This window comes from Cryptomeria japonica, chromosome 10 (assembly GCF_030272615.1).
Source record: "Cryptomeria japonica chromosome 10, Sugi_1.0, whole genome shotgun sequence".
In the NCBI taxonomy this organism is placed as follows: domain Eukaryota; kingdom Viridiplantae; phylum Streptophyta; class Pinopsida; order Cupressales; family Cupressaceae; genus Cryptomeria; species Cryptomeria japonica.
The window spans coordinates 310,791,602-310,863,690 of record NC_081414.1 but is presented as its reverse complement, the minus strand read 5'-3'; the positions used below and the strand labels follow the sequence as shown (position 1 = coordinate 310,863,690).

Genomic DNA, 72,089 nt, shown 5'->3' with positions numbered 1-72,089 from the left:
AAAAATATATATTTACACTCTATTTGAGTGATTTTAACTTAAACCCTTAGGGGTTTCCTGGCGGGGCATTACACTCTTCATGAGACAATTCAGGAAAGTAGTGAACAAAAATTATGTCTATAATCTCTTGATCTTGATCTATGATTAGCTTCCATTTACTTTCCACAATTAAATACAAAGAATCATAAATTACCTTTTGAATTTCATGTGGTAATCAGTTATGTTGACATAGGTAATTTATTACCTCTTGTACCACTTCTTGTTTCTGAATCTCATCAAAAGAATCAAAATAATCCTTTACATCATCGAATTGCTTTCTTTTTTAAGTTTTCATAGTCCTCTCAAAATGACATGTACGCTTGAAAGATGCAATATCAATAGGAATATTTTGTTTAGGGATTTACCCTATTGGTTTAGGTTTCCTACCAGTTTCCTTCAGCTTCTTCTTATCTTCCTTGGACTCTGTTTCCTCAGATTCTTCTTGTAAGATAAGATGTTTGCCTCTCTTCCTAGTGGCAGTCGGCTTCTTTGCATACACTTTTGGTTTCACTTCCTTCTTGGATTGAGCCCTCTTTGTTACCCTTGTACTGGTTGACACTACAACTGCTTGATCATCTTTCTTATTTTTCTCCTTCACATAACTGGGTTGTGCCTGTGAAATTCTTTCTTGATATGTACCCAGTCTCTTCTTCTTGGTGTCCTTAGGTGATGGCAGGAGGTTGTTGGCATAACCTATCAATAAGTCATAACTAACTTCATAACTCATTTGCTCCATCTCTTCTTCTCTAGGTTCTACAACCTCCATTAGATAGAAATCGGTGGTCACTGTGAAACAAATGTCATTTTCAAAATGTTTGACCACTTCATCCGATAACCTCATTCTCATACTCATTTCTTCTGAAATTTATTGAAATAATTGTTCATGACAATTGGAAATGTGTTCTTAACAGCCTTTATACAATTTTTAATCTAAGCTGAAACAGGTGTATCTTTTGACCATTGGATATCTCCAATACCAGGAATAAAGATTTGAAAGTAGAAAAACAAATCGATCAAAAGTTTCCCAAACTTGAGCTTCTGATTATTGTCCTTCTTGATTGATTCCAGATTCAACATTAACTGACTCTGCATGCCTCACACTATTCATTCGGCTAGAATGAAATACCCTGTAACCGATAATCATTGTAGCATGTTTTACTCCATCTTCAATGCCATTGACAGACATTGCATGACCATCACAAGTGGTCTTTATCAGTTGAATAACAGTATTCTACGAGATTTTCCTCAACTTGGGAACTTCGCCGGTTTGGTAGAATCTAGTCACAACATGAATGACCTCTTTGGTGATAGTATGTGATCTATCTAAATACATATTTCCTCCATGAATGCGGCTGAGGATGATTCTGATGTGCTCTTCCTCAAATTCCTCAAGAAAATAAACCGCATTGTGAAAACCTTTCTCATGAACCCTAATGTACTTGCGTTTAATCTTCTCGTTCTTGTTGCACATAGATTTCAGTTAGGAACAGATTGCCAATGAACCTAAATCTTCAATATTTCAATCTATATAACTAGACAAATATCCTTTAACCAAAACTCCTTGGGGTACCTGCGATAATGCATTGTACGATTCTATCTTGTCCGACTCCATTGATTCAATGGCTTCAGCAGTGATGGAAAGACTCTTTGATAGTGTAGATGATGATGCCATTCCAAATAACTTTGAATCAAGAGAGGAGATTGACCAAATACCTTGTTTCCTTTGCACTGCTAGGGTTTCTGGTTGCTCTCTTGCTTGCACACTCGATTCGCTTTACTTTGCTCAAATCCGATCCAACTTCTCAATCCATTATTCAAATTCATTCACAATCTGCTAGGAATGCTTTTTTTGCTCTGCAAGTGCTCACAAAATGCTCTTCGAATGCAATAAGGTAAAAATGACTTAGCGAAACTGATTTTTTATTTACTTTACCTACTGCATTTATTGCACTACCAATAGGGTGAAAAACCCTAGTTACCACTTGATATACTTGCCTTTACTGATAGGTATACTAATCGATTGATACTAATATTAAAATTCTTATATTTCAACTCAAAATGCAAAATTTACCTACCATACTTTCTTCAAGGGGTATGAAAATGGATTTATTGATATGCTCCCCCTAAGCTTGTGGAGAAGCTCAGTTTTTCGGTGTAGGATTCTCCACACTAGGTGAAGTATTTGGTTCTTCTGATGGCTTATCCTCACTTTCCTTTTTCGAGATCCTATTCATCTCTGTTCTGGTTTCTTCAACATCTATTGTCTTCTTCCCTTTCCGATCTGCAGAGTGACTTACCGGTTGGTTCTTTTGCTTTTTGCAAAACTTAGCAATGTGTCCTGGTTTATGACAATGATAGTAGGCCATTCTAGATGCTCTCCAAGGTCCTGCATTACCTCTTTCTGTTCTTCTTTTGTAGTTCATAGCCACATGTCCATAGTTGTTGCAAATTGTGCAAATCACATTAGTTACTTTCTCCATCTCATAGGGACTAAACTGGTTGATATAAGGTTTTTGCCAATTCATGTTTCTCTGGTTATCATAATTCACTCTCCAATCACCAACATGTCTTGGGCTCATATGAGATGCTGGGTTATTTTCTCCATATCTGCATTCAACTGATCTATGCTCATACATATTGCATGTATAACAATAACCTTCAAATCTCCTAGACACATTTCTAGTGTTAGGTCTATAACCGATGTTTTCCTCATATTTGCTTCTACACACATTTGCAGTATGTCCTAATTTGTGATAGTTAAAACAAACAAGTTTGTAAGATTTCTTACCAGTAGGTTTCTGAACTTTAGGTACCATTTTATCTTCATGCAAGTTGACCTTTGTACTAGAAGGTTCACCTTTTTCAAATGTAGAGTAGCCCATCTTGTTTGTATCTTTGTTCATCCTTTGAGATTGTATCTTCTCATTAAGCATTGAAGAACTCTAATTGAATTTTTCAAGTTTCTCATTAGCCTTAGCAAGTTCCTTATAAGATCTTCATTCCTTTTCATCAGGGTCTCTCTAAGAGACAGACATATCTAGATCTACTTGTATGCCTTCTTTTTCTTCCTTTTCCTCATGCTAATAAGCATGCAAGGTATCGACTTCCTGATTCAACTCGAAGATTTCATGCTCCTTATCTTTGATCTGGTCTTCAACACTTCTCCTATTTTCCAACTCTTGACTCATTCTAATGGTTAAAGCTTCCAGTTCCTTTTTCAGATTTGACTTGTCTTTATTTAGTTTTTCCACTTCATGGGCCAGTGCGTCCACGTTAGCTTCATCCGATGAACTATTGTCAGAGATTTCCATTAGTTGCTCTGCTAGTTCTCTTCTCTTTGCTTGTGATGCCTTGTATTTCACCTTGAGCTCATAAAAGGTTTGTTCAGTCTCTACAAGTTGGTGTGAGAGTTCTCTGTAATTTATTTCCCCCATGATGGCTTTAGGGTTTCCTTCCAAGTAGTTAAGCCTCAAGGAAGTCAAGCTCTAATACCAATTGATAAATTTATAAAGCACTAAGAGGGGGGGTGAATCAGTGAAAGAAAAAATAGTAACACTTTAATTGCAGACCGGTAAAAACATTTAACCAATTTACCAATGACTTTGCATATAATCCAAAGTGTTATAAAAGTATTCACCACAAGCAAAACATTCACCATAACAAAAATATTTATACATGGAAAACCCAACTAGGAAAAACCACAGTGAGATGGAACTCACAAGTTAACTATCTGTAGTATAAATAACTGACCGGTTAAGGTCTACAAATGCTTTGTTAGGAGCAGATCTTGTTAGAGATCTCAAGCCTTGTTAGGAGCTATACCTGGTTAAAAGTAACCTCAGTGGAGGATTTAGATCCAAGTTAATGAATCACCTTGTTAGAGGATTTATACAAAGAAGCTTGTTAGAGCTTACTCAATTAAGGGATTTTACTGTTGTAGTGGTTAGAGAACAACAGTTGGATTGATCTAAGAATATCACCTTTTACTGGTTTAGATCCTTTTTGCGCATACATCACTGTATCACTAACATACTCTGCAATTCCTTCAACAAATTGCATCAACTACAATTCATATCATAACTTGTATCTTCTAAATTAAATAACTCATCACAATGTCTTTATATAGATATTAGATTTCATGTCGGCCCCTGAACCTTGACACAATTTCCTAGGTTCAATGAATCAAGACAATCTTGCTTAACACGACACAAACCACCGCCATAGTGTTGGTTGGTGGTAACACATCACAATCGGTGATAATTCATCACACAAACTGGGAAAACCGGTTAGAACGCCGATACCGGTTCAATGTTGACCACTTCAAATAAAATATTAACTCACAAACCGATTCACTTTGAATTCATACTGGGTGATTGTCTCCACGGTCCTCCTTATCTGCTGCATCTTAAAACTAGTAACTCTGGAATTGATCAAAACTGATTGACTTATCTACATATATCATTTTAGACATCCACTATACATATTATTGGAGTTGAGGAAAAATTAACTTTGCAGCTCCCAAAGATCACTTGCATGCAAACCTATCACAGAAGGAGAGAAGCAAAAAAGCTATGGAGGCCATAATTCAGAGATCCAGAAAAGAGGAGTCATATTGATTGTGCAACAAGAATGCAATTCAATAATTACAGTTGTTATTAAAATACAGAGAGATAATCCTTATAAGAGAATACTCGAAACCCTAAAGGAGAAAACCCTAAAGAATTATAAGATTCCTAAGTTTAGCTTAAGCATAGAGTATACTAGACTAATAATTAAATAAATAATTATTAGCTAATAAAATGTTACTCTAACACCCCCCCTTAAGATGAACTTAGGGAGTAACTAAAAAAACAACCAAGGACTAAAAAACATGTAAAAAATACAGGAAAGCAACAATGGGTTCCGACAACTAGGCCTAATGAGGTACCCAAGTACAATAAAAATCTCTATAAAGTGGAGAAAAAGGAGAAAACCCCATGGGAACAAAAATCCTCTCCAGGAAGAGATGAAATCTCAAGTGAAGGACTAAGAAGCCTTTAAACAAGAGTGTTCTAGAAGATAGGAACAAAAGAAGAGAACGAAGAACACCACTGAAGCATGAAATAGTTGCAAACACTATAGAAGAGTAATTGTTGATCTGAAGAACCTCCACCGAAATAGAACATGACCAGGTAGAGAAAACTGTAATCTACATGACTACCTTCAAATGACACTACTCAAATCAGATGGCAAACAAAGGAAATAATTGAACTCAAAGATACAGATGGCATGGAACAACAAAGCCTGAAGACCTGATCAATTGAACCAAGGAAGCATTAGAACAACAAGACAAACCTCCCCATAATGCTGAAAAGGGAGAGGGACAGGTACATTGAAATGAATGGCCAACAAGAACTGCATGACAAAGAATCATGAACATCAAAGGTGCAGAGAAAGTACATAGTGTCATGGAAGGAACACTCACTTGACACACATCATGAGGCCAATGTCGTGCAAGAAACACTCACGTGACAAAGGTAGATGACAAACAAAGGCAAACATCAACCCCCCATGAAACTTTATAAGTAGTGCATGTGCAATAAGGCACAATATGTGCAAGATCCCAAGTATACAATGCATATGAGCACTTTATCTTAGTGTGTTTTCATAAATAAAATTCTACAATTATCAGAAGAGACAAAAGAATGAAAACAAAAAGAACATCCAAAGATGAGTCATCCTACTAAAAAAAAGAGATCCTAGGACCTGAAATAGCCAAGATATTCACTAAAGTGTTGAAAAAAAATAAAAAAATAAAATACACCTGGAGTAAAATCTGGAAAAAAAAAACCTCATATGAATGGAAAGAACATGGAACCAGCTTTCCAATGATATAAAGTTTTCAAAAAATGGAGTTCAAATGCTCAAGCTATGCCTCCCGGAGTGCAAAAAAGAAACCTCTGGCTTTGATAGTAAAAAATGCCATAAAAAAAGCAAAATCAAAAGTTCAAACCTCCAGATCTGGATAGAGCTCGAAAAGAGTTTTTCGACGATATAAGGTTTTTGAAAAAGCGCCTCTGTATGACCAAGTTACGGCCAAAAGAAAAAAAACCCTCTTGTAGGGCATAAAGAGGGTAAAAAAAAAAATTAAAATAATTTTTTAAATTTTTTTGACGAAAATTTTTCTGATGCATTTGCAGGTACAATTGTACTGATTTTTGTGCCTCGAAAAACATGTCAATAAAAAATCATGCCCTAGATGCCCTTGTCACCGAAATAGGTTGAATTATATATCAAAATTCATGGAAACAACCTCCTGAATCCAACCGTGAGGTTCTTTTGGCACCAAAATGTACCCCAAAAAAATAGATACCCTAAAAAATGGAAAAAAAAAACCACACAAACCCCTGAATACACATATCTGAAGAATAAGACCCCAAAACTCTCATGAAGAGAACAGGGGCATGCAGATCTAGAGCTCTAATACCATATTGGAGTTGAGGGAATATCAACTCTACAGCTCTCAAAGATCACGTACATGCAAACCTGTCACAGAAGGAGAGAAGCAAAAAAGTTATTGAGGCCAGAATTTAGAGATCCAGAAAAGATGAGTCATATTGATTGTGCAACAAGAATGCAATTCAATAATTACAGTTGTTATTAAAATACAAAGAGAGAATCCTTATAAGAGGATACTTGAAACCCTAAAGGAGAAAACCCTAAAGAATTATAAGATTCCTAAGTTTAGCTTAAGCATAGAGTATAATAGACTAATAATTAAATAAATAATTATTAGCTAATAAAATATTACTCTAACACATATGTGAGATTTTGCCAAGATCAAGGGCACAATGAAAAGTATAAAGAGACACAAAAGAATGACAAGAACAAGTTGTATTCTCATCAATATACAAATGATCAACTAGATTAACAAATACAATGAATATGAGCCTGCTTCTATAGGCAAGGCCATATGGATGTACGAGCACACAATCATCACATGTGGCTCAATGAGAAACAAGGGTAGGTAAGAAATACTAGGGGTAGGTAGGAGAAATAATATAATATCCCACAAGAGGTGGATGACCCACCAAATGTGGAGTGTAACAACAAAATAAGATTACAAAAGGTGGAATTTCTCCTACAAGCTATATCCGTATGTGCACACTTCCCTAAGTGTCTCATATCCAAACTACGAAAAGATGCATTATCCTAAGTTAACTTAAGTAAAGTGTAATAATATCCATGATGAATATTTATTTACACCAACACCCCCCCTTAAGTGCAACTTAGGGGAACGAAGACTCAAGTCAACAATGCAAGATGGGTCCCGGCTACTAGGCCATGATAGGTACCCATGTACAATATGCAAATGCAAGCAAAACTACATGCAATGCAATCTCTCACAAATGGAGAAACGGAGAAAACCCAATGGGAAAAAACTCCCCCCCAAAAGAGAGATGAATGTACAAAAGACTCTCAAAGAAGAAGGACAAAACCTTAAAGAAGAAAAAGTCCCCCCCCCCACAAGAGAGGAAGGAGAAGTCAGCTGACCCCCCCTAATGAGACATCTTACACCCCCAAGAGAGCTCACAACTATTGGAACTTACTCTCGGTGAAAGGTTTGGTGAATATGTCTACAACCTGCTCCGTTGTAGGACAATACTGCAAATCAATGACCTGCTCCTGAATCGACTCTCAGATGTAGTGCATATCTCGATGTGTTTGGTCTGCTGGTGCTGGACTGGGTTCTTCGAGATTGTAATAGCACTCTGATTGTCGCAATGTAGAACTATCGTTCGTGGAATGGTGAACCCAAAATCTATGAGAATTTGTTGAAGCCAAATGGTCTTAGTCGCTGCGTTAACAACTCCTCGATACTCAACCTCAGTCAAAGAGAGAGAAGTAGCATGCCACTTCTTGCTCTGCCAACAAATGGGGCCAAAACCAAGGTGAAAACTGTAACCTAAAATAGACTTACGATCATCAAGATTACCAGCCCAAACGGAGTTTGTGTAAACAACCAAGCGAAGTCCTATGCCTGTTGCATAGTGAATCCCATAGTGATGTGTACCTTGGTGCAAAATGTAGACATTCGGATTAGAATGGCACCTGGTGAACCCTGCTGAGAGAAGAAAAGAATCCATATTGGCGTACCAAGCCCTGGGGGCCTGCTTAAGGTCATAGAGAGATTTCCGTAGTCTGCAAACCAAGGAAGAATTCTGGATGAAACCCTGTGGCTGCTCCATATAAATCTCCTCATCAAGATCCCCATGAAGAAAAGAACTCTTCACATCCATCTGATGTATAGCCCAACCATGAGATGCGACAATAGCAAGTGTCAGGCGAATGGAGTTCATCTTGGCTACGGGCGCAAAGGTCTCAGTATAGTCAACACTTGGAACCTGAGAGAAACCTTTCGCAACAAGCTGAGCCTTATACTTATCCACACTACCATCCACTACAAACTTGGTCCGATAAATCCACTTACATCAAACCATCTTTCTCCCCTTAGGGAGATGGACTAAATCCCATGTGTTGTTCCTCATCAAGGAACTATACTCTTCCTCCATAGCATGGTCCCACTCAGGAACCCCTGATGCTTCCCGAAATGTATGTGGATCAGAAGCAGTAGCAATGAATGCATGTGGAAGGTCCTGATGCTATGATCGAGTCCTCTATGTATCTAAAGGATCCCCAATAAGAGAACCCGCTAACTCAAGTGTCTGTCAAGCGCAACGAGGTCTAGGTGGAGGGGGAGAACGAGGCTCCTCAACTGCAACTGGACCCTACGGAGGTGTAACCCTGCGAGTTGAAGTTGAAGGAGTCTCATCATCTAAATCACTGGCATCACTATCCACAATGGAGGAAGGTGGGGGAGGTAGCGAGGCTAAGCTAGGATATATTTCCTCAAAGTGAACACTCCTCTCAATAAACACCTCATGTGTCTCAGGATCCATCAATCTATATGCCTTAACACCCTCATGATATCCAACAAATATGCAAGGCCTATCTGAGGTTCCAATGCCTTGCGTTTATGCAAAGGTTTGCGAGCCCATGCTAGACACCCAAAGACTCAGAAATGTCTCACAATTGGTTTCCTACCAACCCAAGCCTCAAAAGGAGCAATACGTTGCCTCTGGATGTGTGTGGCACAACTGATAGCCTCTGTCCAAAAGGTGGGATCAAGAGAACATGCATGTATCATACAGCTAGCCATTTCTTTGAGAGTTCTATTCTTGTGTTTTGCAACTCCGTTCTGCTATGGAGTGTATGCAACAAAATGTTGAAGATCAATCCCCTCAAATGTACAAAAATCCTCAAGTCTTTTGTTCACATATTCCCTTCCATTATCTGTGCGAAGAATCTTGACCACTTTCCTGGATTGCTTCTCCACACGAGTCTTGAAGTCTTGAAATCTGTTAAACACTTCACTCTTACGAATAAGAAAGTAGACCCAAGTGAAGTGGGAGTAGTCATCAATGAATGTGAGGACATAGCGAGCCTTACTAAACGAAGGTGTTGGAAATGGACTTGCTACATCGCTGTGAATAAGTTGAAGAACTTCCAAAGCTCTCCAAGCTTGTCCCTTATCAAACTTATCCTTGGGATGCTTGCCCATGGAACACCCTGAACATACACCCTCTTAAAAACTAATTCGAGGTAGACCTATGACCATGTCTTTAGTGCTGAGCTACTAAAGATAGCAGTAGTTGAGGTGACCAAACCGCTCATGCCATAGCTTAATTTATGAATTTGAATGAGTAAGCAAGGCCCTAGAAGGATAACTTGGCACAAAGTGGGAGAATGAATAAAGCCTTGAGTTGTCATTGACTTGTCCCACTGCTACCAATGCATTATCATCAAGTTCCTTTACCACAACTGAATCAGGTGTAAACTCAACCTTTTTCCCATTCCCATAGTGAGTGATTTGGTAAATAGAGATAAGGTTGGTAGACAAGTTAGGAACATAGAGAACATTCTAAAATGTTCCATCATCCATGTCAACCGAACCTTTCCCTTCAACCTCAACTTGTGTATCATCACCTATGTAAATGTAAGGTACCTTTGATGGCTCCAATGAAGAAAACTGCTCCTTTATAGAACCCATGTGATAAGAGGCACCCAAGTCAAGTATCCATTGTTGTGAAGAACCCATTGTAGCCACAAATGCTTGCCCTTTTCCCTTAGACTGTGAGGAAGAGGAAGTAGATGAATCATTCTTTGTATAGGCAAATGGCAAGTTAATGTTATTTTTCTTAAGAAGATTTGTCAACTCATCAACTTGCTTGATGTGGTATCGATGCTCATCATGACCATACTTCTTGCAATATGCACAAGTTGGTTTATCCTTCTTAGGTGGAGTCCCCTTCTTGGAAGAGAATGAAAAATCACCTTGTGATGGAGAGGATGATTGTCCTTTTTCCTATCGTGGCTTTGACTTAGATTGCTTCTTCTTCTTGTTGGAATCTTTGCCTTGTTTCCCTTGACTCCCTTGATTAGCCACCAAAACCTTGGACTTTGAAGACTTGAGAAGCCCCGTGTTCAACAACTTAGATTGTTCTAATATCAACATTTCTTTGAAAGCATCAAATGAAGGCATAATGTAGGAGCTCCCCACTGTCAAACAATGAGTTTAGAAGCTTGAAACAAATGTTGCATATTCTGGTGCAATCTTGTCCAACAAGTTGAATATCAACTGAGCATCCTTTTTGTCAATTCCATAATCCTTTAGCTTTGCTCTTAGCTCATTTGCTTTGGTGACATAATCTTGGATTGTATCAAAACTCTTGGGATCCAAGTTGGCGAGCTCATTGTCAATCTTGTAACCTCTGATTTTATCAACTTGACCATACAATTTCTGAAACATATCCCAAGCCTCTTTGATTGTAGTACACTTCTCAATGTGAAAAATGAGGTCATCTGATATATACTTACGCAAAGTTCCAAGAGCCATGCAATTCTTAGTGAGCCATTCTAACTGAGCATTAGGATCAGCCTTAGGATCGGGTGGTGTTGCTATTGTTCCATCTATGTAATATGTGAGACCTTTTTCTATTAATTTGCTTCATACTTTAATTTTCCAAGATGCATAATTATGTGGAGTTAAAGGTGGAAATTTATGAGGACTTGTTGCAGCAAAAATGAAAGAGCACAAGGAAAGAGAGACACAATCACACAAGACAACCCCCCAAATTCACTCAATCAAAGAACCTCCTCCCCCCCCAAAAAATGATGATTTGACACTTTATACTTAGTGTGTGTACAATGGGCCACTTGCAAAAAATGGCAAAGTGGACTTCTGATTTCAACTTTACAACTGTCTCAATGAGGCCAAAGGAGACTCAAACTAATAATGCAAGTGATCTAAACTAAAGATCCAAGCAAATTACAAGTACCAAATAGGCCAAAAAAGACCAATATCTGAAAGTAAAATATCCACTCAAAATCTCTAAAAACTGATCATAGATTATGAAAGTAGACAAAAAAATATGCACTTTCAAACAAAACGACACCTGAAAAGGAGGTTGTATGAGCTCAAACGAAGCCTTTGAAGTTGAAAATTTGAGGATTGGAAAAGTACAAGTGAGATAATTATAAAATAATCACACCAATGTGAAGAGCACAAAAAACTAGCCCAAATAAAAAAAAAATTCACCCAAAAAGGAGCAAAATTGAGCAAGTTATGAGCCTCCAAAGTTGACCCAAAAATCCAAACTGCTCAACGGAGAGGGGTCTAAAAATTTTCAAAAAATGTTGACTGGGCACTGACCGTGCACTGTTGAATGGGCAGAAGGGAAAAAGATTTTTAACTGGAAAATTTTTTTTTAGAATTTTTTTTTTTTTTTTGAAAAATTCTGAAATTTTGTACCGTATTGCCCGAATTGGGCAAAAAAATTCTCCAACACCCAAAATTTGACTTTCGCCAAAATAGGTCAAGTTTATACTCAATTTTTTATGGAAACGACCTCATGGACGCAATGGTGAGGTTGAAAATGCTCTAGGATGCCTCCAAAATGCGCAATACCTCAGATATGAAAATAGAAGCCTTCCAAGATGTCTCCCAAAACCAATCAATGAAACCCCAATATCTCTGATACCATGTGAGATTTTGCCAAGACCAAGGGCACAATGAATAGTATAAAGAGAGACAAAAGAATGACAAGAACAAATTGTATTCTCATCAATATACAAATGATCAACTGGATTAACAAATACAATGAATATGAGCCTGCTTATATAGGCAAGGCCATATGGATGTACGAGCACACAATCATCACATGTGGCTCAATGAGAAACAAGGGTAGGTAGGAGAAATAATATAATATTCCACAAGAAGTGGATGACCCACTGAATGTTGAGTGTAACAACAAAATAAGACCATAAAAGGTGGAATTTTTCCTACAAGCTATATCCCTATGGGCACACTTCCCTAAGTGTCTCATATCCAAACTACGAAGAGATGCATTATCCTAAGTTAACTTAAGTAAAGTGTAATAATATCCATGATGAATATTTATTTACACCAACAACATATAATACTGGTTAACAATATAATGACTCAAATATACCGATTTATCTTAACTTGGTATACTAAGATGACCATGACAATCAAAACAGATGTGCTATCAATGACAACACATGAAGTCATCAAATACAAAAATAATCATAAAGCCAATAGATGAGAGGCTCTTCAATTGGGATAGTTGAAGTGGATGGAAGGACCCTTGGATTGAGTTTGATTGATGGTAGGAGTAGGTGATGGGGATTGCGATGGAAGAATCTCAATGGATGGAAGGTTTTCGATGGTGTTAGGAAGTGGGAGAGGAATGATAGATGTGGGAGTTGGAGGTGAAGTTGGTGGATTAGATGAGGGAATGGATGGTGGAGGATTGTGGTGGGATGAAGTGGATGGTGGTGGATTGAGGTAGGATGAGGTAGATGAAGGTGGACTAAGTTAGGATGGGGGATTGTGACTAGTGCCACTCACTAATTGATGAGTGTTTATCACAACAATGAATGAAGGCGGTGCTTGTAGATAACTGAATCTCGATTGTGAAACAACAGGTTATGATATCACTTGAGGTTGACATTGAGAGGCACTAATGACGCATGATACTGATTGGATGGGTGGGGGCATAGAAGATAATGTCATTGTGAAATTCATGCCCCTAGTAATAGCTTCTGTGACAAATGATGGCAGATTTGGATAAGATGGAGGATTAGGATTAGGGATCATGTAATTGATTTGGGGATAATGAGATGGTGGATTTGGATTAGGGATGTAAGTGGTAGCGTTGTGAGGAAAAGATGGAGGTATGGAGGGATACGTGGAGGTGATACATGAGGGAGATGTGGGCGGAAGACATGATGGATTTCCATTGTCAAAGATGTGATAAGGATTATGATTGGATGCACATAGAGGAATGGTAGAGTAGCTAGGATGAACAATAAGATTTAGGTATCAGACACTTGGTTCAAGATTGCTAAGGATGAGAGCATCAAGATTTTTAATTTCATATTCGTCTTGACCAACCATACCCTCATCATCATCGGAATGAGATGCAATCCAAGATAATGAAGGATGATCAAACTCATCATAATAAAATGGCGATTAGTTGATGAGTTGGAAAGAGATGAAAGATGGAAAAGGAGGGCAGACAAAAGCTCAGAATAGGATGAATGACCAGCTCAAACTAGGATGGGGACTGACTCCGAGGAAGTTGAAAAGAGGGTGACATTTGATGTTCAATTTTGGACATTTGATGTTTGGATTGATGACCTAGGAAGAAGGCAATGATGACGCAAATTGGAAGACAAGAAGTGATAATGGACGATAGTTAGGATGCAAGAACCAAGATGATGATAACTAAGGTGACGAATACCAACTCATATGATAAAAGCAACCATGCAAGTCGAGACCCTAGTAGACGATAATAACGATATAAGCTAGAAGTGATGGTAGTGATGCAACTATGCAAGCAATGAGGATACTAAAAAATACAAAGGCAAACTAAGATGGATGACAATGACGACTCAAGCGAATGCAAACTGGATCGTGGGAATAAGGCAATCCCACTAGACTACGAAGCAAACTCGTTTGGACAAATTTTTGTAGTATAACAAGACAAAAGGATCAAACTTGATGAAGGAAGAGGTGAACCTGCCATAGTAATGATCAAACCCGCTATTCCAAACTAAAACATGCAAGGCTGCTATTTTAGGTAGCAAACCTTCTATTTCAAGGTGCAAACCCACTATAGTATCAATAACTGAGATGACAGGTGAGACTGATAGCGAACCTGTTGGACTAGGGTGCAAAATCACTATAACAAGGCTGGCAAGCTTCAAATTGACTAAAAAATACTTGAACAACATAACAATAAAAATGCAAACATTTTGTTTCAAGATGCAAACCCGTTGGAACAGGGTAACAGACACTATAAAAAGCAAACCCACTATTTCAAGGTGAAAACCCACTATTTCATGGTCCCTACTGGAACAAGGTAACATACACTATAAAAAGTGAATCCACTGTTTCAGGGTGCAAACCGGCTATTTCATGGTGCAAACCCACTGGAACAGGGTAACAAACACTATAAAAAGTGAACTCGTTGTTTCAGGATGCAAATCCGCTATTTCAGGGTGCAAACCTGCTGGAACAAGGTAACAGACACTATAAAAAGCAAACCTACTGCTTCAGAGTGAAAACCCGCTAGAATGCAAAAAGATGGAAAATGATAGTTGAGACTGACAACAATCCCACTAGAGTAAAGAGAAAACCCGTGAGTTTTCAAAGCAAACTCGCGAGAATTCAAATAACAGTGATTACGCAAAGTATGTCAATCTAGCTCAAGACAAAGGCATTCCCATTATACTGGGAAGCAAACCTGTTGTAGGACAACAACAACTAAGACTGTGTGAAATGTGATGTGTATGACGATTTAGACTGATTTTGGCAAAAGATTGTTCTTGCACAAACACATCAAGCATATGAATATGATAAAAACATGAACAATCATGTACTTCCTAAGATAGTCAAATGACTGTACTTGTTGAATCCCCTAGCCCAGAATACCACATCCAATCGAATAGATAGAAGCTTGGCAGCATTGGCTCCACCCTCGGTACACACTTTTTGGGCATGCCAAGCTTTGAATTTCTAAAGACTCGAAGATCTCGAGAAATTTTCTATCTCAAATTGGGGGGTACATGAGGGATGTCTTCGGCATGCACGTATCACAATGCCTAAGTCAACAAGTAGAAGGATTGGGGTCACTATAGCAATGGTTTGTAGTAATTTTCTGATGGGTCAAGTCCAACAATGGATTCTCGAAGCAAGCCACTTAAGACTTTAATTGATATTATCAGTGTAGAGAAGGCCTCCACATACGACGAATTCACTCAACTTTTCAGCCGTTTGATCGGGTTTTTTATATAGCGGCTCAAAAAACACTACTCGAGGTCGTGCTGAGAGAGATGTTATCCCCAACGTGTCATTGTTTTGAAACACTCCCTTTAGGTGATGAGGCTCCCAAGAGGTGATTCTCTCCTAAAGATTAAAATGGGCATCATTAACCACCTTTCTCGTCACCCAAGGTTCGCAAAGGTGAGGGGAGAGGATAATAGGTGTAACTGTCGGTCCACCCTACGTGTGCACAATTGTGCCAAACATAAAAAACATGGCGTTCATTTCCTTTAATAAAATGAAGTGTGCCTAGATTAAGTAGAAGACATACATGCAAAAATGAAAAGAAATAAATGAAATATATTTTCGTGAAACCCCTCTTTAGTGGTCCTGCAACCAATTGTTATTGTTTTAAAAGCATGGGGTATTCAATTACACGATTAGCTGCACAAATGTTAACAAAAATATCATCAAAAAACACACAAGTTAGCAGATTAGTCCAAAAATAGCATTATGAAAATCATGTAAATGATAATGAGTGAACCCGCTACAACACAATACAAACTTGCTATTTCAAACTAGAACATGCAAACCCTCTATTTCAGGTAGCAAACCCGCTATTCCAGGGTGCAAGACCTCTATTTCATAAAAAAAAGCACAACTTGCAAATTTTAAGCATACAAAACTGTGAATTTCACTAAAAAGGCCTAAATGCAAACTCGCTATTTCATGAAAAAAGCACAACTTGCAAAGTTTAAGCATACAAAACTGTGAATTTCACTAAAAATGCCTAAATGAAAATCCACTATTTCACTTTGCAAACCCGCTATTTCATGAAAAAAGCACAACTTGCAAATTTTAAGCATACAAAACTATGAATTTCACTAAAAAGGCCTAAATGCAAACCCATTGTTTCAGGTTGCAAACCCGCTGGTTTAGGGCGCGATCTCACTATTGTGCAGAAAATTGCAAAAAGCATTTACAAAATCCCAAAACTAAAATAAAGAAATTTTACCTTCCGTACGAAAATGATAAAAGCGCTCATGTCGCTTTCTATTGCGAACTCGTTGGTTTAGGGCGCGATCCCATCGTTTCGTGAAATCGTGGGATTGATAAAATAGAGGCAGAATTCCTCTTATAGCTCCGCTTGTTTGCCTGCAAGTGCTCAAAATTTGTTAAAAAATACACTCAAACAACAACAAAATGTTAGAATGACCCATGAACTGGGTCCCATCAGGCGTGCTAGAAAATGTGTGAGGGAAAATGTGCAAGCTAATCTAAATGATTGAAATAACGAAGAAAACAAACAAACAATCCATTAAACTCAAACACCTCAAGATTAGAATGATAAAACTAAAACGAAGAACAAAGTGATAAACAAAACAAACTGCATTTCCTACTTTAATTTGATTATTCTAGGATTGGATGTGTGCTCATGACGTCAACGGATGTTCGATTATGCTCCACGATGGCAAATGCAAATGCGAAGATGGTTGGTGAAATATGCGATGTGATGTGAGTAGCAATTTTGGCAGAGTAATAGTGTGATAGTATGAAGATGGATGAAATGGTCTAAAAAAGGAGGGATTAAATAGGCAAGATGAGGAAGGGAAGAGGAGGTGAAGAGGAGACCCTTGTCCTCAAAAGGGACACGTAGGTCAACTAGGAAGGAAAGATGTCCGTTTTGGGAAAAGCCACCCAAAATAGGATATTTTTCCCAAAACTAGGAAAGTTGGTTAGGATGTGCACATATGGAGGTTAGGAGGGATAGGATAGGGTTGGTTGGGATGTTTGGAGGGTGACTAGGTTGGGGGAGGTTTGGATGGATAGGGTTGGTTAGGACCCTAGGGCTAGGACAAGGGTTAGGTCAGGGGTTAAAGTTAGGAGGAAACTGACATATTTAAATAATCATTTAATTATTTCAACGAGGAGGGGGGGATCAATTAGTTAATAAAAGGGATTGGAGAGGGATCATTAATTAATTGTATAAAATTAATTAATTAAGATATTTTAATTAATTAAATGGATAAAGGAAATAAATTTGACTAAATTAATTAACCAAATTTAAGTGTCTACATATGTATATGCGTATACATATATATAGTATATATGTATATGTGTGTGTGTGTACATGTACATACACATGCATATACATATACATATACATTTATATATGTATGTATGTGTGTGTGTGTATATATATATATATATTTTTTAAAGAGATTAAATCCCTTAAATACATACATACATACATACATATGTATGTATGTATGTATGCATATACACACACATACATACATACATATGTATGTATGTATGTATGCATATACACACACATACATACATACATACATATATATATATATATATATATATATATATGTCTGTGTGTGTGTGTGTGTGTGTGTGTGTGTACATACATACATACATACATACATATGTATGTATGTATGCATATACACACACATACATACATACATACATATATATATATGTGTGTGTGTGTGTGTGTGTGTGTGTGTGTGTGTGTGTGTGTGTGTGTGTGTACATACATACATACATACATACATATGTATGTATGTATGTATTTAAGGGATTTAATCTCTTTAAAATAACTAAAATCTTCATTTTTTTTCTAATGAAACATAAAATATAGAGTTTACCAATGAAAGAACTACTATAATACCAAACACATCCTTGTTTATGTGGTCTTTATTACTACATTCCCATCATACTTGTTTGAATTTACCAAGAGACTTAGATCTCCTAAAAAACTTATGTCTTGTCCTAGATCCTTTTCCTTATTTCTCTACTCACATTTTTCCTTGGAATATTTACAAGTAAATAGTACTTTGTTGGCTAATTTATAGTTATTCCACCTCGAATCCTCTAATAGAAGAGAAAGCACTACCTCATCAATAACCAAATTTAAAGTTGTAGTTCCAATGTCCATCACTAAATTGCTCTGCATGTTTGGGGAAGGGTCGTCCATTAATATCCTCCCCCCCCTCTCTCCCTCTCTCTCTTTAGGTCTTTTTAGTCTCTAGATCCTTAAGACTCTCTCTCTAGGACTCTTTTTAGTCTTTTTAGGTCTTTTTTTTCTCTATCTCTCTAGGACTCTTGTTAGTCTTTTTTTTTATCTATCTCTGTAGGACTATTTTTAGTCTCTCTCTCTCTCTCTCTCTCTCTCTCTCTCTCTCTCTCTCTCTCTCTCTCTCTCTCTCTCTCTCTCTCTCTCTCTCTCTCTCTCTCTCTCTCTCTACGTTTCTTTGTTGTACTCCATATTTGGCACATGACCAAGCTTCAAATTTCATGGAATTACTCGAGACAAGAAAATCAAGTTTTAGATCTACTAGTATGAAATTGATGCATTTTTATGATTCAAATTTATGAAATTGATGCATGTTATCTACACATGTGTGATGTATTCAATTTTTTTAAATCTACTGGTATGAAATTGATGCATGTTTATGATTCTGAAAAGTTATTTTTATATTTAATCAAGGTCTCTAGATTTAAGATTATTTAGAATTTATTTATGGAATTAGTAAATTGTTTAAATGGCATATAGATTTTAAATTGAATGTATCTAATAATTGTCTTTCAATTTTATATTTAAATAAAGCAATCTAAGGCTTGACATTGAATTGTCCTTGAAGTGTACCTAGATTAGGCATCATGACAAATGAGGCAATTCCACCTCAATAAATTTTTGTATGAGCAAACCTTGAGATTGAAAAATTGAGAGACTCTTAACTGGTAATAGTAATACAAGTGTTTATAAGAATACTTGTCAGAGTATGCTAGATAGCCTAGTCAATATTAGAGATGATATTCAGTGCACTAGTACCTATTTTGTTGAGTTTATCATGAATATTCTTTCCAGGATAGAATTTAGTTGAGGTTTGTCCCTTACTGAGGTTTAGGGTTTAGTGCTCGAGGAAAACCTAAAAGAGAAATGTTTTCCATCAGATTTGGGTTAAAATGTTGTGAAGGGATATCAGGTTACAAGATGTGAGGATCATGAGATGGCTGCTATGATATACCCATGCTTCCTTGTAGTACATGATTGTTATCCAAATAAGGACCAAATTCCACTTTATGTCGCATAACAATTGTATATTGAGCTTCGTTTGAAGCGCAATGTCAACTATACTAATTTTCCACCATATTTAGGTCAAAGTCATGGTAGCATTGTCGATAGGGACGCTTATCGTTGAGCAGGTCAAGAGATTCCAGCATATAGGATCCTTGTTGATCAGAGGGAACCAACTATTGCTCATTCAATATCTCTTGCGACAAATAAGGTTGTCCTTGATACCCAACTTCAACAAGCCATTGATAGAGGGTGACATTGCAGTTGTAGCCACTTCAATATCTAGTGATCAAGTGGCCCAATGTTTGATGACTGGTCCGAGTTCCAAATCTTCATTTACAACACATCCTATGAATAACTTAGATGATCCTTATGACATAGAGGGAATCCCTTCACTTGCTAACCTGGAGGGTCTTACAAGAGATATGGCTCGAGTTACTTTTATTAGTTTGGTTGAGGATATATTGGACACATGTGCATTCATTGCATCAGAGCATCATATCCACATAATAGAGCTCAAAGGTCATGTGGGTTCTATATTTCATCCACATTCAGGATCTCATTATTCTCATCACCCAAGTGAGCCCAACACTGGTGCACATTAGGATCCACCTACAAATCGTTCTATTGCTGCAAAGGGAGACACACAAGGTATGTATCTTGAGGCGAGTGCAAAGCATCATACATCTAATATTGGCTTAAAGGATGTCGACTTCAACATGATACAAATGACGATAGGTTATATAGATTTGTTGACATGTTCAAAGTCGTCGTTGATGCCATTTCAATTGCACAATCCCCTATATTTATCATTAGTGCGATATGTGATGGATAATGAAGATGTAGATTTGAGCATGGATGAGATCGATCATCTTGATGTTTTAGTAGACATGATCATTGCTAGAGAGTCCAAGAGAGAGATGGACTAAAAAGACTTAATCACCTAAAATATATATATATATATAGAGAGAGAGAGAGAGAGAGAGAGAGAGAGAGAGAGAGAGAGAGAGAGAGAGAGAGAGAGAGAGAGAGAGAGAGAGAGAGAGAGAGAGAGAGAGAGAGAGAGAGAGAGAGAGAGAGAGAGAGAGAGAGAGAGAGAGAGAGAGAGAGAGAGAGAGATCCTAAAAAGACTTAATCACATATTTAAAAGACCTAAACAAAATAATAGAGAGAAAACCTAAAGGAGAGACGAAAAAGATCTAGAGAGAGAGAGAGACAAGAGAGATACTAAAAAGACTTAATCACTTATTTAAAAGACCTAAACAGAATAATAGAGAGAGAGAGAGAGAGAGAGAGAGAGAGAGAGAGAGAGAGAGAGAGAGAGAGAGAGAGAGAGAGAGAGATCCTAAAAAAGACACAATCACCTATTTAAAAGACCTAAACAAAATTATATATATATATATATATATATATATATAGAGAGAGAGAGAGAGAGAGAGAGAGAGAGAGAGAGAGAGAGAGAGAGAGAGAGAAATCCTAGAGAAGAGCGACTAAAAAGATCTAAAGAGAATATAAGAGAGAGAGAGGGAGAGAGATGAGAGACTAAAAAGAGATTCTTGTTTAAAATTATTCTTTATAATTGTTTATTTATTATCGAATTAAATCTTAATTTCAATGGTCTCTAGCTTTATACGTAGAAAACCTTATTTTGTAGCTATTCAAATTTTGCATTCAATAAACCCAAAATTATATTTCTAAAATATATGCATGCATCCCTCTTCAACATGGAGAAAATTCCATCTATTTTTATTATAATTTATAATTTGATTTCTTTCAGACTCTTTAGGCTATACTAGCAATTGTGTATGATTGACAAGTGAGTTCAAATTATTCATACCAAATTTAAGTGGGTTGATGAATTCTAAATTGTAAAGATGCATACTTGTTTTATTTACATGATATCTTGCCAATTCTTGTTCACGACGTCTTTGTTCCATATTATGTGAATACTTTCACGCAGTCTTATTTACCCTTTTCCTTTTATTTCCCATCTCTTTCGTTTGAAAAAATGCCCCTTGAAAATTCCACACCAACAAAATTCACTTCAAAATGTTTTCTTTATAAAAAATGTGAATTATCCTTCAATTTTGTTTTTTTCAAAAATGAAAAAAATAAAAAAATAAAAAATATATATAAAAAGGGCTGACAAAAGGGTTCTATCAAATGTCGATCATTAATATAGGCCATGTTCTATCGAACATGGTTGTTATAAAAAATTTTGTGCCTGACATATTCAATCGAACCCTAATATAGGCGATGAATGGCAATTCATATCTCTATGCAAGAATTATGGTAGCGGCTGTCAGGCGAATTCCCAAGGAAGTCTAATTCAATGTCAACAGTAGACACTATATTCAAAAAGTTGAAATTGAAGAAGAAATATTTTTATTGCCTAATATGTAGCTAAAGGGATCATATGATTAATAACTACAAGATTGCTCCAAAAACAGTGGAGAAGTGGATTTTCAAAATCTCATAGCCTAAGGAAAATACCAATACGATTACAAATACTAACAAAGAAAAACAAGAGAGAAGATAATTGAACAACCAACGATTGATGGGAATTTGGTGAGGGGAGTTAATGAAAAGGTTCCATCCTCCTCTCCTCTGGGCCCAACGGAGAATACTCCAACACAAGAAAACACCATCGATGATTTACTGAAGGAAAAGGAAAAGAATAACGAAGAAGAATGAGAGATAGATGATGAGAGAACACAAGTGACGAACTGGCTATTTTAGACCCAAGATGCATTAGCCAATTAGCAGCTCTAATGTTGGGAAGAGTGAAGACAAGAAAAGGTAGGAAATCGAACAAACAAAAAATGGAAGAAGTTGGGGAAAAGGGGCTAACAAGTGTGACAACATTTTTTAGGAAATCCAAGGGAGCGAAGGCATCCCTTGGAAAGCAATGAAAATCCTCACGTGGAATTTCAGGGGCCTCTCGGTCCCTGACAAACAATGCGTACTTAAGTGCCATTTGGATAAGATTGCGACAAATATAGTTATTCTATAGGAGACAAGATCAGTCAAAGAGGAAGACCATAAATTTGTGAAATTCTATCAAAGATGGGATGAGGCATTTGTGAATGCGCATGAAAAATCAAGTGGGATTGGGATTATTTGGAAACCCAACTCAATGGAGGTTGAAATGAAGACGAAGGAAGATAATTGGACATCGTACACAGTGAGGTGTAGGGTGTAAAATATAGTGTTTCCTTTAATAAATGTCTATGGTCACAAAAATACAAATGAAAAGGTATTATAATGGGAGGCTATACTACATGGAGTTAGAGAAGAGAGAAAGGATCTCATTATCCTCGATGGAGACTTCAATGCTATTTTGGATTTATAAAAAAAGAAGCAAAGGGCTTTAATAAGGTACAGTTAACAATGCTAGATTTCAAAGCCTTTATTTAGAACATGGAAGTCATAGACTGTATCCCAAAGAATGGTGCATACACTTGGACAAATAGAAGATCAAGGTTCACCAATATCGCATAAAGGCTAGAGAGGTTTTTTATTGGAGGAGGTTGGGCCAAAAATGACATAGAATGGGTGTCTTCCATCCTCCCTTTGTTACTATCGGATCACTTCCCTGTTCACCTCAAACTTAAAGAAGGCAGGAAACCAAAGAAAGGATATTTTAAATTTGAAAACATATTGATCAACAGTTTTATTGTTACCAACCATTTGCTTAGATTCCAGTTTGGGGTATATTTTTGTTTGAGGGCATTTATGATAGTGAGAGAGCCACCTTCAATGTGAATATTTTAAACTCCGAGCTCCTTGCCCAACTCTAAAGCCCTTAGAGCCGCCCTGAATTCAACCATATTATTTGTGGCAACATCAATTGCTTCAAATATTTCTGCTAACATAATTCTTGCTCCATTTCGAGAAATGCAACCAATACCACTCGACCTTGGATTGCCCTTTGAGGCACCATTGAAATTTATTTTGATCCACCTAGGTTCAAGTGGTACCCATCTTACTTTTTGTCGAGATTCAACTAAGTTGTTCGAATAATTCCAAAGAAAAGGTGGGATGATTAGACCATTTAGAGGTTTAACCATTCTCTCATCCCAATTAGTGTAGAAATTTCCTTTTAATGTTTTGTTTTTTGCTCCTGAATTTGCCAATTCCACAATAAGTGCACCCATCTTTTTTATTAAACTATCCCTAGGTATGGATTGATCCTTGAATATTCTTCTATTGCGCTCCTTCCAAAGTTACCAAATAATTGATGAGGGGATTATTTGCCACAGGCATCCAAATATCCCTTTTTCTTTCCATTTAGGCCGCATATCAAACCAATATTTCAATTTGAGCGAGATAGGGTATTGTAGATTGAGAATTGTAGTAAAGTGTTTCCGACAATCTTCTTCATAAGGACATAAGAGTAATATATGATCAACATCTTAATCTTTACACTTGTAGAGTTGACATCTTCTAGGCCTAGGGATACCCAGCTTGATCAACTTATCCCGAGTTAAAATTCTATTTTGAATTGCCAACCATGAGAAGACCCCTGCCTTCGGGAGACATTACTTTCCCCACAACAAGTCCTTGGGCAACTTCTTTCCCAATAGGGCAACTTCTTTCACTTTGTAATCAATCTTGACTTTATACTCCCCATCCCTTGAAGCACACCATTTTATGTGATTCTCTTGTTTTGAGACATTAATGTATCTTGATTTTAATATTTCTTTCAATCTGGCTTTTTAATCCTGAGGGGCATTCACATCATCCAATGAATTCCACTCCTACTTTGGGATGTTGTTACTCCATGTGATGTCCCCATAATCACTTACTTTCCTTCCCTATACATTAATTGTTTCCCTTTTTATATCCTCCAAATCCATCATTTTCCAAAATTCTGGATGACCATCCCATGAGTCATCCCAAAATGAGGCCCTTTGTCCATTTCTTACATCCCATGTGATGTGCTTAGTGATAATATTCTTGCATTCAAGATAAAATTCCAAATTGCAGATCCTTTTGGGGGGTTTTCGACAATGAGGATTCGAATGGGATCCTTAGAATCCAAGTATTTCTCTCTCGATATCTAAACCCATTTGGAGTTGCACTTATACATACTCCAAATGAATTTGGAACCCATGACAACATTCCTGATATTGAGTTGTTTGATTCGATCTCCTTTAGCTTCATGAGGCCTACAAATCTTGTCCCATGAGATGAGTGAAAATTTCTAGGTGTCATTGGTCCCATTCCAAAGGAATTTCCTTAGGATTTTGATTAAGTTACCTATTAATGCTTCAGGGATCTACAAACATGACATGGAGTAGATTGGGATGGCAGATAACACTGCTTTGATCATTAGTATTCTACAACATAGGTTAACCATTTGCCCTTCCATAATTTCATCCTTTTTTTGCATTTGCTGATAAGATCTTTCCTATATATTTTTTTTGTTTATCCCTGCAAATAAAGGAATTCCAAAAAATTTCCCAAGGAAACATGTTGTTCTCAATCCAAGATTCCTAACAATATCTCTTTGAAGACTGGGTTGGGTGTTAAGGAGAAAAACCTCTGACTTCCTCCAGTTAATGATTTGGAGAGGCCGCATTATAGTCATCTAACACTTTCTTGATAGATCTTGCCTCACATCTAGATGCTTACCCAAACAATATGGTGTCATAAATAAATTGTTGATGGGTGATTAGATCCATTCCACTAGTAATACTTACACCCTACCACTGTCCCTCGAGTCTGCATTGAGTGATGGCTCTACCTAGAGCCTCTGCCATGATTATGAAAATAAATGGTGATAGTGGATCACCTTGTTTGATTCCTCTAGTTAATTCAAAAAACCATGAGATTTACCATTCACAAGCACATAGAATTTTGAGGTATGTATACAACTTCCAATCCATTCAACCCATTTATCTTGAAAACCAAACTTGTTCAAGACATTGAGGAGAAATTACTTGTCCACAAGATCATAAGCTTTTAGGATATCTAGCTTCACAATCATATGTGGAGCACAAAGTTTCCTTGTAGAATATATTACTTCGTGTGCCACACTCATACCTTCAACAATCGATCTTCCTAGGGAAAAGCCACTTTGTTCCTCTGATATCACCTGATTTATTACCATTTTTTAACCTATTTGCAATAACTTCGGTGATGATTTTGTATGTCATATTGCATAGTACTACTGGCCTACAGTTGTTGATACTCTGCACTTTTTTTTTTCTTAGGGATTGTGCTATGAATGTATGATTAATTACCCATGGTATAGTTGATTTCCTCCTAGACTCCTCCACTGCCTTCCACAATTCATCCTTTACAATGTCCCAAAAGAAATGGAAAAATCTAGCAATAAATGCATCCAGGCCTGGTGCTTTATCGGAGTTGAATTGAAAGGTGACAATCTTGACTTCTTCCAGTGAAACTAGTTTGTATAGTTCTAGGTTATCTGCCTCATTGATTAAAGAGGGTATTTTGTTTAAGAATCTGCCCCTTTCCTGAATCTGGACCAGAGCATCTCTGTTCATTATTTCCTGAAAGTGCCTTACTGCTTCATTGTTTTCCTCCTTTGTAGATTGTGTTAATGTGCCATCCTCCTTTTAGATTTCCACAATTCTCTTTCTGCTTTGGTTAATGTTGGCAAACTTGTGGAATAATTTTGTGTTTTTATCCCCTTCTTTTAGCCAAATTTCTCTAGATTTTTGCCTCCAAAATATTTCCTCTCTTGCAAGTAGCTCAGTCAGTTGGGCCTTTAAGTAATTTTCTTTTTCAAATTCCAATGAAGTCATTCCATTCAGGCTAACAATGTCATTTAGCTGTTGTAGCTACTCTTCTACTCTGCCTTTCTCTTCAAAGATGTTTTTAAAGTGATCCTTGTTCCATTCTTTTAATTTGTGTTTGATATGGAAAAGATTTTTAGATAGAAGGTAAAGTTTGGAATGATTGCCAAAACTAATCTCATCCCACCAAACCTTTATTAGATCCATTATAGAGGGGTCCTTGAGCCACATATTTTCAAATTTGAAGGGGGCACCCACCTTCCCACCCTCAAGCCATATGGAGAGTACTACGAGAAAATGATATGATCCAGTGTATGGCAATATGGAAACCTCGAGGTAATCTATGTTATCTGTCCAGTCTCCATATAACATAAATCTATCCAATCTTTCTGATATGCTAGTAAACCTCTGCCTCCTATTAGTCCAAGTAAATCTTCCATTTTTGGTTGGCATATCCTTGAGATGATTCTCATCCATAAAATTTTGAAAATCCATTTGAACTCTTGTTAAGGTTTGTAGTCCACCTTGTGTTCTCTGAATTGTCCAGGGTGGCATTAAAATCTCTTTCAATTATAATTTTAACATCATTTTGTAGCTTAAGCCAATCAGAGATGTTATTCCACAATTCTCTCTTATCCAGGGTGGAAATTAGGCCATATATATTAATGATAAAAAACCTTGTGTTTTGACCGAGTAGTTTGCAGTTAATTGCCATCCAATTTTGATTCCGCACCAACAAATTACTTTGGGTGGATAATGGGTTCCATAAGAAGCCCAACCCACCAAAAGCCCCATCAAATTCCACAAGAAAACCATCCCAGATACGCCATGATTTTATCCTTTTTTGACTCTCTTTCATACTCCATTTATTCTCTTGTAAAAGAAAGATATATGCCTTGCTAGTATCAATTTGACGCCATTTAAGCCCCTAACATTCCAAGTAATGAGCTTCATGGCTCCTCGGGAAGGAATATCTCCTCGTTCCTAAGTTTCCTTTGCCCCCTAACACTCCCCACCATTTCCAACTTTGCCTTGTTGGACATTTGACCCCTTTGTTTTTTCCTTTCAATATTGGGTTTCTTTATATTAGAGTTTGTCTACATTATGCTCCAAACTGCCATTATGTTCACAGAGCCCTCCTCAAAACATTTTTTAGTTTTTGATTCTGATTCATCAGTAGCTAATTTAGTCTCATCTGGCTCTATTTCTTCATTATTAGTGTTTGGTTCCCTCCTATCTTTCTCTCTGTATGTGGCAACTAAAGGATAGTCACTAATCTCCATAGTGATGTTCTCTTCTATTGTATTTTGATCCTACTCCAGACTCCTATTTACTTCTTAGCTTTCATCCACGCCATAACCCATCTAATTAATGATTGCATCAGATCCCTTCCTCATCTCATATTCATTCACTTCAACATTAGCCTCCAATGTCTCATTGGGGTGTCCTTACCTTCCACTCATGCCATTAGATGGTTTTTTGCTTGTTGGGGTATCTTCCTGATTTTGTAAATCAACTTGGGCTCCAGTCATTTCTTCCAAGGAGGAAAGAGATGGGGGATCCAACTTGTGCTCTTCTTTGTTCAAGATACATTGCATCAAGTCCATTTCTCCATTCAAATTTGTGCTACTGTCATTGCTTGGGTTGTTTATGTCTTTTGACATATCATGGGACAATGTCTGAGTGTATTGGTTGCCCTTATTAACTTCCACTAATCCATTACATTCTAATGATTCATGTAGTTTGGATTTGCACTTAGGGCATAGGGTCACAAGATCTTCTCTCTCTATTTTCTAAATCAAGATTTCATCTTTGGAAAGGATTTCAATATCAGAGGACAAATTTTGGTTGGGGAAGATGTCTATACATATTCTAGCATATGTGCCCCAAACCCTATCTTCAAGAATTGGATCCACATATATCACATCACCCAATCCTTACCCAATATCTTTGAGTGTCCCACTACCCCCAATGTTTTATAAGGATGCTGTATAATTTGACCCAAACTGGTCCTCTATTGATTTTGTGTTTCCATGGATTAAAGTGTGGATACCATTCAATTAAATGCAAAACAACACTATCAAGATAATGTGGGACACTATTTAGGGCTTTTTCTTTTTCTATTAAGTTGGTAAATTCCACCAAGAAATAACCATTGGGTAGTGACTTTATGCTTGTCTAAAGTCCCCAATTTTGGTAACACCAAATTTGAAATCTTCCAGTGTCGATTAACCCTCCCCCTCATTTAATTAAAATTCCTACATTTTGTGGCCTTTCCTTATCCTGATTTAATTTAGTTTCAACAATTTGAACATGGGGGGTTGAGGACTTAACCATTTTTTGGTTAAGTTAGGGTTAGATGTGCCTGCTCCATTTGTATTTTTGTTATTACTCTTCCAGGGTTTGCTAGTTCGATCTTTGCCATTTTTCCCTAGCCCCAATGTATCTCTTTTTCCCCAATAAATGGAAGAATCCCCATTTGATGTACCAATTTTCCTGGACCACCCATTCCTTCCTCTTTGGAGTCCTTGCTTATGGAGACTTTCCGATTGCTTGTTCAGGTCCTTTGGATGATTCTACCATTGCCTCTGGTAGGGGGGCCAGTTTTGATTTTTAAATTTAACTAGCCCTTGCTTATGAATCCATGCCGATTCCCATTTGCCACGAATTTGATTTTTCCTTCGGTTTGCTCCATATTTGCCATTCAAGTTTTGCACTGGTCACTTCTCCTTAAGGTTCCCTTAATATTTGACTGTAGAGCGACTTTCCTTGAAGAATGCTAGATCACATTTATCAACCCATTGATCGCCTTCAAAGACCCATTGAGGGTTGTGATTATCCTGCCACCCATGTTTAAGGCTTTCCATGTTGGCTTTGGCTCTTGCGCACAAAGCTTCCATAGGAATTTCCTTGCCCACTTATTCACTCCACTTGCTACAATTTGGGTCTTCAACCTTTGAACGATCGTGCCTGTCAGTTAGATTATCTCCTGGGATCCAATGTTGATCAACTCCATGGTTTTGCACGCCCCTGGCGATTTGCTCCTGCTCCTCTCTACTCCTTCACTCGACCCTGCTCCCACGCTCCATTTTTTTCTATTATTCTGAATATTATAATATATTGACGATGATTATTACACTCATTGATTTCAATATTTTTTAGCATACGATAGAGAAATACATGAGGTCATAATATTATAGTATATCATATTACATAATATTATATTATAAAATATTCTAATAAATATTATATATTTCATAATATATTATATTATATAAGTAATATTTATATAAAAATCCCAACAATTTGCCAACTTAACATCAACTCTACCATCATTTCAATGGTCGATTTGGCCAATTTGTTAGCCACTTAGTTTCCCTCATGGTATATGTGAGAGATTTAACTTTGCTAGACCCTCTAATATTTGGTGTACGATTTTTGCAATTTCTAGTTCAACATCTTTCTTCACGGAATCACATTGATGGTTATCAGCAAATCCACTTCTAATTGAACTTTCTTATAGCCCATTCATCTTCATAACTTCACCCCTCTTGAGTCTGCTTGAAATTTGGCCTTGTTATTTGTGCCATTTGGTATCTTCCATTGCTAAAATCCTTCCATTTCAATCACAAATGACACATCCTCTTAGGGACATTCACCTGAGAAGCCCATCGAAATTCACCTTCATCAATCCTTCCTCAAGAAGGGATTAACACTCTGTTGATAAAGACAAGATCAACCCCAAGACCTCTATAAATAAAAAACTATTTTAATTTTTTTATTATAGTAAAGATATCAAAATAAAATATTTTATTTTAATTTTTATATATAAAAAATCCAAATTTAAGTTATATCAACCTTCTAAACCACACGCCCTATTTTCTAATTTTTTTCACGATTCAAAAAAATTATAAAATGATTTATATTTTGATATTGCAATATGCATTGTACTTAAAAACATACATCGTAATTTAGTTCTAGGAACTAGTTTAGGTAATGTCCTCTAAAGTTTATCCCTTGCTCTGAAATCAGATATGCTCATATTGATTCCTTCAATGCGTATCTAGGTTTATTTGAGTAGAACGAAGTTTAAAAGCACGTGCATCTGACGGTGCACGAAGGAGATTCGATATCCCGCCCAATAAAAGTTGTTAAAAAAAAGTCTTGTGTTGTAAGTGGAGAGAAAATTAAATTTAGTAATTTTTATTCTTGCCGCAGGAAGACGTGCTCCAAACTATGTGGAATCACGATAGGGTTAGACCCTAAATTCTTTCGTTCGTCAGACATTCAATTTCTCTGCACTTCATAAGATTTTGAATTGGAAGTTGCTTCAATCTTGCTACAACCTGTAACGCCTCCTTAGAGACGATTCCGTAGAGACCAGATTTGCTAGGTTTCATGCATTCGAATTAAATATTTTTTAAGCTTACATTGTTTTTCATCGAAGCTCTCAAATAAGCAGCAGATCTGTTATTCTTGGAGATTCTTTGCTCAGAGTTCTTTGGTTCTATTGCATCTTTTCACTGTAAAAGGATTTTATGCTTGTTGGCCGGGCCAGCGGAGTGCTTTGGATTCCAAGTATGTGAGCACATGATGCTTTTTCAGTTCTTATTTAAGCTCTTATTTATAGGCTAAGGTCGAATATTGTTCGTAATCGCATATCTTCAATATTTGAAAGGTAGATTTTGGAACTACAACAGTACATTCTTAAGGCTTTTTTCTGAGTTCAGAGCATGCATGTCTTCTTTTAAAGGCCGGCTTCGGAAATTTAAGCTCGTAACATTAAATTTTGGACTTTATTCGCGAAAACTTAACGAGTAAGAAGATTTTCTGTTTTTTCTAAATTTTTGTTTTACTGTTATACATCTATTTCTCTCTTCAAGGTCATACAGTTGTTAAAGAGAAACCTGGAATTTTTAAGCTTTTCTTATCTGGTGTTAAATGCCTTTATGCTTGGAAACTTCCGAACTTGTTGATGTAAAGTTACCTGGAGTGATAATGGTTTTCTAAGTTTTTCCTATATTTTTTAAATTTTGTATCCAAGTACATAGAAATGTTTAAAAAAGCCTGAATTTGATCGTTCCGATCCTTTCTATTTCGTTATTTAAATCTCTGTGCTATAAATTCTTAGAACATTGATCAAATAAACTTAATCCGATATTTTCTATTCCGTTCCTTAAATGTCTGTCCTATGAAATCTTCAAACTTTGTTTAAGTAAATTTAAGGAGGAGCTAGTATGATATTCAGTTTTTAGTGTTTATTCTTCAAGAATAGAGAGATTCTTAAGAGAACCCTTAATGCCTTGCGTCCGAGCCTTACGTTTTCTGCCTTTACATGCCATTATTCTAGGGTGTTTTCTGACTTTGCTCAAATAAACCTAAGAAACAGTGGGAAGGATTCTGAGTTTTTTTGTTTCCTTAAAGTACATTTATGTTAAAACCTAAGAAACAGTTGGAAAAATCTATGCTCGTTCTCTGTTTTAGTTTGGTTGTATGCTTTAGAAACATTTATGTTAAAACCTAAGAACTAGTGAGATTGCTTGTTTTGAGTTTCAAAATAAGGAATTTTGTGTGCTTGTCAGTTTATCTCCTTTTCTAAAATTTTATGTATTATTTATGAATGTTGGTCATGGGTGTTCATAATCTTGCTAAAGTAGTTTAATTCCATGTTACTTGCAAGACATGGAGGTTGCCACGCTGCACTTTAAATGGTATGGTCCTGGTTCTGGCCTGGCTGCCGTACAGCTAGGGTATGTCCTGAACCTGTCCTGAGATGTACCACGGCCGACTCAAGAGGCCTGGGTACGATTGAATGGACAGGCCTGGTTACAATCAAGGTCAAATCTGGGAACAAGCTGGTAAAACTTGGTTTTTAAAAAATAATAAAAGATAAAGAATTGAAAAAAAAACATAAAAAAGGAAAAAAAAACCTAACACACAGTTTTATATCTATATGAAAATGGCTGATTCCTGCTTTACCAAAGCTGGGTAAAAAATATAACTGCTGATCCCAGCAGTACCTAACCTGGGGAAAAGTATCAGGAACATAGGTTTTATTTGAAGTTTCTGATTTATTTAGAAGCTGTCTTGGACTCTTCTCTCTTCATTTTTTTGGTTTAAAATATATATTGCCTGCAACCTGCAAGCGTACCATATTCTCAACTTTCTTGAATTTCAGATTTTTGGAATTCAATAAGGACAACAGTAATAAACTCATAATGTATAATGCTTTTGAATACATTTAGTAGTTTGTCGAGTGTTTCATAAGATTTGTAACAATGTTATCTTGTAGCAAGATTAGCATTGATTTCCTTCCTTTTTTTTAATATAGGATCTTAATGAAGTGGTTCTCCATACATGCACTGAAATCAATTCTGTTTCTGTTTTGATTGTTTTGAAGCAAAGCAAGGGGGATAAATTTTGATAAAACTTCTCTGCAACTGTGAAACCTGTTGATTCTTCTTCCTGAGGGTGTAAAAACTTGCGGTGGTTATTTGGCAAGCTTGGTGCATAGGTAGGTCACTCTGTCAGGTCTTTGGTGTAGTGTTCTCAATCAGGGAGAGACCAGACATGGTTTTTGGCTATCTATTTTGAGTTAAAAGTGAAACAAATATTGGCAGCATTTTTACAAGTTGCAGTTACGAAATCCGCATTAAAGAGTCATCTAGGCAATTTGATTAGAAGGCTGAGGTGTGGCAGTAAATTGCTGTCGGTGTAGAGACAACAATGGTTGTCCCTGCAAAGAAGAAATTGCTTGTTCTTGATGTGAATGGATTACTTTTAGACACATACTTCAAGAGTGAAAAGCGCCCTAACCGACCTGCTGATGGAAAAGTCAACAAGCATTTTGGTAAGTTATTTTGAAGATAAAAATGCACAAACTTATCTAAATTTAATAAGATATTTTTATTAATTTTACAAAATGTGTCTGTTCTCTTGTTGGATACCGTGTTACCTTTTCCTTGGGTGACGTTTGTAGTAGATTTGTTTGGATTGAGCTCATCAAATTTTGGTTTGAGAATTTCATGGGGACGGTTAATTTTCTCTAATTAGCTGCAGTTTATAGGAGGCTTTTTTTCTAAAGTTTCTTCTGATTTTGCTTTTCAAAATTCTGACGTTGATTCTGTTTTTCTCTCCAAAATTGCAGTTTACAGAAGGCCTTATTGCAATGAGTTCATTGAATTCTGCTTTGAGAATTTTGAAGTGGGAATATGGTCATCTGCTAAACAGTATGTTCCTGAGCTTGGTATCGTAATTACCCTTTTAATTTTTGAATAGATGTTGATTGTGCTGATCTTGTTTGTGTTCACAGGCACAATGTTGACAAATTTATCGATTTTATATTTGGAGATTTGAGAAGTAAATTGCTTTTTTCTTGGGTAAGTGTTGTGAGCTCTCTGTGAAAAATCTGCATTTTTGGTCTTTAAATTCTAAAACAACATTGATTCTTGATTGCTAGATATTACCTTCAGTCCATGAAATTTATTCTAATGCAATTGTTTGAGTGATGTAATTGACATTAGATATATTTTATGTACACTAGAATGACTTTTGTGTTTTTAGTCAACCCAACTTAAACTAAAAAATTTGGTTAACTTTCCCGGAAAGGACCCAGAATCAAGAAGTATAATTTGAATGTCCGAACAACAATCAAGATTTTTTTAATAAAATCTCCAAATTGGAATGCCTCTAATTGTAATCTGAATCTGGTAAATAGCTACAGTAGGTATCTTAGCTTGTAGTGGGAGGACATAGACTGAGCATATATCCAAAATTTTGGAAACAAACAAAAAATCCAGAACTGCAAAGGGTTTGATAGTTAGGTGGTGTACTTGATATACCCAAGGAGTATATCAAGGGTTGAGTAATTTGAGATTTGAAAACATGCAGAAATTTCAGCTTTGGGAAGGCCTAATCGGTAGGAGGTGTTTTGGATATACACAAGGACTACATGAATGGCTGAATAATCAGAAATTTGAAGACATATAGAAGATTTTGGACATTGGAGGGCCTAATCATTAGGATTGGATGCCAATTTATATGACTTTATTGTTGTATCATAGTTTCTATTTCTCTGTGATTTGATTGCATAAGAGAATCCTGACTTGTTTGGAAATGTGATTACTATATCACTGGACATGTTTCTTTGCCATTTCTTTACATAAGAGAAGTTTGTAGATATCAACAAGAACTCTTACAATGTCATTTAGTGTTTCTGGCTGTCTACCTACTTTCCATTTACTCTTATTATTAATGTGCTCTTTAGAATTGTTTTTGCCGTCCAGATTATCATCAACATTTTACAGCCATTTGAGCTGTCCAACCATTTTGTTTATTTCTGTCCTTCACACTGTCCAACGACTTTATATCTAGCAACATGAAAAGCTGTCTTATTTTAAGCCCACTAGTGTGTAAATAGTTAACTTTATGAATACACGGGAAGACCTTGCCAAAATACTCTTTAATTTTAACCTCTTTAGAATGCACAAATCGTTGCAGTCTTGTCTTTTGGCATTGCTATGGTCTATTCTACCTCTTCTCTTTTCATTAAAAAATTGTGAGATGTAGCAGTCAGGCATGCCACCATGTTCTACTATATTGTGTCCCTATTCATGTGACATTAGCTTTCATTGCTTCAACAATTCTTTATACTCAATGTTTAGCTTTTAAGTACATCTGTACATTTTTATTCTGGATTTGGTTGAAATTGTCCATGCAAATTTGTATGTTCTTTTTCTGTTTTGTTTTAGTATCTTTAATTTTTTGAATTTTTTTTGTAGTGTATCTTGACAATAAATTTATGCTTGTGATATTTATACTTTACATGTATTGTCATTACAATGATATAATACCTCATATGTTTGGAAAGCCAACTAGGATGATCAATCCATTTCTTACACAACCTCATGAGAGAAAATCAAGCATGCAAGTATCATATGCAAAGATCATAGATATATCACAAGATAACATAATATAAATCCTAGGAAAACTCTCATATAGGGAAAAACCTAGCCTCCAAAAGCATCCATTCTCAATAATTCAGCAATGAAAAATTATGATAAATTTATAAAGCCTCCATTGTCTTGTCCCTCTCATGTCCCTCAGCTGAGACTTTTAATATGAATAAATATAGTGTTTATTGACACTATATTTATATTATATTATTAATAATAATAAATTCTCCTCTTGTAGCGGACCCAATTTTGGGGTCAGTTTTTGGCACCAATACATTTTCAATTTTGGGAGCCAACATACACTACCAATTCATCCACAAACATGTATAAAGGCTGGGTGAACTTCCATTTGGAGGCATCAGAGTTTGTCACATACTTAAACTTAAATAATATTGCCATTGCTGGGACGGAAACCCCTGCAGCAATCCAGATGTATTTGGATGAAATCCCGAGTACTTCTCCTTGGCAATGTCCATCCAGGGAGTGCAGGCTGAACTATACTGGATGATTTGAACAAATTTTCACCAGCTGTTTACTGTCAGGATGAAAACCTTGATTGGGTGAGGAGGTCCGAACAATTATAAATCTGTAGCAGCAGATCTGAATCTGAGTTTCCAAAGGGTGCACACCTATTGGGACACATTTGGATTCAAATCAAGAAGATTTGTTGGGCTTGTAGACGCAAAACCTCTTAAGGGCAGTCACTAGTCCGATTATCATGCCATAATCCCAACCAAGCATCAGCTTTCCAGTTTGCCAGCAAGACTTGGCATCACCTTGAGCGAAGTGCATCACCATACCAGCACTCAAGAATCACCAGATCACCAACAACAACACTGAATTAGCACTGGCAACAGCAGACTTGGGTGAGAATCTCAAACCTTAGGCAGCAACAACAAATCAGTGTTCAAAAGGAAAGGAAGACAGTCAAACCCTAGGCTGCAGCAACATTCAACACAGTGGGTTGGGTGCCATCAGGAGCTTGCATTGGGTATTTGCAATGTAAATGGAGGTTATCGACAAGGCAACCTATTACTTGTAACTTGTATACATTGCTATTGTACTCTGCTACCAAGATTATTATCAAATTGACAATTACAACTCCAAATCTACAGTTGCAAATTGTTTAAGGCTTAATGGTGATCAGCAATCCCCTATCTGCATGATCTCACTTAAATAGAACCCTATACTAGCTAACCCTAGGGATATAATAGTGGTATCAGAATTGGAATCTTGCCAGCATGTGAATCATCTGATTGAAGGGGAATGTTGATCATTGCATTCCATAAGAGATATCTTGTAAAGGATCTTTACAGCGAGGGCAGAGAAGAGATTGCAATGGTAATTTACTATAAATCTCAGGTTGCAGAAACTGCTGAAAGTTATGAAAAATATATACATCAGTTAGAAAAGCTGAAGGCAACTCTCTCTTTTCTAAAATACGAGGAACTGATAAGAAAGATATCACAAAATAAATTGCAAAAGGAGAATGAGAAAGATCTAGTCATAATAGATCACGTGATTGCCTGTTATGACATATACAATGATCTTATCGAAAAGATTGAAGATATGCAAGAGAAGATATCTATTTTTCTCTTTTTTACAAAATTGATGGGTGCAATAGAAGAATATTGTACTCCTTTGCAGTATACCATGCCTCATTCCATTACTTAAGAGAAGAAGGATGTACAATCAAAACACGAGCATAACATTGATGAAGTTAAGATGTAGCAAGCTTTTTCTTGTTGAACATGAAGAGAAGTAAATGTTCCAATCCACGAACTGCCCATTGATCCGTCAGAAGGTGAGCCGTTGCAATAGGTAATTAATTTTTCAGAGCTACCATGTTGAGGAGGTTGTCCTAGTTGATTCTAATGCCAAAATTCTAAGTCATAGGGATGGTTGTGTTGTAGTGAGTCATTCAACATAATCTAAATTTAGAGGTAAGTAATCCAATTACCCTTATCATTTTAGCTCAGTATATGAGACTAACAACAGAAATATTTTAGTTTTGCCATCATGAAAAACATCCTTATATGGAAAAATTGGAAGGGTGCATAAATTTTTTTGCCCTAAACCGTCTATAAATTCTGATTTGGGATCTGGGAGTTCATTTTTCTTTGATGAGGGATATTCAGAAGCTTGATTCTGGACCCATATCTCTTGCAACATCAAAAGAGGACTCAGCCTATGCTTTTGGTGGAAATCTATTAGCTCAGTGCTCTGTATTTATTATTTACTGATACTGAGAGTTCACCAACTAGCTTAATCAGAACACCATGTTCAGCTAAAGAAAAGTAAATCAAATGAGAGGGAATTTTATATTTTTACTAGAATAAAGATGTTACATTTCCATGGACAGACAAGGTAACATTTCGTAGGAGATGGGCTAATTTGGTGGCCTTGCCACAGTCTCAAGAAATAGGAATTTCAATAGAAGTATTGAGAAATGGGTTAACAGAAGGCAGCCTCTTTATAGAAACGATCAGGAATTATAAAGGCATTATGAACTGTGAATTTTCAGACTTACAACAATTACTGAGATCACTTCAGAGAAAAAGCGTATGCTTGATTGAAAAGTTTAGAGTCTTAGACAGTTACAGGCAGAGAAGACTAGTACATTTTTGAACTAGAGGAAAAGTCTTTTCTAGTTTTTGACAAGGATTTTTATATGGTCTCAGTGCAGGAGAAGAGATAGTGGTTGGAACTACAAATGATGTGAATTATTCACTCAATTTAACAGCAGCAAAGTTTGTCACGATCACTTTAATGTGAAATCTGTACTGCCTTTGGATTCAGAGCATGTTCCTATGGATTGTGATGAGAGTGAACTGGTTGATGAAGGTACATCACCTGTTCAGAAGCAACAGGATGAAAGGTGTGAAGCCAAAAATAGGCTATATCATGAGAATGGAAGGCAAGAGTTAGGTGAAATAGAAATTAATGCTATTTCTGAGAGAAATAACATTAATTCCTTTTAGAAGAAAATGCATGGGAGGAAATTTTTAAAATAATATTAATATCCTTCTATAATGGTCATCTTCTATTTTTAGTGGTCATCTTCTATTTTAAGTTGTTGATTTATTTAGCTTGTTAAGTTAGCTTTTTATTATGTAATTAGCTTTTAAGCTTAATTTAGCTTTCACGCTCAATTTAGCGTTTAGCTCTTTAATTTTTTATTTTAACGTTATGTTCTAATTATAGAACATCGCCTTGTAACCTCTATATATACGTGTGTATATCGTTCAATGTAATTATCTGATTATTGAATCATTCATTCAATTTATTTTTCATGGTATCAGAGCGGGTCGATGGGATTCTTTAAAGTTTGGCGGATTTTTTAATAAAAATTCATGGCCTTCTTCCTTGGAATATTTTCCAGATTTTTTTTATTATTTTTTTATAAAAAAACGATTTTGTTTTTTTGAAGGCTTTTTGAGGGTTTCTAGTTTGTGGGTGAATTTCTTTGTGCTGGGCAGCAGTTCATGTTTTTTTTAGGGTTCTAGAGATTTTCGGGCTTGCAACCTGGAGGCTTTTTTTGCAGATTGAAAATTTTCCTAGGGTTTCTGCAATTTTCGACTAGGGTTTTGACCCTTCAATTCAAGTCGAAATTTTATTTTGGTTGTAGATTCTTGGTGGGTGTTTCGAGACCTCAACTGGGTCGTCGTCAATTTTTTTGGGTGCATTGTTTTCTGTGCCTCGATTTTTGAGCTGTCGGATCTGCATTCTATTTTTCAGATTCTTGGTGGGTTTTTCGAGAGCTTTTTTGGGTTGGTCTTTTTTTTGGGCACCATTTATGCTGTTTTAAGTTTGCAAAAAAGAAAATTTTAATTTATGGGTTTCTTCCAAACCTCAAAATTTGCACCTTGGAATTCAGGCTAGAATTCTCCTCCAAAGGTTTCAGTTTTTTCAGCAGCTGCTTCTATTTTGATTTAAAAAAAATAAAATCAGATTCTTTTGTCTCTTGCTTTCACTCAGTTGACTTCAATCAACCTCGGTTTCCGTGATGGCATCTTTGACCAGCATCATGTTGGAACACAGACAAAAGTTCAACAACTGCCACAACACCTGGAAACAGTGCATGTTCACAATATCTGAATATCGTTACCTTTATTAGATTGATTTAGGCCAGACCTCATCTTACAGGTCCCGGGGTTTTCGCGATTTTTTCCTGAAAAATTGTTTGTTGGTTTTCTGATTTTTTCCTCAAAAATTGTTTGTAGGGTTTATAATTTTCCCTTAAAAATTATCTCATCTGTAATCCGCGATATTCGCGTAAGATTTTAGTTATCTTGGTTTTCACATTTTTTTCCTCAAAAATTGTTCACAGGGTTTCAAATTTTTTTTCCTTAAAAATTATTATCTGTCATCAACAAAGCTTGCGTGGGATTTCTAGGTTTTCACTATTTTTTCTTAAAAAATTGTTTGCTGGTTTTTACGATTTTTTCCTCAAAAATCATCTGTAATATGTGAAGTTCTTTGGTTTTGATCGATTTTTCTCCTCAAAAATCGAGCTTTGTTCTAGTCAGTTTGGGTCGCACCTGCCAGGGCGTGCATTTGCAACCGTAGTATCTTGCAGTCAATTTTGGAGTTGGAACTCTTCTGCAAAAGGGTTTGCTGATTTTTTCCTCAAAATCATTGTTTCAGGTATCAATAATTCACCTGTGTCAAATCTCTAATTCGTGTGTGAAGGCTACATTCGCTTGGATGGCTTTTGGTACTCTTGGTCATTTACATTTTGCAGATCCTGGGAGGGTCTTTGTAGCAGCAGAGTGTTCTTTGCATTTGTGATCATAATGCTTGCAGTGTTTTCTGTAGGGTATTGAGTATGATGACCATTAGGGAGGGGTGTTAAAATAATATTGATATCTTCTATAATGGTCATCTTCTATTTTAAGTCGTTGACTTATTTAGCTTGTTAAGTTAGCTTTTTATTATGTAATTAGCTTTTAAGCTTAATTTAGCTTTCACGCTTAATTTAGTGTTTAGCTCTTTAATCTTTTACTTTAATGTTATGTTCTAATTGTAGAACATCGTCTTGTAACCTCTATATATACGTGTGTATATCGTTCAATGTAATTATCCGATTATTGAATCATTCATTCAATTTATTTTTCAGAAATGACAGTACAACTGTCTAAACTACAAGGTTGGAGGATAAAAAGTAACCTGAACTTCTTTGCAGCCTTGGACATTGAAGGTGGACAATCTTCATTTGAGTTATCAAGGGAATTTTCCTGAGCGGGATGATTGTTCTAGGAATGTTCGTGACTTAGAAAGTTAGAAACAAAAGTTCTTCCCATTGGAAACAATGTATCTACAACTACATGTTGTCTATGTGAGTTCTCAAGAGACTTTTCATCAATTGTTTTGAAGAAAGTTTTGGAAGTGTTAAATGCAATGAGAACCAAACCTCAAATAAAGGTTGACGCTATATGCCTACTCACAAGGATGGTTTATTTACCTACTCATGCATGTGCAACACAAGAGTGGCAAAATTTTGATGTTGAAATTGTCAACGGATGAGATTATAACATCTATGTTGTTTTTGTTGGTGAAACTCACCATGGGATCAATAGTGACACACCCAGTGCAGGTGAATCTTCTCTTAGCATATGCAAACTCTGGTCCTCGTTACATTGTTTGTGCAATATCATTTTTCAAGACACTGTCTTCTAAAGCAATTAGACGCATATCTCTTCATGATAAGGGTTTTGAAACCTTGCTTGCTATAATCAACGACAAGAGCTTACCAACAAGTCTTCACTACCTTGCTTCACAAATACTAAGAAAGCTTTGCCATCACTATTTCGTTGGTGTGGATGCTCATCAGCTTGTAGAATTAGTATCCATAACTGAGATTAGGTTTCATCTTGATTGGTACAAAAGACAGGCTACACTTTTCTGGTTAGTAGATCTAACATGCAACATTGAAAAGCAACGTTGCATGGACATGGATACAGATACAAATACAGATACGATATTGGATATGGATACGGCCTTTTTTCAAGAACACCAATATTTATACGGCTGGATACAACATTCATATAAAACACATACAGATATGTTTAACACAATTTTTAAAGTTATTAGAGGAGATTTTCATTACTTCAAAAGCAATATAGACACATAATTGCTGCATAAATAATCATAACACAATTTACAGTATGCAAAAATAGTGGAGTTGCATTTGAAGATAACCCAAAAATGGGTCACTGAAACAGAAAAACATTTCATTTGTCTTTCTCATTTGGTGTAGATTTTGTTTATACCTTTTTTTTCGTCGAAAATGCATGAAGTTTTTTTCAATTAAATTTAGGAAGATTTATGTCAATTTTTAAAATAATCAAATCACATAGCATCTGGTCTGGTTGGAAAATCAAGGTTTTTTTGGTCATGCTTAGGTATAGTATTATCGGATACGTATCCCGGCCGTATCGGATACGTATCCATTTTTGGATATGGGGATACACGTGACCAGGGATGGACAAAGGAGTTTCTGTCTACTCTGCTGAAAAGTTATGGCCAAAGGTGCGGAATGAGGTTTTCTCAAACCAACTAGGAACAGTTGTTGTTCTAGAAGATTCTTAAGAGGACAATTGGCTGGTAAAAAAATGTTTCTTCTCAGATAAACCTTCAAGTATAAATTTGCCATAGAATTAAGAATCAAATGGAAGGAGGGTTCAGTTCAGAAAATGCTAGATATGCTTCACTTGTAGCCAAGGAAAAATTGGTTACCTTGACAGGGGAAGATCCTTTTTTATTCAGCATTGTTTTACATAAGGTAGGAAAGTGTCGTACTGTATGTCAGATAGCAATAAACTTTATCAAAGGCATGCTTGTAAGCATCGTTTTACATAAGGTAGGAGAGTATCCTACTGTAAATTAGACAACAATAAACTTTATCATAGGCATGCTTGTAAAAAGACAAACACTTGGCAAACCAGAGAACACAAACCTATGCCTCAATACCTCAGTGATGGCTATGAATTAAACTGACAAAAATAATTATGTTATTAAGCTCAGGGGCACACTTTGTCGTTATCATCTGTTGTGTCTTGAATCTCTTGATAAAGTGAAGCAGTTTCTTGTATGTGTTTGGCAGCCAGATTCTTGCGATTATCGTTTATGCTATTAAATCCCAACACTTTTGAAGTCATGCCAAGTTCATAAATCTGGACTGGTAGATGAAGGAAGGGTCATGGATGATTATGCCGTTGAACATAACAAAATGAAAACAAACAAATCTTTGTGTTTTCCAGGACTATGGCTGGGCCCAAGAGGAAAAGTTAACTTTGGATGTTACAAATGATATGATTAATCAAAGGAATATATGGAGAGCTTGCAAAATTGGAATCCATGCTGTCTTAGCATTTGTCCTGCAACAAGTTGTATACTTAAACATCTAGTAGAAAAAGTGCAATCAGAAGCTTTCTATTTCTGGTTGAATGCATTGAGACTGCTGGAGAAGCCTGAAAATAAAACATGTGCTGCGTTGTTTTCATTACATGGTTTAAGAAACTTGGATAAGTTCCAGGTGATAATAGAAGTTGAAAGAAAGGATAGGAGTATCATTGAAAACCAGTCAACCGCTTCTCATGATTTTGATTTTTTGATTAAATTTGTTAATATGATGCTTGAAATTCTTAATCTGAACATGACTACCATCCCTAGCATGTCAACTGCCATTAAACTAGATAGAATGTTTGCATCTCAAAGGTGGTTTTTGGATCTCAGAGGAAAACTTGTAAAAAATGTTGTAGATTTGTTGGGTTTGTGGACTAGATGTTCACATATTATGAAAACTATTCAAGGAAAAAGCATATTTTAACATGGTGGAAGGCTTCTGTAGCTATCACAAACAGAATATGCAAAAAATTTAGTGCTTAAAGGTACCTATTAATGATCACAGGACAAAAATAAGTTCCACATCAATAATCAGCCATGTGTGACAGTTAGTCAAGATCTGGCTTAGTATTTACGGCAGATGGATGTTACGATCTGAGAAGAATTTGTATTGTTCTCCAAAGACCTTGGAGACATGAACACGTTCTCAATGGTGATGACTTGTATGTCTCGTTCTAGATGTCAACACAGAGCCATCACAACACTGTCTAAGCTAGCAGTATTGGGAGTATCAGTGAATCTACAACAGAAGCACCTAGGATCAAGAAGCATCAATGGCATGAAGTGGGCATTGATAATGTTGTGATCATTGCACGAGGACAAGCAATATCTGAGAGGGGAGGATTGTCATGTCCCTTTCATGTCTCCAAACTGAGACTTATAAGTAATTAAACTATATTCATGTTATATTATAAATAATAATAATTCTCTTTTTGTAGCTGACCCAATTTTGGGGTTGGTTTTTGGTGTCAATACATTTAAAATTTTGGGTGCTGATGCACACTACAAATTCATTCATGGACAGGTATAAAGGCTGGGCGAGCTTCCATTTGGAGCTATTGGATTTGTCATACATGTAAGTTTATTATTAATAGTCAATACTGCTATTTCTGGGACAAAAACGGCTGCATTGGCAATCCAGAGTTATTTGGACAAAACCATGAGTACTTCTCCTTGGCAATTCCCGTTCAGGAATTTTCAGGCTGAACTGTACTGGATGATTTGAACAAATTTTCACCAGCTGTTTACTTTCAGGACAAAAACCCTGATTGTGTGAGGTCTGAACAATTATAAATCTGTAGTAGCAGATCCGAATCTGATTTTTCAGAGGATGCTCATATACTGGGACACATTTAGATGCAAATCAAGAAGATTTGGTGGGCTTGTAGATGCAAAACCTGTTAAGGGTAGTCACTAGTTTGATTATCATGCCATAATCCCAACCAAGCGTCAGCTGTCCAGTTTGCCAGCAAGATTTGGCATCACCATACCTACACTCAAGAAGCAACAGATCACCAACAACATTGAATTAGCATCGGTAACAACAGACCTTGGTGAAATCTCAAACCCTAGGTGGCAACAACAAATCAGTGTTCAAACGGCAAGGAAGACAGCCAAAGCCTAGGCTGCAACAACCTTTAACACAATGGGTTGGGTGCTACTAGGGGGTTGCACTGGGTATTTGGAATGTAAATAGAGGTTGTCCACAAGGCAACCTGTTACTAGTAACTTGTATACATTGTTATTGTACTCTGCTACCAAGATTATTATCAAATTGACAATTACAATTCCAAATCAACAGTTCCAAATTGTTTAAGGCTTATGGTGATTAATAGTCCACTATTTGTACAATCTCACTTATGTTTAAATCGTTGTCCTAGTTTGATTTCGAGTTTCATCAAATATGGAACCCTATATTAGTTAACCCTAGGGATATAACATCCATGAACACTTATGAAACATCAAGCCTCTCCAATGCATCCTCCATGTGTCCAAGCATGTATACCACAAATCCCATACCATTTTTCACAAATGCTCTCCTTAGAAGAAGACTCAATACAACGACAACCAAGCCAAAAACCCCAATTAGCTAACCTTAAACCACTGAATATGTGCTTGCTTTTATAAACTCAAGCTCACACAAATACAACCAAGTGGTAAGATAAAACTATGTGCCTCAAAATCATGAGTTCACAAATCCAGTGACCCTACATTTATTTTTTGGTACTAAGTTTCTCAAAATTAAATAGTTTCCCATGTGCAACCCGCATAAAATATTTAATCCAATGTTACAACTTTACAAGTGGCCTTAAATAAATATTTAATTTGGCTAAACACATCTCCTTGGATGCGCTACAACTAGATAATTATTTTACATAATTAAATTAAACCAATGTTATGCAAGCTGTACAACACTTAATCCTAGCATTCTTCCATTTGTTGTATACATTGCATAAGTGTCAAGCAATGAAGTACACCATCATAGCTATACATGAAATATTGATGAATTTTCACAATGTTCTCATGCTTTATCAAGATACTTACAATGACAGCAAAGATGCCCACCATCTCAAGCAAGAAATCCTATGATCCTCCAACATGCCATTTATCGAAGAAGAGGAACAAGCGAAGGTGAGAATGCACCAATCCATAGAACACAAGCATCAAATCCAAGTGATAACAAAAGCTCCAAGCTATTGTCATAATGAAGAAATACCGAACATGATTGGAAATAAATTCATGCCAAAAACATATACAACCCATAAATTGCAATCACAAGCTCCATGTGTCAAACTTGTCAATGAAGAAAATACACATCGAGGAACTCTCATTGAATGGGTAATGTCAAATCTGAAAATGGTCGAAGCATACCAAGTCTACCAATAGCAACACATAGAAGGTGTAACCAATATCTGTAGTACTAAGGAATATCCACAAAGATATGCAAAACCTACAAACAAATATGCTGCAATACATCTCTCATAGCTAGTATCTATAACTCCCCAAGTTCTCCACACGCAACAAAGGAAAAAGACCAAGGACCCTCTATGTCATCACCAAAGAACAATGAACAATACATGACCACAAACTTGGTGATCACCATAAGTCCACATAAACCTCAAATCTAATGTCATGTGAATACAAACATCGAAGAAGAAGAACAAGACCAACGAGAGAACTTGCAAATCAAAGCATGTAGCATGTCCTTCTACATACACCTGTAAATGTTAAACTATGTCTAGTATGATCTCCTTAAAATGCCTAAATGAAAAGCCGCAACAACACCCAACTATTCAATTCTCAAGATCAAACATTACATATGTATCATGTAACCAATATATATGCAAGCCTCTCTAACAAGGAAGATCAAACTCAAATCCATTCCCATATTAGGAAAACAACACAATAACATCTCTTAAATTCTCAACAATGAATGACATCATAAGTGAACTCATATGCATAAGGATATAAACATGCCAACACTCCTCAAATGTACTCTCCAAAACTAGCAAATCAAAGCTCAAGATTCATATGCATGAGAAGAAAAAGCATAAAACATAATGCATTTGAGAACAATGGACAAATGCCTCTCAGATGACTAACCGTTGAGTAGACTAGGAGTGGGAAATGAGAATGCTCCTCTGGGATAACCAAGCCATCATGACTCACTCCAAGAATAATTTCCTCATAAGCCCTTGTTGAACTCATGACCAGCCAAGTGATAGGGTCCTCAAACTTTTTGTTGAAGCCTCCATCATAGACTAACCATTTTAACACATCTTTAGTCCCAAAAGTACTTCAAGCTCACCTAAGTCTCCAAGTATCCATGAGCACTTAAAACTGATCAATCCATGCTAAGCTCCAAATGCAACACAAGATCATCGTGAGGCTCTCAAGCAAATGACCAATCTATTGAATAGCAAGAGAACCAACAATATCACTATTAAAGCTCCAACCTTAAGGACTAGGAACACATGATAACATTGGTAAATTCTTATGCTATGTTGTGAATGTCCCATTGTTTCTTTCTATTGCATATAGAATTATGTTAACATTGCTTCTTTTGCATATGTTTATCAATATTATATCTTTTCAATCTGTATCCTTATTTTGGAGTATTGACTCCACTATGGGACCACAAACAGCTATAAAACCTTCACAGTGGAGAGAACAATATTTCACCAGAAATGTTAATTGTATTGAGATGAATAAAATCTACAATGAGCTCTGCTTATAAGGGCAAGAGCGAGAGAGATGAACACCAATGAGATGTGAGGGTAGGTACAACCACTCGACAACTACTTGGCACAAAATACTAAAAGTACGTAAACAATAAACAACAATAAAGTTCAACTAACCTTCTGGTAGCATAATATGCGTAAGTTAAACTTAAGCTATGAGTTAAATTTAAGCAACTTAGGGAGAAGATTATTATGCAATATGAGCAAGATGCATGATTAGTCCCGACTACAAAACCATTTTAGGTACCCATGTACAATGCAAATGCAATGAAATCTCTCACAACAGATAAAAAGGAGAAAACCCGATGGGACAAAACTCCTCTCCAAAAGAGAGAAAAGAAAAAAGATGATGCATGGATGGAGGACTCAATCACATCTTATTCATTTTCTCACATATCCTAATTTGAGAGTCTTTCTATCCTTGTAGCAATGATCTAATATCTTTTCAAAAGATCATATGCTGCAATGCACATATCATGCGCTTAAGAGCACCTATCAAAGTCAATAAGTCATAAATTGACACCTCACCAAAGACTCAAGTCCTCCATGGTAAACAAGATGTCAACATCTCCAAACAAATGAAGATAACATCTCTTGTCAATGAAACCCAAGATGTGAATGAACTCTCCCTATAACAACAAGATCCAAGAGCTCCGCCATGAAACCAACAAACATTGTAGAAGATCATCCATCATCGAATGACAAATCCATATCACTGCCAAAACTTCCATTGAATCATGTACTCAAGCTCTTTGGGCATCACGATAACCAACCTAAATTAAGATCCTTCATGGCCTCAACACAATCAAAGAACTCAATACCAAGAGCTCCCAAAGGATATAAATTAAAACCATTATTTCCAAACGAAGAAGATACAACTGCTATCAAAACACCAAGAACCAATCCAATATTGCCTAACCATCATGCATCCTTTCATCTCAATGCGCACATACCAATGCACATATGACAACAGATAAGGCCAACTAATTGAAGTTGCATCAGCATTGAATCAATCTCATGGATATACACAGTCCACATCCTAGTCACCTCACTACGACCAAATGGGTGGCCAACCCAAACAAGTACATAGCTCGTATATCCAAAACAATTAAACATGCAAACTCATCATCACATCAGTAACCTACAAATCAAAACAACCAACAAGAGAACATGTAGATCTCAAAACTCAAAACACCAAATCAACTGCAGATCTGATTTGCCAAGAGAATTCAAAATCTAGTACCATAGTCAAGGAACTAAACAATATCCAAGAGATAAGAATCTCCTAAAACTAAATCAAACTACCAGCAAACAATCACAAACTTGATCATGTCGTGTCAATGCATAAATATATATGCATATCCATGACAACATAATCAGCACCAACGTTGTACCTAAACTCAACTCTCTCCAAACTAAGACTCTTAGCCTCCACGCATGTCATTCCATGTCCTCAAACCGAAAGACTTGTGTAGCTGTCTCCATCAAGGCCTAATCTTTGAAAACACTTGTGCACTTATATCAAAAAGCACCAAAATTAATAAGCAGTTGTGCTATCATGTAAATCTCATGAAAACATGCACTCCTTAAAGCTTTGGCTTCAACTTGGCAAGGTTAGTTCTCTTCGATGGGGTCATTTGAAACTTTCCCCACAAAACCCTCAAGGTGAACACCTAGAAAAATCCTTTTTTCCAAATTTAGATTCAAACCCTTCATCTGCAAAAAATAAACACAAATCTGCAACCCCAAAACCTTAGATCTACAAAATAATAACATGCAAAATGTATGCATACATTGATACATCTCATTTATCTCCTACATTGTCATGGCTTCAACTTTGCATCAGATCTACTCATCCAAGGTTTATACTAAAATCGGGATCTTTGAAACCCCACAACCACAAACAAGGCTCTGATACCAAATGTTAGAAAAATCAACTAGGATGATCAATCTATTGCTTGCATAACCCCATGAGAGAAGCATGCGTGTAAGTATACAAATAACCATATGTAAAAATCATAGACATATAACAAGATACCACAAGATACACTTTGGAAAAACCCTTATAGGGGGAAAAACTCATCCTTCAAGAGCACCCATGCTAAATGTATGATTTAGCAAAGGAATATTACAATACACTTATAGAGCCTCCATGAATACTTTTAAAACACCAATCCTCTCCAATGCATCCTCCATGTGTCCAAACATGTATCCACACATACTTTGGGAAAACCCTCAGAACAAAAAACTCATCCTTCAAGAGCATCCATGCTAAATCTATTACTTAGCAATGGAACATTACAATACACTTACAAAGCCTCCTTGAATACTTTTGAAACACCAAACCTCTTTAATGCATCCTCCATGTGTCCAAACATGCATTGACACATCCCATGCTATGCTTCACATATGCACTCCTCGAAATAAGACTCAATACAATGCTAGCCAAGCCAAAACCCCAACTAGCTAACCTTAAACTACTAAACATATGCTTGCTTTTACAGATTCAAGCTCACACAAATACAATCAAGTGGTAAGATAAAAGCATATGTCTCAAAACCACGAGTTGACAAACCATTAACCCCACATTTACTTTTTGGTACAAAGTTTCGCAAACATTAAATATATTTTCCATGTGCAACCCACATAAAATATTTAATTCAATGTTATATACAACTTGACAAATGGCCTCAAATAAATATTTAATGTGGCTAAACGTATCACTTAGCATGCACCTTAAACAAATATTTATTTTACATAATTAAATGAAATTAATGTTATGCAAGGTGTAGAACACCTAATCCTAACATTATAGATGTATTAATTTCAATGTTTTTAACTGGTTAGACATTATTTTGTTTGGAAACCTCTCTAAAGGAAAAATGAAAGTTTCTTATGGGTTTATGCCTAAATAGATGGTTGCCGTTGCTTGAAGTTGTTTGCTGAATCTCATTGCTCCCAAAAATCACCTACAACCAAAACATCAATCACATGAAGAGAAAAAAAGCAAATAGAGTGTTATGGAACCTTGAGGAATTGCTTTGATCCAAAAAGTCAACTTGATCAAGCTATTGCATTGAATGAATTGGATTATAGATGATTACAATGAACAACAATGAATCTTTGTAAAAGGAAAAAGCAAAATTGAAACCTAGATGAAATCCTAGGTGTGGATTAAATTAAATCATGACAAGTGTCCTCATCCTATACTATGAGACGAAAAATCACATGACCTAATTAGAGAAAATCACTTATAAGTTTAGCTCAAATGTAATAAATTAAAAAGGGGACCTCATTAATTAATTAAGTGATATGCCTATTTTACTTTAACAACCCCCTTAATTACAGCTTAGGGAGAAGCTAAAAACCTAATGATGAATGCATGGATGGTTCTTGACTAGAAAGCTTGATAAGGTACCTATATACAAACAAATAAAACTCTCATAACTGAAGATAAGAAGAAAACCTCACAGGAAAAAAATCCAGTCCAAAAAGAAAAAACTTAAATAAATGCATGCTAATGAAAGAAGGAAAGGTGGACTCGATATAACCCCCCAAGGATTGCATTTGTCACATAAGTACAATAGATGCCCCTCTTAATAGTAGAGGGAAGATATGTAGGGCATGGTCCAAATATAATGATGATGGGTTGATAACAATGATGTGGTTGTCATGAAAGAGAAAATGAATGTACTCAAATTAATCCTCCAAATTTGCAATAAGACTCCATAAGTAAGGATGATAAGATTTGATAGATATGTATCCCAAGTAGTTAATGGTTGGAAGAGGATGAATATTTTTTTGCACTAAATCATTAGGGGCCATTAATGTGGCAATATTATTTTGATCAGGAACAACAAAAGATGGAGCTTGGGTCTCGATATGAAGAATGGGAACAAGAAGTCAAGTCTCTAAACCATCAAAACATGCAAAACTTGTGATATACTCAAAATGCTCTGAACTATCATCATCAAAGAGTGTGCGATCTGCATTATCAAGAGGAATGAGACAATTTGCAATAGGATCCTCTGGAAATGGAGAGATATGAGGCCAAAATGTATGGGGACAATCAATGTCCAATACATCACATATAGTGTCATTATTAACGCTAAAACAAATCAATCCTACAACATAATCAATGATGTTACCATGGTGATTTACTCTTTGGTGTATCCGGTTTAGATATGAGTCCTTAAAGATAAGGCAAAAGATTAAGTCATCAGAGATGTTTTAGGATGCAATTTCGTCAAGATTCATAGTTATCTTTTTTAGGAATACCACAAAAGAATGAACAGTATAAACCATGGTACCTCAAATGATTAAATTAGAGACCAGTAACCTCAAAGCATGTAAATAGTTTAAATGAAGTCATCTCATGCAAACACAACATTTTTCAGGGGCCAAGATGTTTTGACCACAATGTGAAATAGTGATAAATTGAATAAAAAGTTCTTGGGGCAAATTCTAAAAAAAGTGCATGGATAGATTTAAAGAGGTCTATAATACTTTTCAAATGTTGCAAAAATTGGAGATACAAGCAAAAAATTATAAGCTCAAAAGCAAAAAATGATTTGACTTCAATGGGCTATAAAATATATTGATAACAAAATTGGATGAGGTGATCCACACCATTGGAAAGTATGTGGAATCAACTTTTTGATGATATCTCCTTTAAAGAAGATTAGGGCTTGAAAAAACAACTCCTTTAAAGAAAATTAGGGCTTGAAAGGGACTTGTAGGGTACAATGTTGATGTCAGCAAACATAATATATTGTGCCTTGTTAGAAGTACTCCCTATGTGTTGAAAAAAAGATGGGGGTTGGAATGCTAATTGTTGGCAAAATATTTGCTGTTGATGTCGTCAACAAGTAGAAGGTGGTTGTCGGATTTTTGTCGTCGGTAGAGCATTAGGGGTTGTTGATGTTCAATGGTTGAAATTTATTAGGTAAGCTAGTAGTGCAAGAGGCAAACAACTAGGATTGAGCAAACATCACTTGCATTGACAATGTTGTCGACAAATTCAAAATTCTGTTAATAATTGAAAATAAGTTGCTTGAACAATATAGCCTATGTCAAGAATGCAAAATTTTGGTTGAGAAACACTATTTTTGTCATTGTTTTTCTTTTTTTAAATTGTCAAGTTTTTTAATTTTGTTCATTGTTTGCTTGTGCCTTTATGTCGAACTTATATGTAACTTCAATGGCCATGCCTGTAGAGCACTGTATGATTTATACAATTGTACAAAATTCCATGCCCAAAATTAAATACATAAAATATTTTTGCTTTTTTTCAACTGCTTTGATTTGAGTGTTTGGATAGGCATTTCTAGTGTATTTAAATGTTTTGGATGCAGCAATGATATTTGTTTTGTTCCAAGATGAACTGATTTGTTTTTTTAAATCAAGGTGGAATTTCTGCAGTAGGAAGTCACAAATCTGGTGCTTAGATACCATGTTGGAGTTGATTGTTAAACTCCACAGCTCCTAGAAATCAATGTGCAACCAAAACACTATCAACTTTTCCAACTTTAGCTTTTATTCTTCAATATGTTGTTTATTTGCTGTAACAGCCCCGCTCGGGAGCTCAGATAATAAACAACTAATAACGCAATTTACATAGCAAATAGATTAAAAAAAATAATTTTTTTTTTTCTAACTTAACAGATACTTTTCTATTCTATGTTCATTTTAAACCAAAATAAAGATTCGTATGGTAAGCATATATTAATAGTAAGAACACATGCAAAACACATAAACCATAAACATGCAAAATGTCCATTGATACATATTTATTTTTACAATCTTTTCCTTTTGGAATAACATCAACAACTCTTGATTACAAATAGAAATATGCAAGCTACATATCTCTTACATCATTCTGAAAGATACATCACAAAATTACATCATAAAGGTAGATCATCTCGTAATTGAGATACGAAGACACTGAAACATATGGAATAGGTCCACTTAGCCGCTCACATGCAAGTCCTCCAAGGTATTCCTAAAGGTGGAAAAGCATCACCACCCAACCATGTGGTACCCGTAGGCCCACCCCCTGTGCTAGGAGATAGACATGAGGCCCCAAACACAAACAAATAGGCTAGGGAAGACAAACTAAAGATTCATACTTCCAAAAGATAGAAGGTACCATGACACAAGATGGAAAGTATAGATAACACACAAGAGGCCATCAAGGACATCTAAGAAACTCCTAGAGGGTTTCACGTAAGATTGACACAATAGGCAATTAGACACACAAAGGGAAGAGTGTCATTGCATAGCCTCGACATAGGTTACCCTAGTAGTCTCTCTAGACCCTGTCCCCCATTCGACAACTCATGTGGAACCGTACCTTCTTTTCATGAGGACAAAGGCAGATGCATGATCTTGCCAGCTCAACATCTCAACGGATGTACAAGCCTTCCCAATCTCACCCTCTAACTATATGAGCACACAAGGCATTAGTGGGGCACATAATTATCTTGTTAGTGTGTAACCCAACCCAAAGTTTATTAATGTTATTACTTTTTACTAAACTCACCTATGGGTTACCTTGGCAGCCACTTTTGGGCCCCGAGGCCCCATAGTGAGCCACTCCCCTAAGTGTACCTAGCTAACCTATCCCCTAAGGTTTAGGTAAAATTCAATCCACAAATAAATGGCTCAACATAGACACAAAATCAGGTTTAGTTTACAAAACTAAATTATGATTTTCATACAAACCCAAAACTTGCAAATAACAAATAGAACACAATCATAAATGATAAGTATAATTCAATCAAACCCCATTTCTCTCTACTAATCATTTAAAATCAAATTACATAAATCAAGAGAAAAACAAATACCTACTTGAAAACTTGTGAAAGAAAAAGAGAGAGAAGAGAATGTCGATGACGAATTCTGAAACACAAAATCTTTTCAAATCAGCAACCAAGTCTTCAAAACATTCAAGTTAAAGAAATTCCAACCACGCTTTGAAGAAAAATCTGAAAGCTGCAAATACTTGTCCTTAAATTTTCTGCCAAAATTTCAAAAAGAAAAATAATAATAATAATCCTCCATCAATTCACATAAAAACTAAATAAATAAAACACATTTTCCTAAATAAAGCGCACAAAGAAAAGCAAAAACCCCAAACCTAAAAATATTTAATAAACAAATAATAATAAGTAGATATTAAATAAATTCTAAAATAATAATAATAATCCCCATGAAAACAATTAAATAATATTAACAAATAGTTAATCACCAATTACAAATCTTCTATAAAAAGTTGACTCTTCAAAAATCAGAAAATTAATAAATAAGTAAATAAATAATTAAGACAACTAGTTTTCCCTTAGATCGAACAATTAGTTCCACTTCAAAGCAAAACAAATAAATAATAAAATATCCACTTACACAATAATAATAAACAACAAATAATAAACAACAAACAACAAATAATAAATAATAAACAATAAATAATAAACAATAAATAATAAATACTAAATAATAAACAATAAATCATTTATTAAATATTATCCAATATATATTTATTAAATCAAAATTACATTTAAAGCCACAATAATCATTAATTAATTATTAATTTTAATTTACAACACATGCTATAATTGATATTAATAATTACATAAAATGCATGACACTCAAATTATAAAATAGTGCCAACATCTGAACAAGACACTCGATTGACAATTGGGTAATCAAATATTGTCCACATGACAAATTTGACGAGATAAAATATAAAGATTAGATAATTGTCCCTAAGTTAGGACAATGCCTAGGGTTAGGTATAATTTGGGCCTTGCACTATCTCCTTTTACCACCATTGGTAATATAAAGACATGCTCAGACCTATGGTACCAGGTGGAGTTGATGTCTAGTACTTACAAACCTGCACCAAAACATGTTGTATACAAACATACATATATACATATAAGTCTCTAATCCCAACAAGTGATAGGAAATCGTGACATCGTATGAAGCTTACAAATGAGTAATACGAAATCATTCCTATCACCCTAAACCCCAAACAAGCTAAGCATGGAATCTCACATCATTAATAATCAAATGATATCATTAGAACATAGGTAAACATCACATAATGCATCAAAATGAATCATCAAAGTAGAATCCATATCATAAGTATCTCAATTCAAACATCAATATCCAATTCAATGAAATATAGCAATAGTCATTTCCTAAAATACATAAGCAACATAACATAGTCTAACAACAAGGATCACGTGAATGTAATCATTCACATAGATAAGTGAAATGAATCACACAAAATAAATCAAACAGTCTAATAAATCAAAGTAGCATGTAGCTGAAGTAAAGCATGGAGGGGCATTGCATTTACCTTTCTTAGATTTTGTGAGGCTTTGTTCTATATGTCTCAATGTTTACTTTAACCATCATATGCACCCATTTAAATTGATTGATGCTACAAGAAGCTAAAGCAGGATTCGAATTATATTTTGATCTCATCCCTGCATTTGAAAGATGTCAACTTGATTTACAAAGGTTAAGCTTTATTCTTTGAATATTGAAATAATTTGGGAACTTTTTTTGCTAGAATTTAATGTTTATTGGAAAATGGCTGATAAGTTGCTCCAATCTAAATTGAGTGATCTCTCTTAATGGCAGTATCAGTTTTATCCAAGCTTGTTGGATTGGATTATATATGAGCCTAGATTTGGAAAAAGAAAACCCTAGCTACTACAAACTAACTGAAATTTATAAATAAAATACAAAATAACTAAACTCTAGCACTATAAATTTTGAATGAAGGTGTACAATAAACCAGAAAAGTGTTACATAACTGTGAAATGTGGGTAATAAGTTTGCTAAATTCTATCAATGCGCACTCTTAATCACCTGCAAACAAATTCTTAATGCTTCAATATGATGACAAGCCTGTATGCTTGAAAGAAATATGCAAAAAATGATGAAAATGAGTGTTTTTTTGCAGACTGATCTATTTTGATGCATGCAAAATTTTGATGTTGACATTCAAGTTTTATACGAGTGTTTGACTAATTTTTGGCTAGTATTCAGCAAAAAATTTGTGGCAAGTTTCTCACCAATCAGGTTACTTGTGAGTCTTCTACACTATGCTTGAAACATTTTGATCTACGATGACCAAGAAGGCAAACATTAAAATCTTTGATTGAAGGTAAAATTTGTGCATGAAACAAAACAGTGTCTGCAATGTCTTGACATTCTCATTTTCCTACCATGGGGGATTCCTAAACTCATGGGGATGGTCAGGAGAGTCCTAGGAGTCCCGTGGATGTCTTGAGGTGTTCCCAAGTCATCTCCAAGCCAAGGAGATGTCCAAGAAATGGCCTTGGATTGGCAACAAAGTTGGTGGGGCAGTAGTGGGGGATGATTTTCCAAAGTCCTGACATCCTGAAAACGCTCTTGCCCCCAAATTTTGGGTATTTTGGGGGTCAGGCATCCCCACGAAACAAGGCAAATAATAGGCAGAAATACTTCCAACAACTTACATTGAAATTTAAATCTACAAATTTAATACAACTTAATAGGCACACACAACTGCAATCTGAACACCATTGATGATCATGTTGATGCTTTAGAATTTGATCTTCTCCTTTCGGGTTTTATCCTCAAAATGGCCTGGTTGTCACAATTAAAGGTAGCCATCTTTAATTACCACAACTGCCGTAAACAACATCTAATACTTAAGGGTCATTTTTTTCGGTTTTTCAAAATTTGACAAGTGTCTATTTCTTTTCCTTCTGGTGCTTATTATACTGCATGCTCACAGTTTTTCTTTATCATAGGCAATCATTCCTCAGTCCGTGACAACTGATCATATCTTGATCAGTGGCAGTTGACTAATGAGCCCCCCCACTCAATTGACAACTGTTAATGGACAAGTTCATTCCTCAATTGATGGCAGTCCCAAATTGTTAACTGATAGGTATGACATCAACTTAGCAGCCCGATCATTAGTAATTAGCTAAGGATAAGATTGCTTGGTTAATTATTTGCAAAAGATGTGATGATGAAGACATAACTCTTCGTATCACACCCCTTCAATGGGTATGTAAGGGAAGACCATGGAGTTTCAAGAGGCATTGAATTGGGATTAATATATCTTATTCACAGCCGGGTGCTAAGACAGCCAACAAAGGTGGTGTATCCAACATTCTCCAAGGCCTTTGACGCATGTTAAGAAGGATTAAGCAAGCATGAACAGCATCCACCCATATCGCAGGGGCACAAAGATCAAGATCAGACACAGCAGCATACTGAGGCATATCCTCTCCTCCAATCATCGTATGGTTATAAGGAGATTAGACTGGAAGAATGATCAGACATAATAATCAGATACATGACTGCTTAAACGCATGGTCATAAGGACAGTATTCTAGAGAAGCGATCGGACACGAGTACTAGGAGCAGACCCGTAACCTCTTAAACTGTGTGCAAATACACTTATATATATCAGGAACTCAATCAATTTCATAAGTATCCACAGCACTTATAATAATATATCGGCTCAGTCCACCTGTATGCACAACAGCACTCTAGTCATCACAGATAAGAATGAAAGTAATTCGGGTTCTGAAATAGAACGTCCAGGTAAGTTATGCTAAACTCTAACCAAATGAAATATTAATGGCTCAGTAGGATGATATTGAATCAAACATAAGAAACAATAATCATCTTACTGAGCCATTAAATCTAGATAGATGGATAGATATTCTCACCAATAATTTCAGAAATACATAGCATATATTAATGTGTCATACTAGATTTATAACAGTAATGCACAGGGATGTGCTTAGTACATATGCTTAAAATATGAAATCTGCTAATGCTCTTATGCAGAACTTAATGATAAGATAATAATGGAAAATTATATAATGATTATAATTAGTATAATATTTTATAAGAACTACTCTGCAGTATAACATATAGTGTAATACTATCGGAAATATATATATATATAAGTCTGAGACTATAAGTCGGAGTGAATTATCAATTCAATATCAGGAAGAAGATTATGATAACACTGATTTGATTCATGTTAAGATAGATTTGTTTCCTACTGAAATTAGTTTTAAGTCAAAATATATAGAAATAGATTAATTATGGTTAAAATAGGCCTAAACCTATTAGGGGACATTACACAACTCAGCTACTACTTTTAGCTGCTAGTGTACTTACTCAAAGCTAAAAATTAAATTAAAAAGGGGACATTACTAGTCCTCTAGCAAGACATGGTTGAGTGATCTAGGATGTCAATCAACTCCCTTTGCTGATGAAAGACCTACCTGTGGTACCTCACCCTCCTCGACACTATGCCTCTATACATGGCTCATGTAATGTCCCCTACTAGGTTTAGTCTTGTTTTCCCTATAATTAATCCATCTCAACATACTTATGACTTAAACTAAATTGATTAGGAGACAAACTATCTTAAATATCTCATTTTCCAACTTCTTAGATACCAATAGTCATAACAGAGAAACATAATCTTCTTTGTAATAATGAATTAATAATTCAATTTGGTTTATAATCTTATATTTACTTGTTCATTCAAATTACTATTTGTATTTATTTTCAGATAATATTATAATATACATTTTACTACAAAACAGTTCTTATAAAGTATTATAATAATTATAATCATTATATTATATTATTTTTTATAATTATATTATTATTAAGTTTTTTCTGATTATACCATTTAATATCGTTAATAGATTGATCAACCCATATATATATACATAAATTCATAGATGGCACACTTGCAGAGTACTCGGCGAGTTTCAATGAAACTCGCTAAGTTTTTGAGCTCTGTGAGTTTTTATGACTTTAATTCGCAGCAAAAACTCGCCGAGACTAAAAAACTCGGCTAGACTAAAAAAAGAGGCCCAAACATGTCAAAAAATTATCATTTTTTGTTTTTTCAGGTCAGTTTCATTCTCTTCATCAGATTATACACATGAAATATAACATTTAAGTATAAGTGGCACTTCAATATGTCTTTTTTCTTTCTTATACTTTATAACACCTGATGCCTTTATAAAATAATAAAAGTATTTTTGGCCGTGCGGGGCGCTGCCCCTCGACCCCGCCCTGTATCACGACAGGGAGCGCGCAAGGGGCGATGACCCCAACTTGCGGACGTTGCCCCCAAACCCTCGTCGAAAAATATAGGGGGAAACTGCGCTGATGGAAGTAGGGAAAATTTAACCTCCGAGTCTGATTAGGCTCCATATAACAACATAATTAGCATTGAAGAAATCTTGGTATTATACATTTTAGAGTTGAAAGTTTGAAACTATCAGTATGAATAATGAAATTTCAAATATTGCGCGTTTGTAGATCTCCACCAAGATCTAGACCTATCTCTCTACCCCTCTTTTTCTCACCCTCAGAATTGGGAAGATCTCCACTAGGAAGAGGAAGAGGAAGAGGAAGAGGAATAGTAAATAGTTTTAGCTAGAGCTGGGAAGAGGAAGTTGTAATTGTAATTTGTAATGATGTGTTTACTTTTGGTTTTACAAAAACTATTTACTATTTTGCTTCCAGTCATCAGCATTCCTCATGAGGATGCGATTTTGTAGACACTTTGCATTTAAATATATCTAGAATCAGCTTGTTTCTTTTGTGTTATCATTTATTGACTTATTGGATGCATCTTCTCATTAAATTTTGCAAAAAAAATGCATTTTTTATTAAAATTAAGCGTGTTTTTACGTTGCCAAGTTTTTCGCTGAGTTTTTCCCGAGTTTTTTTACTCAAGGGCTTGACGAGTCGAGCCGAGTCGAGCCGAGTCGAGTCGAGTCGAGTCGCGAATAATCCAACTATGCATAAATTAATAAGTAAAATCAAATTATATTCTCTACAATATTATTAGCACTGCCAATTGCTAAATCTCCAATTATTAGTTATCTAGTAGCTGCAACAGTAGACAGATCTGACATGCATCAGATCTGGTCTGCCACTGTGAATGTGACCAACTATGACTGCCCTATGTATTATAGTGTATAACTTACTTTACTGTTAATTAATATAGAACATTTTCAATGGTTTAATTCAGATTTTATATTCACTCTATTTAGTAATTAACCACGTCTTACTTGTAGATTATTTGTTATTTTTATAGCAATGTCATAATATTGCTCTAATATGACATTGTCGGTTTTAGATTGTGGTTCATATCACAGTTAATTTACATATATTATAATGCAGATTATTCACTGACAGAGTAACAAATAGTTAATACGTAATTTGTGATGAGGCTGTAGTATTATTAATACCAATTTATATGATAATTATCATGAACCTTCTGAGGCATTAGGCACTTACCTGGAGCGAATTCCTTCTTAAAATTACCCCCAGGATAGGTTGATAACGTCCTCTTATATCATGTGTTGGGAATGAGAAGACATATCCCATGCCTCTTGGTAATGATCGCACCATTTTATTATTTTATTATCGCTCCCATTATTTATAAATCACCAAATCGATAATAACTTCTTAATATTCCTTTGTTAACGGATGGCAAATAATTGTTTGTTTTTTTATTATTACAATTACCATTATGTATCGAAGTGCATTGACTAATTGTTCGGACTGATCAATAGTCTCTCCTTGGATCATATCTTAATGCTTCATTCGATCTTCTGGAAATAGCTGCCTGGGATTCGAAGGATATTGGCATTTGTAATACTTTGATTGCTCATCTCTGACTTGGTCGATTTCTTCATTCTTCGATCCTTTTGGTAACAATACTTATTATTACATAACAATGATATTAGGTGTCCATTTACTCTTAGCATCAGATTTTTATCTCTATCCTTCTGCCTAGGTGATGTAAGTGGGTCTCAACTCTTATGGTGGGCCATGATATTGGATTGGTCACTAAAGATTATAGGGGTATGTTTTGTGCTATACATTAAGTCTCTTCCCATAAATTAATAATAATTATTAATATTAATAAATTAAATTACAAATATTAATATTATTAATAATAATAACAGTAACTATAATAAATATTAATTAAATAATAATATTTTATAAATAAATATTTAATGATCCCAAAAAATCATTCATTAATAATTATTGTATTAATCAATAATGATTATTTCATTTTGGTTATATATAATGATCGAGGAGGGGACATGACAGCTCATGCTCTCTTGCATAATTGGAGTACACCTCTGTGTTGGGTTCCAATACTTTGTGTAGCTGAAGCATAATTGCTTCCTCCAGATCTCTTTGTGGGTCATGTCACCTAATTGTTGAGTTGGTAAGGTGTGTCCCTGCTCCTAGTGATCCTCGGGCTGAGAGGGTGCAGCTCCCAATCTCTATGGAAAATGTTTGCGTGGAGTCCTTTTTTGCTACTTTGTTGCTTGGGAACATACACCTCTAGTTGTAGACTCGCGGAATGATTTGCTAGATTTAAGGGTCTCCAATGTCAGTGATTTTGAGGAAGGAGAGATAAGGTAGTTAGATTCTTCCAATGTCAATGATTTAGAGGAAGGAGAGATAAGGTAGTTAGATGGTTCCAATGTCAAGGCCCTTTTGATGGCTGCTTGCAAGGGATTTGGCTCAATGGCTTTTACTAAGCCTGTGAAAAGGAAAGTCAAATGCCGTTTTAGACCTCAAGTACCATCACAACAACCCTCTGCAAATGAGCCATGTATGTATCCATTGAGCTCTATTGCCATAGCTATCTTAACTCCCTTAAGTTTGCTTTTGGGTCTTGCTATCAAATTTGTTGATTAGTCTCCTTCAAAATTCCTCATAGGTGGGTGGCAAGGCTGTGCAACTCTTCTAAGTGTAAGATTGAAAATTTATCTCCTCATACATAGGGCTTAGGGAGAAGAAAGTATTCAGCTTTTGGAATAAGCTCAAGGTGAGCTTTTGTTTGATCCATTAAAGGAGGGAATGGTGAGGTTCCCTAATTTGCTTTTCAAATCTTTGCAAGGTCGGTTCTTGGTGGGTTTACGTTTACTTCAGGTTTGACTTCAATGTGCAGAAGTTCATGAAGGAGATGTCTGTTCCAAACTCAACACTCTTTGCCCTGCATTCAGCTTGGATTGTGTCCAAGCTCTCCTCCTGGTAGTTGCCCATATTCTCTTCCTGTGGGATGGCTTTTTTCTGCAAGAAAGTGACCCTTGGTAGCCATTGTAGTAGTGATTGATTTCAATGGGCCTTTTTGATTTTCTTTTGAAGGCGAAGATTTCCTGTCTGCACTATTACTTTTTGTTGCAGTGGCATGGTTTGGTTCCCTTACCCTACATGCTCTGGACAAAGAAATTGATGAGCCATTGCGGCCCATTCTTCAAGGATCTTATCATTTTGAAAAATTCCTTCTCTTATCTCCATGTGACATATTGTGCTTTCTTTTTACACTAAGTTAGATATTTGATTTCTCTATCACTCACTGACTTGCAGTAACCACCCACACACACACACAATGACCAGATCTCAGCTCATATTCCAATGTAAAAACCCCAACCAAATATACAAATAACAGATACGCTTCTTTTCTAACACCATACATTTAAATGGAAATGTACCAATCTGATACAACTTATTGGCAGACAGCATTGAAATCTGCACACCATTGATGATCCTGTTGACATTTTAGAACAACTGCTTGTTGAGGATGTCCTGATTGTTATGCATGAAGATTGCCTTCCTGCTCTTGAGAATGAAATTGATTTTTGTTTTGATTTTTGAGAATTGCCTTTTTCTTTTCCTCATAGTGCTTCTCTACTCCATGCTTCTTGTGTTCCTCAAAGATAAGCAACCATTCCCCAATTAGTGGCAGTTGATCATACTTCAATTCATGGCAGTTGACTGACAATCATCTCCAACCTCAATTGACAGCAATGAACAGTCAACTTCATACCTCAATTGATGACAGGCCCCAAACTGTTAAGTGACGGGTGATGATCGACTCTGTTAACTGACATTTGTGAGACCAACTCAGATGTCTTACTCCATTATTCAAGTTTCCTAACTAAATTAACTACCATTCTAACTAACTGCAATTCCTTTGTTGCTAGTCTACTCAATCAAAGCTACAGATTCAATTAAAAAGGGGACATTACAGCCATCAGCAGTGACATCATTTTGAGCTGGCAAAGGTTATTCCCCTATAAGATTTTGATGGTGGGCGGTCATCAGCAGTGATATCAATATGAGGTCACCACATGAGGATCAGAATGGTTTTAAAAAGTAACACAATCTTAAACTTATTGCTGTCTCCAAAGAAGCATAATAATATTCAAAAAGTTTAAAATATGTGCTTGTTAAGAACCCAACACATTGCTAAATAGATTTGGTATTGTTACAATATAAACTGTTCCGTGAATTTATTCACCTCACAACATTCCTTAGGAAATTACTCTTGGTTATTAGATGTGAACTTTTTTATACTGAATATTTATGTGAATTTATCACTTCAGGCTAAGCTATCTTTTTCTTTATGTGTGTATTTATATATATAAATATTTCATCTGTTGATTGTCAATTGTTCATTTCTTTTGTGTAGCATCAAGCTGAATGCACAGATACAGGATTGAAGACTCCAGGAAATAGATATAAGCCAGTGTTTTTAAAAGAATTATCCAAATTATGGAATAAAGTGAAGCCGGATCTTCCATGGGAAGGAGGAGATTATGGACCATTTAATACCTTACTAATTGATGACTCCCCTTACAAGGCTTTGCGCAATCCTGTGAGTTTGAACTTCAAAATCTTTCAGATCAGTAATTGCACAGTAAATTTCAGACGTCCTTTGCATTTTAGGGCTCTTAAACTTTACACAACTAGAATTTTTGTTATATTTGGTGTATCATCTAATCAGTGGGGGTTTTCTTCATGTTGATCTAATGTTTATAACAGCCGTATAATGCAGTGTTTCCTTATCCATATAAGGTTTCCAACAATATTGATGACAGTTTAGGTTAGTATTTATACCATTATTCACATAAGTCTTGACAGATGAAATCAAAATTATCCCAGCTTGGTTTCTTTCTTGTTCTTGCTTGAAAATCTAAGTTTCTACGTAGGTGGGGCACTTCGTAAGTATTTGGAAGGGCTTGCAACTGCTTCAAATGTTCAGCATTATGTGAAGCATCACCCATTTGGACAGCCACCAATTAGCAAAGGAAGTCCGCATTGGGGTTTCTACAAAAAGATTATCTTATCCATGGGAGATCAGGAAGCCTCTTGGACTCCTCTACATCAGGAATATAAACTTCAAAGTGTGTCATTGGATGACACCGAAGCAGTTTTGCAGTCTGGCAATGGACAACATTCAAAATCATCTGAACACATTGACAAACGAAGAAAGAAGCGTCGATTACATCCAGCTTCCAGCACTAATGAATATTCTAGTCCTGGTATGGAAGAGGCAGAGATTGACATGGTCAATGCAGCAATTCCCAATATGGAAAAGAGTATATCTTTGGAAAATAGAGAAGTCCCTTTATACTCTGGCAATGGACAACATTCAGAATCAAGCTCATGCGTTGGCAAACAAAAAAAGAAGCGCAAAGATCGTCTAGTTACTAGCAACAATCAATCTTCAGTTCCTGCTATGGAAGAAGGGAATGGCATTGTCAATGTGGAAAAGAGTGTATCTTTGGAAAATATAAAGGTGAATATACAGTCTGGCAATGGACAACAGTCAGAATCAAGCTCGCGAAATGGCAAGCGAAAAAAGAGGCGCAGAAATCGTCTAGCTACTAGCAACAATCAATCTTCAGTTCCTGGTATGAAAGAAGAGAATGGTGTGGTCAATGTGGCAATGCTCAATGTGGAAAATAGACGAGTGAATTTACAGTCTAGCAATGGACAACAGTCAGAATCAAACTCGCGAATTGGCAAGCGAAAAAAGAGGCGCACACATCTTCTAGTTACTAGCACCGATCAATCTTCAGTTCCTGGTATAGAAGAAGAGAAGAGTGTCGTCAATGTGGCAATGCTCAGTATGGAAAAGAGTAAATCTTTGGAAAATAGAAAAGTGAATTTACAGTCTGGCAACGGACAACAGTCAGAATCAAGCTCGTGGATTGGCAAGCGCAAAAAGAGGCACAGAGATTGCCTTTTTACTGACACTGATCAATCTTCAGTTCTTGGTAAGCAAAATGAAGAGAATGGTGTAGCTGAGATGGCAATGCCTGATGTGGGAAAGAGTAGAAGTATCACTCAAGATTCTTTAAGCCAGCAACATGAATCTTGTAGAATATATAGGGGATATAAAGATGCAAATTTATCATCTGATCGTGAAGAACGTTTCTCACAGAACTCATCCTTTTCCAATCATAAAAGGAAGCATAAACGTTTTCAGGATGCCAGCATGTCTCGAGGATCTGTTCCTGCTATGGGATACAAGGAAGATGGTTTAGCTGAGGCAATAGATATCTCTATGACAAATGGATATGGTACCACTGTGGCTTCTTTCAGGCAGGAACATGAAGTCGGTGATTGTAAGAACAAGGCAGTGGCTAAACAAACTGATACAGATCACTGTGGCAACAAGCCTTATACAACATCAGTTAGAAATTTTAGTGATCCCAATAGTTTCAGATATGGCAACAAAGGTCATCATTATAATCTTATGAATTCCAATCCCCGGTCTTCCAGTCATTCCCAAACAAATAGGTTTGGTGACAACCAAGCTCCTTACATTCCAAGACGGTTCCAAGCAAACTGGGGACATCAAAATGGTGTAAATGCTAGTATTCATACAGAGGTGGCAGAGGGTGGCATTTATACAAGCAACAAAATCTATGGTGGAAATGCTGTTCATACCAACTTTCCTCCATACCCATTGGGAGGTTATATTTATAATGGACAAGATCGATGGCAAATGCAGGATGGTTTTCACTATGAACCCCCTCTCCAAAGTGCTAACCCAAGCTACTTAGGATATACAGTATGTCAAAGCTATAATCCAAACCGAGGAGCCATAGAATTCCGAGACCCAGTTATGCAAAGTCCATTTCCAAATTCTTTCTCACATGAGCAGATGCGTCCAACATATTACGGTACTCAGCATCAAGGCCATAACCATAACAGGAATTTTCATCATTGTAAGAACAATTCCAGTAGCAATCGTCGTGGACGTAGGTAAGAGTAGAGAGGAATCTCATTTTGAATGTTGTAATAATGGCAAAACTAAGCCCACAGGCAATTTGAAGTTGGGCTCACAAGATCAACAACAAATAAGCTTTTTTTGGATCAGTGGTAACAATCTTCTGTACAATGAACAAGATTGTTTGAAGAATCTGGTCACGATAGTAAAGACAATGTGCATCATAGCCTGATTCAGGTTGCTGAAGAGATTTCTCGTTATTTCTCAGCAATGCCCTTGATTGCATTGAATGGGGGAAACATTTCAGAGTTTCCAATGCATTTTAATTGAGTGGAGGTATTTGAAGTTCCAATTTTGTTAAATTTCAACACAAAATTGCTGTTTTCTGACTAGGTAGTCTTATCCTACTGAATATTCTCAATCTTGTCTATTTTTGATCATCTGTAAATTTTTTAACAAGGTTAAAATTATATATTATCTGAAAAGGGACAAGCCCCAAGGTTACATCAAGTCAGATGAACCATAATAGTATAATTTGCAACAAAATTAAGATGCCTTCTCAAGTACTAAAAAGTCAAAACATTTCAAATTAAACACAAGCATGTGATTTATAATGCATGCAAGATTTGCATCTAGCATTGCATGCAAGAAAAGTATTGTGGTTTCTAAAATCTATCTAAGTTTTTATGTGCTTTCTGATTTGAATGTTTGTTTACAAAACTACTACTGATCTCTTCCTAGTCTTGTTTTCATGCATTCTATTTACAAAGTTTTCTTCTCAAGTGCATTCCCAATTTTCGTCTTTTGTATCTTTAACTTGTCATTCACATTATACTTTCTATAAACATCAAGAAGACTCTTATGAGCACTAGTGGCTAACTCAACCATTGCGTCTCATTGTAAATTTACTAGTGTTTTTTCCTCTTTTCTTGAAGTTCACTTGGGTTCTCTTTCCAATTGTAGATTGAGTTTTACTTACCCAGCCCCAAAAATCAAACTCTCAATGTATTGCTTTTTCCCGCATGGTCTCTACCAAACCGATTCTTTTTAACATTATGTTTTTTGAAGCCATCTAGAAGACCTTTTGGAGAACTAGAAGCCAAATAAACTATAGTGTCTTTTTGTAAGTTTTCTTAAGCATTGTTTCTTCCCTTTTTTGAACTTCATTGGGTCGTTCTTTCTAATGTTAGATTGGATTTTACTTGCCCCAGCCTCAAAAATTGAACTCTGGATGTATTGCCTTTTTTGGCCCCCATGGTATCTACCAAAGTGTCCAACGTTTCTTCGTAGCCTTGGATTCACGTTTCTTCGTAGCCTTGGATTCTACTGTCGTCTGTATTTCTCTAGAACCTTTGTGTCCTTGCATATAAGTATCATTAAAAATTTTCTTATTATTTGATCGCTCAAATTTCTGTGGTTAGCTTTTCCTCCTTGCCTCTTTGATAACCTTGCTTTGTAGTCAATTTTCATGTATTACTTCCAATTTCAATTTCTTCATTTGCTTCACTTTTTTCTTATTTTCATTCCTTTCATTTTATTTGCTTTTTTTTTTTTTTTAAACCCTTCTTATCATCGTGCATTTTAACTTGCTCTGTATGCTTTTTGGTCCTTAGAGTAGCATGTTGGTGTTTTGTGATTGCAATTCGTAATCAGCTAATGCATTCACAATGGAAACAAATGCATTTATAATTTTATAATCAATTCGTTGTATGTGATGTCCCCAATTAGAAATTGGGTCAGCTAGTTTCATTATTGGCAGTGTTAACAACCTTTTTATCTGTCAGTGTATTTAACTAGTATACTTATATTAAAAGATATATGTAAAATAAGTCGAGGAGAATCATCTCTAAAAGAAATGTTCTTCTAAAATACTAAACATCAAGAATACAAATCCATTAAAGTCCTACATGCAAAAAGTTGTGAATCTAGCTGGAGACAAGTGGTGAGGGTTCTATTTTATTTGGAGTAATAAAATAACACTTCCACAAAAGGCTGAAACATGACATATTTAATGCTTTTACCTGTCATTTGCTTGTCAAATTATTTCAAAAATGGATTTTTGTTTATGAACATTTTGATGTCATTGTAAATGCCTCTCGACATAATTAATTAATTAAATAAATTATTAAATGAATAATAAATAGAACTATTAAATGATTTTCTTATAGGCCGACTTGTTTTTGGGCCTGTGCAATCTTTGGCTGACCTTAGGCCAACCTGGAAAAGTTGTAAATTCAAATGCCTACTAAATTCAAGTGTGATGAAAGGGCATGTGGATTTTGAAGTTTCCTGCCATGTGCACGATTTGTTTCTGGGACGTCTCCCCCGCCTGTTGACTCTACATTGCCACATCGACCACTATCCATCTGCTGCCTGGTCTATTGATGCGGACACTCCATTCTATATGGCAGACCAGGCACATTCAAGGTGTGTAACTACTAGCAGAGGATGCATTATGAGGGTGTAGGTTGTAAGGGTTGTCGCTGAGGATGCAGCATTTGGTGAGAGGTGCGCCACTGTCAAGGTGCAGTCTTTAATTGGATCCTCAGTCAGAGAACATGCGGTGGTCTTGGGAGTAGTTCTCAACAGCATATCCAGATTTGAATAAATTGCAAGTTATAAGTTTGATCACAGACTGAAAAATAATTTCTGATAAGATCTGTAATAGATACCTTTCTTGAAGCTCCTATACTGGAGTTGTTGATATTTTATGAACTGACTAAATTCTAGAAATATTGTTACGAAGTATTCTACTGTTTAAATCTGCAAATTTCGTATTTCCTGTACTGGTAATTTTTAGCTAGATCTGCAAAATTTTATATGCTGGTATATCTCATTGTAGTGTAATGCTTGTTTTTTATTAAGGTAAACAGGGATTTTGAAAGGATCCTGACGCTTGTAGAGAAAGAAGGATTAAGTGTTAAAGCTCATCAAAATACATAGGACGACCATGTGAAACTAACAATAAAACAGCAACAACACAACTAAAATCAGTTTAACAAAGGGGCAATACGATTCCCAGCAGATGACCAACCCAAAGTTAAGGTGGTTTGAGGCCATATTGTTCCACTGATTTTTGTGTAACCACAACTATCTTCTTAGTCTAAATCCATCTTGCGCTAATCTCTTATTTTTGGAACTAGGAAGATCCATGTGGCCACAAGCAGTCCCATCATCTAACCTTGAATCCTCACAATATAGTCTATAGGTGCGTTCCCCTTCTTTTTTCACATCCTCAATGGTGGTGTTGCAACCCTCACCATGGCCACTTTGAAGCAACAATGACAAATAATTGAAGAGTCTTCAAATTTAATTTGAAGCACCCAATCACCCATTTTGGATGATAAGGTAATCTGTGAAGGGAATACTTTGTTTTCTTTCAAAAGAACACAAAATTTAGCAAACACCAAATGTTTAATGAATTTCGTGACCACATCTATTGCGCTATACTGCCCAAAAGTTTTGACAATGCTCATAAAAATCTCTTCATCCTAATATTCGAATGACAACCTTGAGAATCTAACCTAAACTGGAAACTTATGATTTTATCTTTTATTGGATTGAAGCTTAGACCAATTTTTTGGACATAGGTCATTCTACCACAAAAACCAATAACCTTCTAGAAGAATCCTTGAGCAATCTTTTGGATTGGAAACTGAAAATAAGAAAATTTATTCAACAAAGAAATCACCTCAACTTGACCTTTTAGTTTCCATTTTCAAAGTGTTGAAATATGTAACTAGAATCGGATTCTAGTTTAAGTTATTCATGTAATTGGGCTGGGCACATTGTAACTTATAATAATAGGGCAGGCCCTATTTGGGCGTTCAACTTATGGGGCAAGACCTATCAAATATGTAGCTTGTAATTAGTCCTTGACCTATATAATTGTAACGTGTAAAACTCTTGGCATAATATTCTTACAAGCTGACTTGGGAAAGTTAAAGGGCTAAGTCGCCTATAAATACAAGGCATCAATCATTATTCATATACATCTCTCACTCAACAAATATATCTTATTAGTGAACTACTTTTGTGATCAACGAAGTACAATCAAGTTTAGCGAACTGTTGCATATACAAGTGAATTATATCTGCACTGGCAAATCCGTCTAAGGCAGCAAATTGGAGTTCTCAAGCTGGGCGATCATCCTCAAGGTTGAGCGAATACCATCCTAGGCTGCCGAACTTGTTCAAGGGCTTGTGAAGTATGTCAAGGCTGTCAAATTCTATCTCAGATTGACAGTGACTTGCATATACACTCTGTCTTCCAGATTCAGATAAGTTTTGCTATAGTTGATGTGTGCCCTAGAAGGGTTAAATTGTAATATGGTTTTGCGCCTATTAGTAATCAGATATGAGTTATTCTTGCTGGGTTTTTCACCTCCAAGAGGGAGGCTTTCCTAGGGTACTGTTGTGTTCTTGTGTGTTATGCTATTATGTGCTTACTTTACCTTGCATTCTCATTGTTTGCTAATTTCTGCTAATCTGATTACCAAAAACTAACATGGTATCAGAGCCAGGTCCAGGCTAGGAGCCCTAAGCACACGAGAGGTGTGGCTTAAGGGGGGGTGTTGGTGTTGGAAATAAGCCACACAGAGACCGACGATGGACTGGTCCAAGAGGGGTCAGTAGCTCAGTGGTAGAGCATTCCAGCAGCATATGGAAGGTCCTAGGTTCGAGTCCTAGCTGGTCCATGTCTTAACATGGTATCGGAGCTTGGTTCAAATTAGGTGTAATCAAATTGACTATAATTATTTATCTTCTTTTTGCTCTTATCACTTCTTCAAGATGATGCACAGTCTCAGGGTTGAAGATAGGTTGGATGGAGCATGCAACTTCACATCAAGATGGCGAAACGAGAGTCCGTCTTAGAGAACTTATGAGGATGTTGCCCGTGACACCTTCAAAGGTCACATTGAAGCTGCAGTAACTGATTGCCTTTTGCTTGGCTAAAGATGTTGGCTTCAAGGTGGTTGCACATATGCTCGACTTGCCAAAAGTTGATATGGAGCGAAATATGGCGAGCCTCACAGAGTTCCTTGAGAGTCCTTCCTCTAGGGCTGATGGCCTTAAGGTTTACCCTTCTTTAGTGATTCGTGGAACTGAACTCTATGATCTCTGGAAAGCTTCTTAGCTTTGAGCGATCTCTGAGTGTAAATATGATTGTCACTGAAGATAGGCGATGTGTGATGGCGAGGGCCGAAGGCCACGCAACCATCATCACTAGATGCTTCAGTATGGTTGGAAATTCCAATACTGAGCGAGAGTATGAAAGAACGTTGGTGGACCAACCTATAACGAGATAAGTATTTTCCATGGTTGAATAATGTTCATGAATTTCTTCATATAGTTATTAATTCATGCTATAGCGAACCATGTATGATTCTAGCATTAATATTTCTCTTTGAATGCTTTTAGGACAGAGATTGCATTCTAGGGTGGATGAGCTTGATACATCCCGTGGCAAAGTCACGCAGACTGAATAATGGAGATGCAACTTATGAGACTAAGTTGGTGGTTGAAGATGTTTTCTTGGAAAAAGAAGGCTATAACATTCAGAAGGAGCGTGATGTTTCAGCTTCAGAGGGAGCTTGACATTTTAGCTTCAGAGGGAGCTTGTTAGGCTCAGAGGGAGCCTGTTTCTTTAAGCTTCAGAGGAAGCAACATTCTTTAGTTAATGCATTCTTCTAAGGGAGAAGTTTGAGGTGAAAGCCCTCGTTCCACCCTCTGTGAGTAGGTATGGTGGAGCCACCTTCTGCGAGTAGGCATGGTGGTGTTGCATTCTTCTCTGGGAGAAGTATGAGGTTAGAGCCCTCCACCTTCTGTGAGTAGGCATGGTGGACCCACCCTCTGCGAGTAGGTATGGTGGGTATCATTGAAGAAATTCCACCCTCTGCGAGTAGGCATGGTGGTTCCACCCTCTGCGAGTAGGTATGGTGGGTATCATGGAAGAAATTCCATGATGGGTTCATTCACCCTCTGGGAGTAGCTATGGTGAACGTATCATGTGTTTCATCCATGGGAGTAGCCATGGTGGTAGCCTCTATGTGACTTGGTTATTCATAGAATCCTCTCTAGTTGAGAGGGAGTGTT

The 72,089-nt window shown here is 36.1% G+C and overlaps 1 protein-coding gene across 5 annotated transcripts; it reads left to right on the top strand.

The window, feature by feature from the left end:
- The first annotated feature begins 30,391 nt into the window (after positions 1 to 30,391).
- Positions 30,392 to 66,471, top strand: LOC131078961 (uncharacterized). Of its 5 annotated transcripts, XM_058016818.2 has the most exons (9): positions 30,392 to 30,868; positions 31,044 to 31,107; positions 32,691 to 32,804; positions 32,911 to 33,140; positions 33,438 to 33,519; positions 33,603 to 33,669; positions 63,445 to 63,630; positions 63,798 to 63,858; positions 63,965 to 66,471. In XM_058016818.2, the coding sequence occupies exons 4-9, from the start codon at positions 33,017 to 33,019 to the stop codon at positions 66,031 to 66,033; spliced, it is 2,589 nt and encodes an 862-aa protein (XP_057872801.2). In that variant the 5' UTR covers positions 30,392 to 30,868; positions 31,044 to 31,107; positions 32,691 to 32,804; positions 32,911 to 33,016; the 3' UTR covers positions 66,034 to 66,471. The 5 variants fall into 5 exon arrangements, with proteins under 5 accessions (XP_057872801.2, XP_057872802.2, XP_057872798.2 ...); XM_058016819.2 differs by lacking the exon at positions 31,044 to 31,107 and having other exon boundaries at positions 32,696 to 32,804; XM_058016815.2 differs by lacking the exon at positions 31,044 to 31,107.
- Positions 66,472 to 72,089: the final 5,618 nt, after the last annotated feature.

Excerpts from the sequence above, each read along its gene's own strand:
- LOC131078961 (XM_058016819.2), top strand. The coding sequence starts at position 33,017 with ATGGTTGTCCCTGCAAAGAAGAAATTGCTTGTTCTTGATGTGAATGGA. Across the intron at positions 63,631-63,797 it reads ACAAGGCTTTGCGCAATCCT|CCGTATAATGCAGTGTTTCC; the intron begins GTGAGTTTGAAC and ends TGTTTATAACAG. Across the intron at positions 63,859-63,964 it reads CAATATTGATGACAGTTTAG|GTGGGGCACTTCGTAAGTAT; the intron begins GTTAGTATTTAT and ends GTTTCTACGTAG.